The sequence below is a fragment of the Triturus cristatus genome, chromosome 6 (assembly GCF_964204655.1).
Source record: "Triturus cristatus chromosome 6, aTriCri1.1, whole genome shotgun sequence".
In the NCBI taxonomy this organism is placed as follows: Eukaryota; Metazoa; Chordata; class Amphibia; order Caudata; family Salamandridae; genus Triturus; species Triturus cristatus.
The window spans coordinates 1,574,083,296-1,574,155,384 of NC_140589.1; positions in this window are offsets into that span (position 1 = coordinate 1,574,083,296).

Below are 72,089 nucleotides of genomic sequence, written 5' to 3' on the forward strand. Positions count from 1 at the left end.
GTACCTTTCTTTGGAGCCATCTTCTTCAGATGTCAGGCAGGATGCAGATGCACAACAAGTTCTGGTCACACGTGGACGTGATGCGCAGCAGGACTTCTGTCTGGCTGGCAGTACAACGGATAGCCGGGTGATGCTGATGACACCTCCTACTCTGTCTTTTGTGCACCTAAAAGCAAATAAGACAGGAGAAGAACATCAGTGAAATGTTGCATTTGTTGTTGTGGTTCAGTTACTTAGTACTGTACTAGTGCAAACAAAAGATAGTCTAGCCATTTATGACTTTTTTTTTCACTAGAGCTATGTTATACTACTGTGTACAGCCACACACTACACTCTCAGGAAGGATAGGAAAGTTAATAATAACCACCAAAATAAAAATGTAATGAAAGTGGGGTGGACCATTAAATTATTTGAGCATCTCAGCATCCATGGTGCAGCTGCTGGCAAAGGGGGTGGAAGGATGGAAGCAGTAAGCCAAATAGCCAATAGGAAAACCATGCAGGCCTATGGCAAAAGCAGGACACTAATAACTCACAGTCAAAAAAACACCCAAAAAGGCCACCACCCACATGGACACTCACAAATCACAAACAAGCCGGGGGCCTGGGAAACACCAGGAGCTGACAAAAGGCCTATAAAAGCCAGGTAAAGGATGCATGCTAAAGCACACTGCTCTGCCTTTTTAATGCAACAAAATGGAAATACGAACATTCACAGGCCCCAAAAAGGTCTGCAGGGTGCATGCATTGCACACCAACACACCAGACACATACAACAAAAGCATGTCTATAAGACAACCAACATCAGAAAGGCCACCCCAAAAAACACACTTCCCCAACTCAATCCAATGCCATCCATGCCCTAAATGATGTCTAAATTCAACAGACCACACAGAAAACAAAACACTTGATTAATAAAGCTGTGGCTACCTGCTCTGATCCTACTGGATGAAAGCAGGCCTGTTGGCAGACAAGGCCAGACAAGCTTGCAGGCCTAGGCTTCACAATGGCCACCAGCCACATGGCCAGGCCCAACAACATCAGAAAGCCCACCCCAAAAAAACACACTTCCCCAACTCAATCCAATGCCATCCATGCCCTAAATATTGTCTAAATTCAACAGACCACACAGAAAACACTTGATTAATAAAGCTGTGGCTACCTGCTCTGATCCTACTGGATGAAAGCAGGCCTGTTGGCAGACAAGGCCAGGCAAGCTTGCAGGCCTAGGCTTCAAAATGGCCACCAGCCACATGGCCAGGCCCAACAACATCACAAAGGCCACCCCCAAAAAACACACTTCCCCAACTCAATCCAATGCCATCCATGCCCTAAATGATGTCTAAATTCAACAGACCACACAAAAAACACTTGATTAATAAAGCTGTGGCTACCTGCTCTGATCCTAGTGGATGAAAAAGCAGGCCTGTTGGCAGACAAGGCCAGGCAAGCTTGCAGGCCTAGGCTTCAAATTGGCCACCAGCCACATGGCCAGGCCCAACAACATCACAAAGGCCACCCAAAAAACACACTTCCCCAACTCAATCCAATGCCATCCATGCCCTAAATGATGTCTAAATTCAACAGACCACACAGAAAACACTTGATTAATAAAGCTGTGGCTACCTGCTCTGATCCTAGTAGATGAAAAAGCAGGCCTGTTGGCAGACAAGGCCGGGCAAGCTTGCAGGCCTAGGCTTCAAAATGGCCACCAAACACATGGCCAGGCCCAACAACATCACAAAGGCCACCCCAAAAAACACACTTCCCCAACTCAATCCAATGCCATCCATGCCCTAAATGATGTCTAAATTCAACAGACCACACAGAAAACACTTGGGGCCTGATTCACAGAACTAACTTAAGACAAAATCCTAAACTTACTACCATTTTGGTATTCACAGAAGGCACTTACTCATTTTGGTATTCACAGAAGGCACTTACTCATTTCGGTATTCACAGAAGTTAGGAGTCCTAACTTTAGGACTCCTAAATGCCTTCTGTGAATACCAAAAGCCTTAAAATTAGGATTTTTCTCAGTTTAGTAGTAGTATGGTTAGGACTCCTAACTTTAGGACTCCTAAATGCCTTCTGTGAATACTGAAAGTCTTAAAATAAGGATTTTTCTCAATTTAGTAGTAGTAAAGTTAGGACTCCTAAGTTTAGGACTCCTAAATGCCTTCTGTGAATACCGAAAGCCTTAAAATTAGGATTTTTCTCAGTTTAGTAGTAGTATAGTTAGGACCCATAACTTTAGGACTCCTAAATGCCTTCTGTGAATACCGAAAGTCTTAAAATAAGGATTTTTCTCAATTTAGTATTAGTAAAGTTAGGACTCCTAAGTTTAGGACTCCTAAATGCCTTCTGTGAATACCGAAAGCCTTAAAATTAGGATTTTTCTCAGTTTAGTAGTAGTAAAGTTAGGAGTCCTAATTTTTGGACTCCTAAACTGAGAAAAATCCTAATTTTAAGACTTTCGGTGTTCACAGAAGGCATTGAGGAGTCCTAATGTTAGGACTCCTAACTTCTGTGAATACCAAAGTGAGTAAGTGTCTTCTGTGAATACCAAAATGAGTAAGTGCCTTCTGTGAATACGAAAATGGTAGTAAGTTTAGGATTTTGTCTTAAGTTAGTTCTGTGAATCGGGCCCTTGATTAATAAAGCTGTGGCTACCTGCTCTGATCCTAGTGGATGAAAAAGCAGGCCTGTTGGCAGACAAGGCCAGGCAAGCTTGCAGGCCTAGGCTTCAAAATGGCCACCAGCCACATGACCAGGCCCAACAACATTACAAAGGCCACCCCAAAAAACACACTTCCCCAACTCAATCCAATGCCATCCATGCCCTAAATGATGTCTAAATTCAACAGATCACACAGAAAACACTTGATTAATAAAGCTGTGGCTACCTGCTCTGATCCTAGTGGATGAAAAAGCAGGCCTGTTGGCAGACAAGGCCAGGCAAGCTTGCAGGCCTAGGCTTCAAAATGGCCACCAGCCACATGGCCAGGCCCAACAACATCACAAAGGCCACCCCAAAAAACACACTTCCCCAACTCAATCCAATGCCATCCATGCCCTAAATGATGTCTAAATTCAACAGACCACACAGAAAACACTTGATTAATAAAGCTGTGGCTACCTGCTCTGATCCTAGTGGATGAAAAAGCAGGCCTGTTGGCAGACAAGGCCGGGCAAGCTTGCAGGCCTAGGCTTCAAAATGGCCACCAGCCACATGGCCAGGCCCAACAACATCACAAAGGCCACCCCAAAAAACACACTTCCCCAACTCAATCCAATGCCATCCATGCCCTAAATGATGTCTAAATTCAACAGATCACTCAGAAAACACTTGATTAATAAAGCTGTGGCCACCTGCTCTGATCCTAGTGGATGAAAAAGCAGGCCTGTTGGCAGACAAGGCCAGGCAAGCTTGCAGGCCTAGGCTTCAAAATGGCCACCAGCCACATGGCCAGGCCCAACAACATCACAAAGGCCACCCCCAAAAAGCGCATTTCCCCAACTCAATCCAATGCCATCCATGCCCTAAATGTGCTTGAAAATGAAATACATTCAAAAAACAACAAAAGGAACAGTTGCTTCATCATGCACACACACACCCATGAGGCCATGCCCATGGCTAGCTCGGGCCTACTACTACTACTACCTACAAAATAAAAAAAATAAAAAAAGGAATGATGATAATTAATTATCAAAAATAAATTGTAGTTACAACAACTGCAATGCCCACAATCAAACAAACACAACAACCACTTACTTGTAAAATATCCTATTCCAAAAATCCTCAAATCCAATTGCAATGATGCAGCAGACAAAAAAAGTGATCTTTCCAGCTCCAAATTCAAAGGCAGAATGAGCAGGAGATGGACAAAGTACTGGGAGGAGCCTGCTGGACAGGAACAGGAAGTTGGAGATTCTGTGTCACTTCCTCCCTCTCTCCACCTTTTAAAAAAATGACTCCTTGCACTAAAAAGGAAAGCCAAATGTCAATGTAAGGAGTTGTTTTCATCCAAAATCAGCATTTGCAGAAGGTTTCATGCTGCTAGAGCTGATATTCCTCTCCAAATTGAAAATTTTACATGTTGAGTTCTCGAGCTTCACATTACTTCCGCCGTTGTGTCGAAAACGACATGATCGCGTTCTCTTTGTCCCTGTCGCGTTGGATATGACGTGTTCGGGGTCTCTTTCTCCTGTTCGCGTTCGATTAGACTTGCCCGCGTCCTCATCCTCTGGCTCGCGATGTAGAATGACGTGTTCGAGATCTCAATCTTCTCATACTCGCGCGGTGCATGATCGCGAGAAGAAAGACGTGATCGCGCGACAAATGACGTGATCGCGCGACAAATGACGTTAATGCGGCCGCGAACTGTCGCGAGACAGCGCAAAATGGCTACCAACAATCCAACATCTCGTGGAGAACGCGACCGGGTCGGGAAAACTTGTCGGTGAACGCGGTGATTCAGGTAAGGCGATCGCGCAAACGCGAGAATGTATTTTTTTACAGCGCGAGCAAGAAACAAATAATCGCTAAGCTGCGGAATGCTGAAATTTTGACATTTTCACGCTTTCCGCGGAACGCGAAAATGCCAAAATATCGCAATTTCCGCGAACGGAACGGAATTTTGGCCCAGGCCTAGTATTGATAGTGTAAATGAAGCCACACCTCAGTAAATCACCACAGCCCAGGGAAAGAGGTCTAGGAGTTTGATAAATGGATGGATAGGGGGATTTGGGAAAAGGATTGACAAAGAAAAACACTACACAAGGATAAGATTAATCTGGGCAATGAACAGCATTTAATTCAATCGGTTGTGGAAGGAAACAAAGAAATGAGTATGACAAATGAATGACAAATGCATTGCAAACAGTCCTTCTACCCCCGAGAAACAAGTTATCAGATAGCTAAAAGTTCTCTCTTATAGGTTGGGGAGTGAACAGACCCACCCACTTCTCCAAATATGATTGTTAAAAGAAAAATGATACGGTATTTTCCTGGAGTGGACTGGTAGATAAGCAGGAGTGTTGATCTCAGTTTTTGCCTTTTGTTTATGCAGGAGACTAGAAGGCCTGTGGATTGTCAAACAGAAACTATATTGTAGAGTCAAGGAGAAGGACAGAGGGAAGGTATGCTTCATGAAGAGTGAATCAAGATGCCACAAGACCAACACACAAACACACACACACACGCACACACACACACACACATACACACAGCAGAATTCTACAAATAAACACACTTCTCTCCATACCACATAGCTGACTATCAATCAATCAATCAAGAAAGCTTTATCCGATTGTAAACAAACAATCATAAAAACACGATAGCAGCATTTCACAAATGTTAAAATTCATAATAAATTCATTTAAACAAGTTAATTAAAATTCATTGAGGAAATAAGACATTATTAAACTTCACAGGTTTTCCTGAAATTTAAAACAAAAACATTTAAGAAAAAGACAATTGTTTTCTTAGACACAGAACTTTTTTCAAAAAAGTTACCATCCTAAAAACAATATGTACATTGTCTAGTTGTTGTAATGCCAGAAGGGCAGGTCGACATTGATGAAGCTCAACCATTTTAACACGGGGACTATACGCATTCTCCTGGCATTCATTCACTTTTGGCAGAGTAGCTAATCTATAAAACATTCCCAAGCGGAAGCGAGTTAAACGGAACCTACAAAATCACTCAGGACCAAGGTGAGGTAGGGTTGGATATTAAAAGTAATTAAAATCAACTGGTTTTGCAGGACTGTAGGCTTTGCATTTTCAGTTGATAGTCTGTCGGTGGCTAGTAGAGACAAGCCCTTTGCTGTTAGTTCCTTCCTAGTTATTTCCCTGATGTTGCTGGGATTAGTGAAGTACTCTGGATGGTCAAGATCTTGAAAAAACCTTCGAACATAGCTTATCCATGGGATCTTCAGGGCCCCATCCAGTTTCAAAACATCCATAACGATATCTCTGTTTAGTTTTGTCTCTTCCTTTGTCCAGAGTCTGTGCCATAACAGCACAGGCTCAAGTTGTATTAGATCTGAAACAAAGGAGAGGCCCAACTCCGCGTGACAAATACTTGCGGAAGTGCCGTTCAGGACAGATAAGATGTATTTTAGAAAAGTGTTTTCTACTCTTTGAATGGGGAGCAGATCAACTGGTCCCCAGACCCCAGTCCCATACATTACAGTTGAGACGCATTTAGCTTTATATATTTTGATAAGCTCCTCAGGTGGTCTTTTGCCAAGTTTAATTGCAAAGGCTCTAAGGGCAGATGTAGTTCGCAGTAATGCCAAATTTTTTGCCGACACCGCCTGTGACCATGAGACACAAGCTAGGAAATTGGACAAGTTGGCTAAAGACATGAAATATTATAATATAAAGATTACATACCCCTATCTACAAGAAGATTACTTCAAACAGGACCACCAAGGACGCTTCTTTAACCGAGGAAGAGGCGGATACAGAGGTAACAAGCGATACACCACCTTCTCTAAGTCTTCGGCTTCCACCAGCACGGGGAGCGATACCGAACAGACAGGAACTAGCAGTGGGTACCAATACCAAGACTCCTGGTACCAACCACCACAGGCAAAACTGTCTTTTTTAGAAGAAGGACAATGGCGCCCCCACGAGGCAGAAACCACAACTGGAACAGAACCCCACGTCGCGGTCAGAACCAGCAGAATTGGAATACAGGCCTCCCCCAGGGACAAACACAGAAGCAGGTGAGGTTCCCACAGGAACAACACGGAGAGATCCAGACCCGCAGACGAATGTACAGATGGTGACAAGAACAAAGAACCCCATCATGAATCTTTCCACATATGTACTCTCTGACAACGAGCTCAGTGTTTTGAAGAAGGGCCTGTCTTTCGTACCTACCACCCACCCGAATTTGTTCAACATTAAATCAGAACTACATCGTTTTTTTCATAAAATAAGATTGAGGCACTACTTCAAACAATCCCCACCCACCTCATCAACTTCACAAACCGGATTCCGACCTCTGTCGACATTCTTACCACCAGCCTACATGATGCCGCATAGAATTCTTGCATACGAAAGTGTGATCCTACGAGACGTAGTAAAGGTACGCTCGACCAGGCAATATACCAAACACTGAATCAGAAGGAGGGAGTTGGATCCCTGTGGATTTTATTGGTATACAAAATACCAAACACAACATATCTAAAGGGGCCCTGACAACTCTGAAAGATAATCGAGCATTAGTAATCAAACCAGCTGACAAGGGTGGAGCCATAGTGGTGCAAGACACACAAGACTACAAGGCTGACATCTACTCCCAACTCCGAGATGGAGTGAGCTACAACAGATTGAATTGGGATTCTACTAAGGACATCAGGAACCTAATTCATGAAATCGTGGAAAAAGGAAGGACAGCGGGCTATCTATCAGAAAACGAATTTCAACACTAAACAACCACGCCTGCCAACAATATATACACTGCCCAAAGTACATAAGAATCAAGAGAAGCCTCCAGGGAGACCGATCATCTCCGGTTGTGGCTCGCTTCTGGAACCAATATGTAAATATATAGACTTTTTTCTCAAACCATTGGCAGAATTAACCAACGCATATCTGAGAGACACTATGCAAGTAATCAATATGGTGGACAACATGCCTTTTAATGAAGAAACACAACTACTAGTAACACTGGACATAGTGTCATTATACACTAGCATCCCCCAACAGCCAGCACTAGACTCCATGACAGGAGCATTGGATAAAAGACCACAACCGACATTTGTCCCAACAGATTTCATCATAGAACTCCTGAAAATGTTGATGATGAAGAATTTCTTCGTATTTCAGAACAAGTTCTTTGTCCAAACCAAGGGAGTAGCCATGGGAGCAGCATTTGCGCCAGATCTAGTGATCCTTTTCATGGACGAATTTGAAGAAAATTTCATATTTCATCAAACCAACCCTTTCAGAGACAAGGTAACAGAATGGCACCATTACATAGATGACGTCTTGCTAATCTGGACTGGTAACAAGGAGGTACTCCAGACTTTTTTTGAATGGGTAAACACAAGATCAGTGGACATCAAGTTTACCATAAAATGGCATAAAAATACCATGGATTTCCTGGATATCACTTTGAAAGTGGACCAAGACCACCTGTACACAACACTGTACAGAAAACCAGCACAGAGGAACACTTTATTGAGATACTCCAGCCATCATACCAGAGGGCTCCGGGATAATTTGCCATTCGGTCAATTTCTGAGGATTCGCAGGAATTGTTCCGGCAAAGAGGATTTTTTCAACGAACCTGAAGACTTGATCATCCACTTGATCGAGCGAGGGTACCCAAAAAGGCTGGTCAAACAGGCGAGAAAACGGGTCTGGTACAACGAATGTGACGCCCTCCTCACACCAAAGAATCGCCCCTCAGAGATCTCAAGAATGATATGCGTAACCACGTTTTGCACTAGAAGCGATGAAATAAAAATTATCGTGAACAAACATTGGAATCTAGTCTCAGAAGACATAGAGATTGCGGAACCCCCTCTACACAGTTTCAAAAAAGCGAAGAATGTGAGAGACCATGTCATCAGGTCATTACTGGACACACCGGCATAACCTACCATTCAAACGTTATGGACCCTTCCCGAGATATTATGACATTTTAAGTGTACGAAATGTAAGGCTTGCAAGCTTACTATTGAGACAAAACAATTTTGCCACCAACATAACACCATCGATCTCAAAGTGCACTCGAACTGAAACACAAGCGATGTGATATATGGGATATTATGCCCCTGCGAGGAACTTTACATTGGCCAGATGAGACAAAAGGTGAAAACCAGAATCCTACAACACTGTAGCAGGATCAGGTGCGGAACAGTGGGGGTACCGTTAGTTGAACACTTTACTATCAAACAACACAAACCTAAGGCGCTAAAATGGGTGGTCATCGAGAAAGTCACTCTGGGTGACAGAGGAGGTAACATCAATGCCATCCTAAATACAAGGGAATGCAAATGGATGCATAGACTTGATACTGTAAATAACAGCCTCAATGAACTAGAGGGTACATATGCCCAAATGTCGACCCTCGCTAATGAATAAAACACTGAACAATTCTAGGTCTCTTTAGTGTGACATCAAATTCTGTGTCCCTCATGTGTAACCATAATATGCCTCTCACTTGATTTTCATTTTCATTATTGTATATATGCCGTAGCATTTGCTACCATTTTTTTTTTGTCCTCATTTGCCTAACCCTCAACGTTGGACGGACCGACCACCCTACTCCACACATGTGCACTGGTTGTTGTAGTGGTGGCATATACGTCCCAACATCCGAGGGGCTTTCACAGACTCCATCTAGGCATGTTACAGCCTGCCGGACCATTGGTGGACCTAGACAAACAAATGCCCGGTCCAGGGAGTGTTCAGGGCACAATCATAGGACCCGAAGAAAAAAAAAAAAAAACCCCGGACACTATCGCCATTCGATCAGCAAGTTCCAAAAATTTAAATTGTGTTTACTGCATGATCTGTTAACGTCCGCTTTAGATGTTTTGTATAGAGATGAAAGCCACCCAGAGTGTAATGGGGCTGTTGTCTCTGTCCAATGAATGCAAATTTGCCTTCTAGCCAATAGCATTGTGTAAAAAAGGAAGGACCTTGCCTTGCCAGTGATGTTGTCATCCAAACCAAAGATGACAAGTGGTAGGGTTATTGACAAGGATACGTTTAATATGGAATTTAGGGTGTTCTTCACTTCTTCCCAAAAGCCAGCGATGACCGGGCAGTCCAAAAACATATGTACATCGCAGGCCTCACTATAGTTACATTTGTTGCACTTTTTGTCTGGGAGAAATTTGGAAAGTCTCAGCGGTGTTATATATGCACGATGTACTGAGAATAGATGGTTTCATTTTAGCCATGATGGTTTTACAATTTTATGGAGTAGAGCAAAGGATTTTAGCCAGAGCTCTTCACAATGTAGGCCGGTCGCCCCCCCCCCCCATAGCTGGTCTGGAAGAAGGAACTCTCCATCACTTTCCTCCATCAACTGCCAATACCATATGGCTACTTCTTTCCCTCCCGATGGAAATTCCACTAACTGTTGCTCTAGAATGCTGGCCTTCCCTAGGTAGGGGTCTGTACGCCTTTGGGATCTAGCCCAACTTTCCAATTGGATGAATTTGAATCTGGAAAGTCCGGGCCCTACACATTCGTATAGTTGGTTCCATGCTTTTAGTGACCCGTCCTTAAATAGCTGACCCCATCTCCTGATACCGGCTTGTTGTATTGTGGAAGACAGACTATCCTTCAGAAATAGTGGGAGACCCGGCGAATCCCAGATTGGGGAGAAATCAGAATAGTAAGACAGCCCTAGTCTCTTCCTAATACTGAACCAGGTTTTGGTCCATGAGTGTAGAATTTTTAATTAAATTTTTTTGAAGAATTTCTGACTCCCAAATTTGAACAAAAACCCCTCTGCTGATAGATTCGCCCCCATTAGCATTGCTTTGTATATCGACCCAGGTAAAAGGTTAGATGGCATTTTTAAAAGCATCCTGGAGTGTGACAACAGGAATGCCCATGCATAGTACAGTAGATCTGGCAAGGCGAGCCCACCCTTCTCCCTTCTTCTCCTTAACTTCTTCCAAGCTATTCTGATTGGTTTGTAGTTCCATATGAAGGAATTTATTTCTTGTTGACATTTTTCAATTAATTTGGGATCAAATGCCAGGGGGATCGCGTTAAAAAGGAACGTAAACTTAGGGAGAAAGGACATTTTTACCAGGTTTACCCTACCCAGTATGGAAAGTGGCAGGTGAGTCCAAGATTTTAAAAGTTTTTTAGTCTCGATGTATATTCTATTCAAGTTGGTTTGACCTATACTGTCCATTTCTTGGGTAATTCTTATGCCAAGATATCGCATGGATGTGGAAATATTTACCCCCAGCTGTATATTCGGTAGGTTCCAGACCATTATTTCGCTCTTACTAGAGTTTATATCATAACCAGAGATAAGACCAAACTCTTCTGCCCGTTTGATGACTATGGCAAATGCCTTTACTGGATCAGAAGTGAAAATCAAAATGTCATCCGCATAAAGTGCTACCCGTCTTTCCCATTCTCCAAAGCTAAAAGATGGAATATTAGCCTCCTCACGCAAAAGCTGAGCAAATGGTTCTATGTATAAGTTGAAGAGGAGAGGGGAAAGCGGGCAGCCCTGCCTCGTACCTCTGGTTATATTAAAGGCCTCTGTCAAAACCCCATTGATCAGCAATCTGGCCGAAGGTGTAGTATAGAGCTGCTTTATAGTTCGACAAAAACCATCCCCACAATTGAATTTTTTAAGTACATCTGTGAGGTAGAGCCAGTTGACTCTGTCGAATGCCTTAGTTGCATCCAAGGTTAGAGTGGCCATAGGTAGGGAGAAGGCAGTAGCAATATCTATGGCTCCTATTAGTTGGTGTGTTAGATCGGCTAATTGTCGACCTTTAATGAAACCTTTTTGATCCTGATGGACTATAGCACCAATAACACTCGCCAATCTAGCTGACATGATTGTTGCAAAGATTTTATAGTCATTATTTAGTAGTGATATTGGTCTATATGACCCGCACTCAAGGGGAGATTTCCCAGGCTTCAGGATAAGTACAATTGTAGCCTCCCCCCAAGATTTGGGCGGCAACTCACCATCTATTAAGATACCATTAAATAAGGTCGTCAACACGGGGGCTATAACATTTTCCAGAGATCTGTAGATCTCCCCTGGCAACCCATCTGGGCCAGCCGCTTTCCCTTTTTTTGTTGATGAATGGCTTTAATCACCTCAGCCTCTGTAATCTCGGACTCCAAGGCCTTACTTTGAGTTGTCGAGAGAGTTGGGAGGGTAATAGCTTCCAGCCAACTGTCTCTTGCTTGCTGGTCATTGGGAAGGACCTCCTTATATATTTCCTCGAAAAATTCAAGGAAGGCTCTCCCTATTTCTATTTGAGTGGATCTTGTCTCTACCTCACCTTCTATCCTAATTTCCTTGACGAATTTGAGAGCTTGATCAGCTTTTATTTTCCAAGCTAATACTTTTCCTGCGGCTTCACCGAATTCAAATTGGGAGGTTTTAAACGCTTCCCATCTTTTGTTTACTCTCTCCTGTAAGATGTTATTGAGTTGTGATTTTAAGTCGGCCAATTTTTCTTGTTCCTGTATTGTTCCTAAGGGAGAGTCAATCCTTAACACTAGGAGTTTCATCTCTTGTTCAAGACTAGCAACCTTCTCTCTATATATCTTCCGCCTAAAAGAGGCTCTGTCCATAATATGCCTCTCACTTGATTTTCATTTTCATTATTGTATATATGCCGTAGCATTTGCTACCATACAAATGTCTTATATCTTGCCACCATACAGAAGCTATACATGAACTTTGATCACGTGCAAACAGAACAAGCATGTCTATTCAAATGTTATGTAACATGAGTTTTTCCCTTGCCACCGCTGCATATGCTATTCCAGATGCCGCTGGAGATTGTACTTTAATGTTGGATGTTTCTCCTTTTTTTTAGTTTTACATAATTTAATCCAATGTGTATATCCCAAAAACTATACGAAAAAACTGCCGGGTAATTAGGTCTCTTAAACTGTGCTAACACTCAAAAGTTTTTTTCTCCCCAGGGGTACATCAATCTCGTTACGTTTTGCAATATGAAAACCGTACGTGTATTAACTTGTATGGAATACGGCTTACATCTCCACAAAAGGAAAGTGGTAATCATGAGCACACCAATATTTACAACGTAAGTAAGGCAACACATGTCAGAACTAACACCGGCACAGTCAGGTTCCACACGTACACCACAGTTTACGTACACGCCCACACCGTCACGTATATATTACAACTGGTACCAGGCGATCTCACTATGCTGCTGGATACAGAAACAGCAAGGCTGCAATACACAGCAGGTAAGGGACCATACGCTGCTCTATTAAATTTGTTTTAATTAGTTTTACATGGCCATTTAGCGCAGCCAAAAGATGCCTCACATCACATGGTTCGCTTTTTATCATTTTTATCTCTCGTATTTGCGATGAGCGCTGTCAATTTCCTTTGTTTACCTGGCCAATAAGAGACATCGAGTAATGCTTTAGATTATATGTCTCGCCCTTTATCTTTGTAGATCGGCTTGTTCTGCAGCCGTATGCACGTTAATCGGCACCGCTCGTCCGAACACCTCACTAAGTACCCGATCCCTCATGGACAAACTTAGACGCATGCCTCCCGCCTGATAGATATCAGGCCCCGGCATCTCCACATCCGCACTGGCTTGATGCAAGATTTTACCCTGATACCCGCGAACGTTAATGTTCCATCATACGGGTTAGATTTCTTTTAGGTCCTGTTACGTCATTTTGAGAGCGAGTACCTTTCATGACGAGTACCCTTAACTAATCAGGGGTTCGTAATTATGGGAACTTGCACGCGCCCCCGGGGACTCATGTTATTTCAATGTCCTTGTCCCACACAGATTTATTCTTGAGATGACAGAGATCGGATGACCTGCCACTCCTCCCTACGCCACGTGCATGCAAGGTCGTTCAGCATACGAGTAAGTTTCATTTTAGACCGCCAGGAATTTATAATATGGTGTAACCCTGGGCTGTTCACTGACATCCACCTCTCTCTTCATACAGGTGCTCGTTCGAGCCCACTTTCTCTACTTCGCCCAGCAAAAAGTCTTTAGCTGGAAGCATGAATAGGTCATTGATCTTACAGATTCTCATCACATCCTTTATCAGTCAACCATACCACCACCCTAAAACATGATATACTATTATCTCTAGGAGCTCTACCACAGTCCTGATGAAGACCCCAACCTAAGGCTGGACTCACCTAGTTCTAGTTATAGGGGTCGAAACGTCGACAAATACCCATAAAATTACAAGCTAGGACAATTGTATAAAACTAACAGTGTCCAGATTGAGCTATGTATATTACGTGGAACAACTGACCTATTCATTAGGCCGGATCTTTATTACAATGTTAATGTGATGTATATATGTCACACCACTCTGTCTGTGTCCACTACCCTCACAAACCCACAATGGTCACAAACACTCCTTTCCCTTCTCTTCTATCCTGAGCACCATAATGTGTAAATATTTGTATAAATACTAAGTACCAATTGATGAGTGCTGTTGTGATTTACAACAACAGCATAATAAATCGGTGATTTATCATTTATTGAAAACCTGGTATTTTGGATGTGAATGACTCTGTATATCTAAAACTGTTGCATACTACCTGACCATTTTGCTATTGTACTGAACTACTAACCCGGGTCTGGTAGGCTTCCGGGTCTCCCCATTGTCATGACATGAGTCATTGTGGGCAAAAATAATGCCCAAGTATGAAAATTTCTTAGTGACCCTGATCTTTTGTCCTGACACAAACATATCTCTAGGTCTTTTGATGCCAGTACTGCAACGCAAAATAAAAGTCTTAGACAAATTAATTCTTAGGCCTAGCTTATTCATGAATTTGGAAAAGCTATCCAGTACCCTCTGCAGTCCTATATTAGTGCTGGACATCAGAACCGCATCATCTGCATATAGGAGGGCTGGAATAGGTCGTCACGCCACTTGGGGGAAGTCGTGATTGTAATTTAAAAGGGCCTCTCCCAGACTGTTTATGTATAAATTAAAAACAAATGGAGCAAGGACACAACCTTGCCTGACTCTGCTTTTGATCGGGAAGGGAGCCGAGCGTTCACCCTGCAGGCCACAGCGCACTCGTGCATTGGCATCACTATAGAAGCGTTTAAGAAAATAAATGATCTGTTGATCACCCCCCATCACTTTTAAAATTGACCATAGTTTGTTATGAATCACGCAATCAAATGCGGCTGTGAGGTCAACAAAAGCTAAAAACAGATTCCCCACCTTGGCCCTAATGTATTTACCAACTAAAAGAGACAGGTTCAGACCCTGCTCAACGGTTCCTACACCGGCCTGAAAGCCATATTGCAGGTTCGACAGAACAGAGTTCTCCTCTGACCACTCCTGGAGGCGTTCCAGAATTATTCTGCCTGCTACTTTTGTTATAGCATCTAGTAGTGAGATGGGCCTATAGCATGTCGGATCCTTTCTATCCCCCTTTTTAAAAATGGGGACAATAGTTGATTCTACCCAGGTAGGTTGAAAGTCGGCTTTGCAGCTAGCATTTAGAACTTGTGTCAAGAGAGGTCCCCACAAGGTAATATCAGATTTAAACAAGTCTATTGCTACCCCATCGCGACCTGGTGCCTTACCACCCATACTAACAGACAGGGCTCGCTTTACTTCATCCAAAGTAAACATTAGTGCATTCACTTGGGAGAGAAGGTTTAAATTGCAGGCATCCTGGGCAGGACAGTCCGTCAGAGCAGGATTTCACGTGCCCTGATAGACCTTAGTGAGCTGTTTAATCCATTGCTCCTCAGTTATTGCTATTTCAAGTGATGGACTATCCTCTCTAGACAGGAAAGGGGCCCGAACAACTTTCCAAAAAGCCACGCTATCATTGAGCACTGATGCAGTGAGTAATGCATCCCACAACTCTTTCTTAATAGTGGCTTTCCTATCCCTAATTGCTAGTTTGTATGCATCTCTGGCCGCCTTTACCTCAGTGTTATTTCTTGGGGTTTTATGTAGTACCTTTTTAAACAGGAGTAGGCTTATGTGCACCTAGAATCAAACCATCCTTTATTGGGGCCATTGGTATTTCTGTGTTTGGTTAAAGACTCTCTATTGGCATTCAAGATAGCCTGAAATTAAACTAATATAACTTCTGAGGTGGCTATATCACACAGGCATATCTCTATCTCTAGTTTAGTTTTGCCCACCACTGATTTGATCAGAGCATCTTGATTCACCACAGTCCAACGCAAGGAATACCCAGTGGTGCTCATTATAGCTAGGTTACCTGGCAAGTAATTGTTCTTTTTCGTTCTTGATGTTATGTTGGACGGAAATGAGAATACTAGGCAAAGAGCGAAATGATCGCGAAGGGAATTTTCAGACTCATAAAAAGAATGGAGAGTGTATGCGTGGCTGTTAGAGACTAAAACATAATCAATAGCGGAGCAAAGGACCCTACCATTGAATGTGCATGGCATGGGAGCAGGGTTGGGCACATTTCATTAGCAAATCCCAGGTCAAGGGTGAAAATAAGCGTGTTAAATTGTTCCCCCAAAGCTGAATGTCGGAAATGAGATACGCATGCCTCTTCATCCTTTAGCGCTTCACATTAAGCCTGGGCGTTGAACTACGCTCCGTTCGCGGAGCTTGCGAAGTTTAGGCAACTTCGCGATTCGCATAGAGCGCAAAGTTGCAGATTGCTACGCAATCTAGCGCGTAGCGTACTAGTTTTGCTTCCTCACGCGCTCAATATTCATTCTCGCGTGCGCGGTAACGTCTTACCGTGATTCTGCGATCGCCAACTTGGTTTTCTGTCCGTTCGCGAGCGCCACGAGATTTGTACTATGTCTGCCCAATCCCGCGAGAGTGTGCGAACGCGAACACGTCATTCGGGAGCGCGAGCTGAATTCTGGCGGCTGTCTTGGTAAGATCGCGATCCCGAACATGCAAAAACTACAATCTGGCGAAGAATATCTTGCGATCTTCATAAAACCTTCTCTAAAAGGATCATTTAGCTCATAAAACTTCTCAGATTGTGATTTTGCTGTAGTCTTTTGTGTAAGGAAGAGTCCTTTAATTTTTTTTAACTCTTTTTTTCAAGAGGAAGGAAGTGCCCCTGAGTCTACAACTTCCTGTTCCTGTCCAGCAGGCTCCTCCCAGTGCTTTGTGCATGTGCTGTTCACTTTCATTTGGATTTGGAGCTGGAAGGATCACTTTTTGTGTCTGTCTGCTCATACCATTGGATTGGATTTATTTGAGGACTTTTTGATTTGAGATTTAATTTACTAGAAGTAAGTTGGAGAATTGGTGTGTTTGTTTCATTGGGGCTTGTATTTGTATTACCTACATTTTTCTGGGTTTTTCATTGTTTTTTTAAATTATTGTTGTGGCGGGTGGCCTGTGCTTTCAATAGGGGCCTAGTTGTTTTTCTCTGCAAATTCAGCCAGTAGGGTACCCATGGGTTCATGTTTCGTGGTGTCTGTAGAATTTTCAACATCATGTAGGGCATGGATGGCATAGGATTATTTGAAATGCTAAATGTGGCTGTGGTGTATTTCTCTGTTGGTGTGTGTGTGAAATACCTTTGTGGGATGTGTGTGCTTGATGTGTAACTTCTTTCCAATCCTTTCGTAGCCCTGTTCATTTTCATTTGTGTATTAAAGCTGTGTTGTTTAGCAGGCCTCCTTTGTCCGGTCATATATTATAGGCCTGCTTCAGTTCATTGTTTTCCATGGCCTGTTGTGACTGTGAGTGCCCATGTGGCTTGTGGCAATTTTGTGGTGGTAGTTTAGTAGTGTGTGCTTCTTTTTCCATAAAGGCCTGTATTTCTTTTCTTTGTTCCCCTTGGATTATGCTTGTTGTTGTGTCCTCCTGGCCATGTGTGTGGCGGCCATTTGGTTAAGGCAGGCATTGTGCTTTTGCCATAGGCTTACATTGAGTGTTCCAAGCTTGTGGCCTAGTCTGCCAGTAGGCCCAGAGGTAGACAGCCTCAAATCTTTGGTGCGTTATTTAAATTTACAATTTGTGTTGTCTGTTGATTTTCTTTTAGACTATGGATGGCTTTGGATTTTATTGCAAAAGGTGTTTTTTGGGGTGGAATAGCATTTTTTGGGTGTGTGTTAAATAAATAGGGCTTTTTAGCCAGTATGTAAGCCTAGGGATTCAGCTCGCGTACTTTTGGTAACTCTGCACAGTGCGACAACGCGGACTTACAGTTTTCGTCATTTTCGCGCTTGCAATATGCGTGTTCGCGCACTCGATAAAGCCTTTTTGTACAGTTTGCGATCCCGAACACGCAGCTTTTGTAATCTGGCAAACAATATCTCGCGAGCAACATAGATCCTTCTCGAAAACGCTTGTTTGTGCATTTCTGCTAAAAAAACTCCTCAGGTTGTCATTGAGCTGTAGGTTTGGAGCACAGAGAAGCTTTTATTTTTTTCAAAATATTTTTATGAGAGGAAGTAAGTTCCACAGACACTAAAACTTCCTGTTGCTGTCCTTTGTAATCACTTTTTGGTTATTTGTGGTGGGTGGCCTGTGCATGTGTGTGGCGGACATTTTAGGAAGGCAGGCATTGTGCTTTTGCCATAGGCGTACATTGACTGTCTTCCCTTTCTTGTTGTTGTGGGTGTGTGGCGGCCATTTTGTGGAGCCATCCAAGCAGTGTGCTTGCTTTTGCCATTCTGTTCCAAGCTTGTGGCCTAGTCTGCCAGTAGGCCCAGAGGTAGTCAGCCTCAAATCTTTGGTGCGTTATTTAAATTTACAGTTTGTGTTGTCTGTTGATTTTCTTTTACACCATGGATGGCTTTGGATTTTATTGCAAAAGGTGTTTTTTAGGGTGGAATAGCATTTTTTGGGTGTGTGTTAAATAAATAGGGCTTTTTAGGCAGTATGTAAGCCTAGGGATTCAGCTCATGTACTTTTGGTAACTCTGCACAGCGCGACAACGCGGACTTACAGTTTTCGTCATTTTCGCTCTCGCAATATGCGTGTTCGCGCACGCGATAAAGCCTTTTTGTGCAGTTCGCGATCCCGAACACGCAGCTTTTGCAAACTGGCAAACAATATCTCGCGAGCAACATAGATCCTTCTCGAAAACGCTTGTTTGTGCATTTCTGCTAAAAAAACTCCTCAGGTTGTCATTGAGCTGTAGGTTTGGAGCACGGAGAAGCTTTTATTTTTTTCAAAATATTTTTATGAGAGGAAGTAAGTTCCACAGACACCAAAACTTCCTGTTCCTGTCCTTTGTAATCACTTTTTGGTTGTTTTTGGTGGGTGGCCTGTGCATGTGTGTGGCGGCCATTTTAGGAAGTCAGGCATTGTGCTTTTTGCATAGGCCTCCAAGCTTGTGGCCTAGTTTAATAATTGTGATGACCACCCACCAGACACTAATAAGTTATATATTATATTATGGATCTTTTGACTGATGTTCTTCTGGCTTTTTTGCTTTTAGGTGCAAAAAAGACAGAGGAGGTGTGTCATCATCATCCACTGTTGTGGTGCCAGACCGACGTCCTGCTGCTGTACACAACGTGACATGTGAGTGACCTGACCAGGCATCTCTGCAACTTGTGCTACTGAGTACTGTTTTAACCCCTTCAGTGCCCGCCCCTTTCCCCGCCCTGTGCCGGCCGTTTCATTAGCGGGCGGGGTTTATGACGAGCTGGTCTCGTCATGGGCACAGCGCAACCGCGGCCCATGACGAGACCAGCTCGTCATGGGCATTGAAGAGGTTAACATCTGTTGAAGATGCCCCCAAAGAAAGCAGGTAGCAGGTCCTCCGGTACCAAGAACGTTGCCATGGAGAAGAAAGAACAGAAGAAGAAGGAAGTGTTACTTAAGTCTGGTGTGCCTCCCAAAACCTTTTTTGGTACACCAAAAATGACGCCTGCAGCAGCGGTGTCGGGGGGCCAAGCTGGGGGCAGCACCTCCACATCAGTGGGCCCAACCCACCAACCCAGGCCCAAGCAGATGAGTGTGGAAGAGGTAGCCAGCCTTATGGTGGAAAGCAGTGATGCTGAGCCTGAACTAAACTTATCGCTATCTCAAAGTAGTACACAATCAACGCAGGAGGGAACATCATCAACACAGCAGATAAGTGGTCAACAGCCGCAGCCACCGCCCACAATAGTAGCTGTTGTTCCTCCCAAAGTAGGGGCAGTTCAGGAAATTGAGCCTCATGCAGAGGAAGAAGAGGAAGCCACTCCTTTAGAAGTTCCATTGGCATCCAAATCCCCAGCAAGGAAAAGGAGGGTTAGTACATCAAGTTCTTCACCAAGCCCCCCTTCTGATGATCTAGATGCCACTTGGAAGCCACAAACTGAGTCTGAGAGGGAAACACATCACAAGAGCAGGCATGGGAAAAGGAAGGTTCCAGAAAGCCGTACACTTATGGATGTTGATGCAGAAGAGCAGGATGATGATGATGATGATGATGATGATGAGCCAGTCATCACAAACATCACTCCCGGGCCTGAGGAGATGGAGACCAACATTTTTACACTATCCAAAATGGCTGCGAGGGATGTAGCACGCATACCTCCAACACAGGTAACACCAACACGAGCTCCAGCTTCCATATTTACATTAGCAAAGGGCCGGCAGCGTCCTACATCCAGCACAAGCACCACCTCAGCATAAGTAGGTAGTGGTCCTGCACAAATTCAACACACACCCTCCAGTTCATCCGGCATTGGGAGTGGCACCTCCAGCAGGAGACAAAAGTTAAGCTCCCCAGTGTGGGACTTCTTTACGGTTAGCGGAAAGGAGGAGAACATTGCTATATGCTCCGTTTGTCATACCTCTGTCGTGGTAAGCTTGGTACAAACTATGGTACCGGAGGCCGAATGACCCATCTGAAAAAACACCATGCAATCCAGTGGGAGGAGCACCTTAGTCGCTTCAAAACTGGAACCATTGCTGTTGGGCATAAACGAGTAGAAAGTCCGTTTCCGGTGGAACAGGAAGAAGAGGGAGACATTCTCTGTGGTAGTGGTACACAAAGTAGCCCTGTCCCCAGCACTGCAGTGGTAACGCCCACATCCTTCATCCGTGGACCAACAGTACCTATTTTAAATACTTCCACTACATCTACACACTCTAGGGCCCCTCACCCCCACAGCACCCTTCGGCAGGAACAAAAGATCCCCGCTAAAGAGCCCCATTATTGGGAGCCCGTCAGGAATTGCAGCGCCGACCTGATGAGGGGCAGGCTCAAATGATGAAGCATGACACCTAGCTTGCTGGGTGTGTGAGAGCCCTAGTTCCAACAAGGGTTTTTCCCCCCTCCATGACACATGACAGTCCGACTGATAACCCCCCCCCTTATGTTTTTCTTCGACTAGAGGAACTTTGTACCCTTTTTTGTATTATTGGAGAGCTTTCCCCACTATACGAGAATCCACTATGGTTTCCACTTCGTATTCCTCGCTGCCCTGAACGATAACAGGCGCGGGCCGTCTTGGAACTGAAGTGCCCGGCTCAACAGGTTTATTCAATGAGACGTGAAAAACAGGGTGAATCCTGAAGGAGGCAGGCAATTCTAACTTCAGGGCCACCGGGTTTATCACCTTTAGGACTCGGTAAGGGCCTATGAATTTGGGATTGAACTTGCGTGTACCACTGAGCGTCAAATGTTTGGTGGAAAGCCACACCTTATCCCCCGGTGTATAGATGGGTTCTACTCTCCTATGTAAGTCCGCCCCCTCCTTGTAACGTACTTTCGCCATGTCAAGAGTCTCCAAGGTTACTCTGTGCAGGTTTAAAAGTTTGTGTACTAGATGGTCTGCTGCTGGAATAGGGCTGTCTGGGGCACACCCGGATGGTAATAACTTAGGATGAAACCCCGCAGAGCAAAAGAAAGGTGAGTGCTTGATGGAAGAATGTGGGCTATTGTTGTAAGCGATCTCTGCCACCCATACCCACTCATCCCAATCCGACGGAGAATGTACGACCTGGCTTCTGATGTACTGTTCGAAACACTGGTTAACTCTCTCAGTTTGCCCGTCTGACTGAGGTTGATGACTAGAAGATAATCTGACATCTATTTGAAGCAGGGAGCATAAGCCCCTCCAAAACCTGGACACGAACTGGGCCCCCCTATCGGAAACCAAGACAGAAGGGAACCCATGGAGACGGACCACCTGATGCAAAAATACCGAAGCCAATTCCATGGCGGTGGGCAATCCATCTAAAGGGACAAAGTGAGCGTTTTTCGTGAATAGATCTACTACCACTAAGACAGTATTGTTCTTTCTTTTGGTAACAGGTAACTCCACTATGAAATCGAGTGATACCGTATGCCAGGGACCTGGCGGGGAAGCCAATGGCAGGAGTAGACCTACAGGATTTTGGTGGGACACCTTGGTTTGGGCACATATAGAACAAACGTTGATATAAGTTTCTATGTCCTTTGACATGTTAGGCCACCAAAAACGTTCACGTATTGTCTTGGTGGTTTTCTTTATGCCTGGATGACCTGCTAAAGGATGTGTATGATACCATTTCATGACTTGTTCTTGTAACTCTTGTGTAGGTAACATCACCCCGCCTTGAATGCAGACATACCCATCGTTTACCACTGTCTCGTGGGTGCCTACCACCTCCCACATCTTTTCTGAGGATTGGGCCAGCCGAATCCTTCTACGGAACTCATCTTCCGTGAGCACCCCACCTATGATAGCTTCTTTGGGTATGATGTTTGGAATTTCCACAGGCTCATCTGGTTGCGTGAAACCTAAGCGGCATAAGGCGTCAGCCTTGCCATTTCTTCTCCCAGGCCTATATTGGATGGTGAAGTCATATTCACCAAAAAATTGAGACCAACGTAGTTGTCTCATTGATAATGCCTTGGCTGATTTCAGGTACTGTAGATTACGGTGGTCTGTGTACACGGTAGCCGGAAAACGTGCGCCCAAGAGATACTGTCTCCATTCCTCAAAGGCCTTCTTTATCGCAAGGAGCTCCTTATCCCCCACTGCGTAATTGTATTCTGCAGGGGTGTACTTGTGCGAGAAATAGGCCCCCGGGTGACAGTGTCCTAAGACAGGGTCCTTTTGACTAAGGAAACCTCCCACTGCCACCTGCGAGGCGTCCACTTCCACCACAAAGGGCAAGGCTGGATCCGGATGACGTAGGATGGGAGCTCTCGTGAAGGCCAGTCGCAACCGTTGAAAAGCATCCTCTGCCTCCCTAGACCAGGTAAACAAAACACCCTTTCTCAACAGTGTGGTGAGGGGACTTGCCAATTCACAAAAGTCTCGTATAAAACGTCGATAGAAATTGGCAAAGCCCAGGAAGCTTTGTAGTTCCTTGACCGAACAGGGTGCAGGCCAAGAGAGAACCGCCGTAACTTTACCGGGGTCCATAGCTAGGCCCCAGGGGGAGACAACAAATCCCAAAAACGGCACCTCTTGAGTGTGGAAGGTGCATTTCTCCAACTTACAGTACAACTGATTGTCGCGGAGGCGTTCCAACACCTTTCGCACGTGGAGAACGTGGTCTGACATAGAGGATGAAAAGATCAAAAGATCGTCAATGTAGGCAATCACGTACTCGTCAAGCATGTCTCGGAGTACCTCATGTATGAAAAACTGGAATGCTGCAGGAGCATTACAAAGCCCAAAGGGCATCATAAGATATTCAAATAAACCGTACTTGGTATAAAAAACGGTCTTCCACTCGTCTCCCTCCCTGACACGCACCAGGTGGTAGGCGCCACGCAGATCCAGTTTTGTGAAGAACTGGGCACCACGTACTCTGTCAAGGAGGGAGGCGATCAGAGGCAGAGGGTACCGGTTCTTGATGGTGACAAGATTCAGTTTCCTATAATCTATTCAGCAGCGAAGACCCCCCTCCCGTTTGGGTATATAAAATAATGAAGAAGAGGCAGGAGAGCGTGAGGGGCGAATAAAGCCCTTTTCCAACATGGTGTCTAGGTATTCCCTCAGATACGTATTCTCTTTTTCAGTAAGTGAATACACCCTGCTGCATGGTATTCTGGCTCCTATCTCAAGATCAATATGACAGTCGTATGCCCGATGTGGGGGAAGGACTTCCGCCTCTTTGGGGTCAAACACTGTCGATAAATCCTGGTAGTAGGAGGGCACCTCGGGAATGGATTGTTTCTTTCTCCTCAACGGTGACATGTGTACTTGCAATCACTACGTCTTGTTCCTTAAGAGGACGAAACACAAGGGTGGATTTCTCCCAGTCTATTACAGGGTTGTGAATCTTTAACCATGGTATGCCCAATAACACCGGAATCTGTGGAGAACATATTAAATCAAACACTATATCCTCTTGATGGCCGGGATCTATAACCATGTGTAGCATGATCGTTTGATGGGTTACTGGACCTGAGACAAGGGGACGCCCGTCAATAGTGGTGACCCTGTTTACTTCTCCTTTCCTTCTACAGGGTATCAGGTTTTCTCTAGCCCACTCTGAGTCCATGTAATTCCCCGAAGCACCGGAATCTATCATTATGGCCACCTGCAACCGAATGTGTGCGAAGGATAGCTGGGCGGATACGTAGAGATGTGTAATGGGATTAGTAGTAGGGTGAACAGAAGAGACAAAACCATCTGAACCACCCGGGATCCATGCCTCACAGGGCCCCGGGCTCCCTAGTTTCCCGCCTTGTCCGACTGAGTTGGTTTATTCGGACAAGACCTCAAGAAATGACCGGCTTTCCCACAATACAAACAGAGTCTGTTAGTTCGCCTTCTTTGTCTTTCTTCAGGTGTCAAGGGACCTCTCAAAAACCCTATTTGCATGGGCTCACTCTCATCTCCACCTTTGGGAGGTTCGTTCTTCTTTTCCCTAGAAGGCACATAACGGGGTTCTAATCGTCCCTTTTCCTGCTTTCTCTCTTGTAGTCGGTGTTCTATTTTGACTACTAAGTCAATGAGGTCCACACATGACTCGGGTAGATCTACTATTTGTGAAAGAGCATCCTTCAAATCGTCGCGTAGTCCCCTATAGAAGAGAGTGCAACGCTTTTCTTCTGGCCAGTTAGATTCCACCACTAGTCTACGAAAGGAAGTAATGTATTGTACCAAGTCATGATTGCCCTGTTTGAGTGCTAGCAACTCGGTATCTGCAGAGTGAGTGTATGTGTGCCGGTCAAACAATTTGCGGAACTCTCTTTTAAAGGCTGAATGATTATGCAGCAACGGGTCATTTCTGTCGACTAAGGGAATGGCCCAATCTGCTGCGGGGCCACTCAGATACGAAATCATAAAGGCGACCCGGGACTGATCAGAGGGAAAGCAAGTACTTTTACAGGAAAAGTGCAATTGACACTGGCTAAGGAATGCGGCACATCGAGCAGCATCCCCCGAGAACCTCTCTGGTGGTGCTAAAGGAATGGAAGGAGGAGTGGTGACATGGATGATCGGTGGTGTGACATCAGAACTCCCACCCTGTGCCGAGCCAGCATGATGACGTTGAAGAGCATCTACTCTCGCTGCCAAGGCCTGTGTTTCCAACTGCAAGTTACCTATCATGCCGGCTACATCGGCTAGGGAGACTGCTCCCAGGTCCATGACGCTCGGGCAGAACACACCACTAGGGCTTAGCGTTCTGTAACGGCTGCCAGAAGTTCCACAGGAGCGTCAGGAACCTGAAGAGAATACCTCAGCCTTCCCCAGCGGTCTTCCGACTCTATCAGACTCTAGAGACTCGGAAGACTCGCCATGGGAAAACAGGGAAACAAAACAAGGGAAGGAGGGTTCGCACTTCAATGGTGTAACTGGCGTCTGGTTCTGCAGGTAAGGAGATCTATGCCTGGCATACACCCTGTAAAACAAAGACTGTGTAAACACTGCCACATAAAAACAACCCTCTTGTAAAACTCAACCCGTGACCTCACCTACCCCTGTGTCATGACTTCTAATCTTGTAGTGAGAAGGTGTCAAGGGTTCACTGTAAGGTCCTACGTAAAGGAGAGCACAAAGTTAGAAGGGAGTAAGAATCACCCTAGAGTCTACTCTATACCGGCTGTCTGCTTACCCCCTGTAATGTTGCTGAGGAACTACCAACTCCCTGGATTCTACTTTGCCTGGTGCCACTGTGGAAGGTAGGTGTTCTACTGAAACGGATGACACAACCTGTCAAAAACAGCCAAAATACCCACTGAGTTCTCCTTCTTAGGCATATCATACAGTTATTTGAAGAAGAATGTAGCGCAGTGCGCCATTACCGTGTTTCTGTCGTGAAGATAGTCAGCACAGTGATTCACGCAATAACCCCAGGGAGCGACAGGATACTACTGTAGGAGGAGAGGAACTGGAAAACACCCCACTAGAGTGGGCACTCGAAGGAACACTATCAGGGTACTATTATCCTGAACCACGCCTGGCTGGTAGAAAGAGCAGTGTCAGCCAATGGAGTGCGTGTCATAAGGAGGGAATAACGAGGGAAAAATAAGAAGGGGAAGAACTAGTGCAATAGATGCCGGTATGTGCGGAGCAAAACACTCCCCAGAAAAGGTGGAATGCTCTGGGAACCGCCCGGCGGGAAGGGACAGCAAGCGCTTGTATTTTCAGCACAACTATAGCGCCAGGAAAGAACGAAGAGGACAACAATCCTTACAATGCTTCGACAAGACAGGATTACCGAGGTACCTCTCACTTGTATTCGAAGGGAAGAGAGGCAAAGTCCACCCAGCTAGCGGTGGTGAGGAAGCGGGCAGGAATGAAACGCCACGAAGATTGGAGAATGCGGCGACATACATTCGTTCACTAGAGCGAAGCCGGAAACAGGAAATGCTTTGACGGAAGTCAGGCAGCTGAGCGTCAGGACGGAAGTGAATCTCGAGGCAAGAACGCTAAGCGCGTTTACTTGCCTCGAGGTTCCTTACATACTGCAGCGTCGGGGTTCGCGGACCGCGGGGCATGACAATATCTGACGGTGTTGTTGACACCGCTGAGATTTTTAAAGACACTCACAAACATGCAACTATAGCCATGTTTGCTATGGAGAAATCTCATACTGCTGCAAACATTTTGGATGAGTTTAACAGCAAGGTGTTTGAGTGGCTGAGACCAAGAGGGCTTACCATTGGTTTAGTTGCCACGGACAATGGCAGTAATGTAGTTAGGGCCATGAAAGATGGTGGCTATTTCAGGGTGCCATGTTTGGCACACTGCATTAACATTGTTGTTCAAGACTTTCTGAAAAATGAAAGCAAAGTCAGCAGCTTACTGACCACCTGCAGAAGAATATGCACACATTTCAACCATTCTTTTAAAGCCTGGAAGCAGCTGAGGGTCATTCAGCGTGAGCATAAAATGCCAGTCAAAGCACTCATCCAGGAGGTGCCAACACGTTGGAACTCAACGTATTACATGCTTGAGCGTCTGTTTGAGTTGTACATACCACTTAATGCTTATGTCATGAAAAGGTCAGGGGTTCCTACTGTGAAAGGCATGAGAGTTGAGATGGCCCAATGGGACCTCGTCAAATGCCTGACAGAGATGCTACTTCCTTTTGAGGTCTTCACGCGTGAAGTGAGCAGGGAGGATTGTACTATGGGCCAAGCTATCCCATTGTTGTACATGCTAGAGCAAGAGCTGAAGGAGGTGTCAGAAATGTATGCAGGTCTGGATGACAATATCATTTGGCAGACACCTTATCCGCTCGCTTATCTCACAATACAAGGATTCAAAATAACATTATGTCACATCCACATTACATTACTGCCTCAATTTTGGATCCACGTTACAAATTATTGCTGCGCAGTAATGAAGTTATTCCTTTTTCAGAAGTGAATGTTGCCCAGTACAAAACTTTGATAGCTAAGGAAGCCACTGAGTTTGAAAACGAAAGGATCTTAATTAGAGACCCGCCCCCCCAGGGCATAAAAAGTACTGCAGGGCACCCAGAGCCAAGTTCTACTTCAGAGGCCAAGAGCAGTGCGTTTGCCTCCCAGCAGTGAACAACACTGCCAGCAATAACATCAACAGCACCAACAGGATCATCAGGCACATTAAAAAAAACGGCAGGTGATTGGTTTCTACTGAAAGGGTATTGTACGTCCATGACTGATGCAAAGGCAAAAGAGGCCCAGGAAATCGGAGCACCCCTGAACATTGAGCGGATGGTTCAGGCCTATCTAGATGACACAACAGAGGTCTTCATGGAGCAAAGCCATTGGTGTATTAGTATGGGAAAAGAAGCCAATGGCCGGTGCTCAGCAGGCTGGCGATAAAGTATGTGGCTTGCCCTGTTGCAAGTGTCTCTTCAGAGCGTGTTTTCAGTGCTGCTGGTGCCATTGTTACTGTCAAATGGACCAGTCTCTCGCCCAAAAGCGTTGAGAGGATAACCATGATCAAAATGAATCAACACTTTATACCACCGGAGTACAAAATACGTGAATCACAGCAGGAAGAGGAGAGCTACTTCGATGAGATAAGTAGTGGGTTGTTAGACGTACTTCTGTCTGAACCACCAGAGTTTGAGGACGAGCTCCTCTTCCCTGACAACTAGGCTTTCAAATTGTTCTCTCTTCCTTTATTTGTGTGTGACTGTGTGTATCTGTTTTTCTGGGTCAAAATCTAATCACAACAAATCCATCAACAGTCTCCTCTTTTTATTTCCCTATTGGAGTTGCATGTCTGTGCATAACTGTCCACTCCACTCCTCAGGATCCTGCTCCATCTTCCTTACTCTCCGTAAGTACATTTCAAGCAAGCCAGACATTGGATGGAGATGGAGAATAGTACAATACATGTTGCCTCTAACAGTCCCTCCATAAGAAGTGAAACGTGACTCCAGCTATATTCCATTTTGTTTCCAAGCCGAAAGAAACTCATCACTGACTGGCAGAAGGCTAGGCAGGCATCAGATCAGACAGCCGAAGAGAACACCAAAACAGGTAATGAGTGATTATTGTGAATGATGGTGGCATGCATTGCATTGGATGCTGGCTGACTACGAATAATTGTGCATGAAGTAGAACTATACTAGTTTATAGACAAAGTAAAAGTGACTCTGGTGTGGTGACAGTTAATGTTTCCTTGTTGTTTAATAATAGCCACATTGTACTCCTACCATTGCAGGTGCCGGCCAATATCCGTTGCAATTTAGTAATATGGAATATATTCTAAACTTAATCAGTCACTACAGACTGAGTTGGTGTTGGAGAAGACGTACCACACGGTCATCATCATGATGCTGCTGAGCATACTATCTTTGCACACAGTCAGTTGGATCGGAGAAAATTGATGGAATAACTGCGTTTCATGGGCTGACTTAAAAGGTAAACAGTTTGAACAAGAACCACAGCACAGACCTAGGCTAGATGTCCGTGTAGTGGTGTGGACTGGAGTACAGTGTAGTGGTATGAGGGACAGTGGCGCATTGATTTAGTCACTTCATTTGGAAAATGCTCGGTTGCAGCAGTGCATATGACATTTCTCTGGCTCTCTCAAAATGTAAGTAAGGGGTAGGGTGCCTGGCCTGTGCCGCGGTTCTCCTGTTCTGTGGCTGTGCTGGCTCCTGAGTACTGTCCCGTTGTTGTTGTACCTTAATGCTGTAGAGTAGACACTTATGTATCCTATCCAAGCTGCCTCAGTCTGAAAGTGTTCTCTCCAGAGTGTTGTCTTCCCGTCTTGCACTCCACTGTAATTGAGTTTATTGTTTTAAATGCAGTAATTTTTCAATACCTCGTTTGTTTTTCCATCTACACTTACAGGCCGGCCTTTAACCTGTGCTATAATGGGAGAAACGACTCACACTTACCTCACCAATCCGCAGGCAGTGGCACCCAAGATTGATGTGAAGAGTGTCCATGGCAGGGAGGACCAAGAGGAATGACGATAATGATGCAACTCCACATTTGGACCAGGATAATACAGTAACTTTAGTATCATTCATCATTCGTCTTTAAATTTATTTGATTGCTTTTTTCTCTTCAATCATTACGACTGTATCTTGTGGTTTGTTTGGTAATTGATCCCTACAACTATTTTTTAATTTCCTTTGCTTGCTTGAAAAATAAAAGTAAGCCCGGTGCAGCATGTAATTGGGTTTGGTCTGAGTTCTCAGGGCGGCAGACAGGCAAGGCAAATTTCAATTTCTTCTCTGACTGTACTGTCTCATTGGGTAATAGGTATAGTAAGTACAACTCATTATCATTACCATCAAGTTCTCTTCCTCAGCATGCATGCATTTGCTTTTTCTCACTTTATACTTTGATTTCTTTGATAATGGATCATGGTCGTCTTACAAGATTGTGTTTTACTTTTGTTGTGTCCATGCATACTGTCTGTTTTTCTTTCTCAAACCTTTCCCAAAACCCCACTTCCCATCCATTCATCAATCCCTAACCCTCTTCCCCCGGGCTGTGTGATTTATATTGAGGTGTGATGTGATGACTACATTATGTACAACAATTGATCACACACTTGCTGGGGCAGATGTGGTGAAAGCAACACTAATTGAATTTCAACTGAGGCTGTGCAAGGATCTTCTTCTGCTAGCCCACCCATGCTGTAGTTTACTTTGTGTTCTGTTCTACTACTCCTCCCACAGTCTCTCAGTCAAGTGACTTTCTCTTTCTTTTTTCAAATGCTATTGCCAGTGTCTACTACTACCACCACAATAATGCCATCTTGTCCGTTAATTTGGGAAACCAACCATGCAGCCATCAGTGTGCCGAACTTCATCATCAATTGCAGGTAAGATAAGTTTTGTGGGAGGTATGGACTAGGAGGAGAGACTGACAGTACTATTATGACAATTAAAATAACTCAGTGAGGGGTACTGCATCTATCGGTTTGTGTGTTACAAAATCGGCAGATCTTTTAAATCAAACACTGGCTGTGGGCATGCAGCAGCACGGAAACAAAGTAAACAACCATGTAACTTAGATTGAATTCGGAAAACTGTAACCCACCACAAAACATTAACATCGTATAAGTAAATAATAGTATATATTTAATACCCCTAACAAAAATAAACTATCCCACTCTGACCTAACCCACCCCCCTCCTTAACCCCAACCAATGTCCAAAACGAAAGTTGCGAGTCCCAAATGTCCGGAAAAATCCCCAACGCCCACAAACCAACCAACAATTGAAATTAAAAAAGGGGCAAATGACGAGGTCCTCTATCGTCGGCGGGCCTTGAGGTGTTTATCCACCAGGATCTTTACCCGCTCCTCCAGGTTCTCCTCCAAGCAGGCCACCCGGCGGAGCAGCTGGTGGTGAAATGCCCTGCAGTTACATGCAGGGTGGGGGGCAGCAGTGCTTGAAATAGATGGGCGCCGGCGGCCGGCTGCCGGACCACGGCGCCGTGAAAGTGGAGGTAGGGCCTGACTGGGGCCCGGGGCATTGGAGGAGGCTGCAGCTGCAGCCGCCTCCTCCTCCTCCTCCTCCGCCTGAACCACCAGCCGGCGATAATGTTCACAGATGGCCTCCAGTTTCCGGCGCCGGGCCCTAGCGGCCAACTCCTTCCGAGATGGTTTTGTTGGTGTGGAAGGAGTATCTAGAATCAAGAAAGAAAAAGAACATGTTGTAGCCAATACTCTTAACACTGAAATCATTCAACACATAGTGTCACAATAACACTAGCAAGCACAGTTCATAACATTTGTGATTTGGTGGTAAGTATCTCTACTCCTACTTCCTTGGACTCTAACATGTGTGGCTGTTTCCGACATTATAAATATAATCGTACTATGTACTCCGGTACACCAGTCGTGTTGTTGTTATCTATAATTTAGCCCAAATACATAACCTTGTTGTAGCCGGCATGCCAGCTCAGTCAGCTAAGCTTGCACCCAAGAGAAACAGATATGAGCCACATGATGCAGACTCACGTTAGTACTGTCTGCAGGTGGGGAAGCTCATATTTTTGTATGACGCCTTACGGCCGTTGGCACTGGCCATACTCTGTTACATGGGGGCAAATGGCATGCACAATTTCACTTACACCCTGCCATGGGTACTACAAAAATTCTGATTATTTATCTGATCCAATGATCATTGCTTAAATTCATATTATAGATGCTAATACGATACGACATCAGGCCAGTAGCGGTCAGTGGTGGAAGTGCTGCCGGGCGTTGAGTCGGTGACGTGGGAAGGTGCAGGGTGGGGATAGTAAACTATGGATTAAGGACAATCACAGATATTTAAACAATACATTAAAAAAAAATATTGTTGCACGTACTGCATCGCATTCGGCGGTGCAGCGCGCACATTGAAAATAATGTTACTTATTTTTATGTTGATTACCTGTATTTGGCCGTAATACACAGTTTACTCGCCAGTGCCACCCACCTGTCCCCTCCCCATTTCACCGCCCGCAAACACTCCCACCACCAACCGCTACTGCAGAGGGTACTTTGCTTTCATTGATTGTGTAACCAATAACCATAAACAACAGATAGGCCACCCTTTGCAGGCTGGCTGACACAATTCGAAAATACATTAATAATAATAGGTAGGGAATGGTCCCCAGAGTGGGAGGAAGGGGCTTCCGCTTGATAATGTATATATATATAAATATATATGACGTGCTTGCAAACTACTGCAAGTGTACTGTATTCTGATAATACTACCTATATTCCCCTAGGCTTTGCTACTGTTGCGCAGTTTCTTTTACATTTTCTTCAAAGTAAGAATCTCCAGTGACACTTTCCAATCCTATACTGTCTATAGTACATCCAGGAATACATCCATTCAAGTAAACGTTTATCCTTCTTTTTTATATCTCTCATACTTAGTTGGTTTCACCAACAGCCACTCATGCTTCCGCTCCCTCCTTGCTTGCCTTGGCTTTGAGTTTGAATTTGAACCAAACAACGCTGATTTTTGCTATCTAGCACTATCCACCCATACTTTGTCGCCCACCCAGGCAGGCATTCTTTCACCTTCCACCCATCCTTCAACAACCCTTGCATCTGATCTGATTACTATCAGCCACCTATGCATGCTTCCAACAACATATCCTTCTCTGCCAGTCAGTCATATTATTTATCTCGCCCGTCCTTCCACCCTTAGGGGCATATCAACAAGGGCTTTATCTCTGCTTTTTTGGCTTTAAAAGCCAAAAAAGCAGAGATAAAACTAGCGCCCTATCAACAACAGGGTGCTAACACGCAAATTTGCATGTTAGCACCCTTTTACTCTACGCTTCCCCTTGCATCTCTAATGAGATGCAAAGGGGGCGTTCCAGAGTAAAATAATAGGAGAAATGTCGCTAAGCGACATTTCTCCTATTATCAAGAACGTCGCTAACCCTGTTAGAGACAAAAAAAGCAGCGCTAACCGCGGTTAACACTGCTTTTTTACGTCTGCTAATTTTCAGACTTAGCCATGATATCCTATGGAAGGAGGATATCATGGCTAAGTTTGCCTGTCCCTATCAACAAGGTAACGTGTGATTATCGCTGGGTTTCCAGCGATAATCTCACGTTAGCCTGTTAGCGTGTAGATTTTTATCGCTATTGAGATAAGCGTTGCTAATAGCACGCTATCTCAGCGATAAAAATTCACGCTAGCCGGCAATAATTATCCTCACGCTAAGAGCGCTGAGCGATAATTATCGCCGGTTGTTGTTGATATGCCCCCAAGTTCTTTCCCTCTTTGTTCAACACATCCATCAAGGTCATCTGATCTGAGTTTGTCTTCTCCATAAAACCTTCACACAGCTGATTTTGGAGTCAAATCGAAGAGGCCATTGGTTACTCTAATCACACTGCTAATGCTAAGTAAAGGGTGTCTTCTTCAACCGTTGTATAATAATAAGTCGCACAGTACAGTGAAATAGTGAACACACTTCCATCTAGTAGAAATGTCAAGAATTAATGAATATAACTTACCGCCGCCGGCCACTGCTGCTGCATCCCCCCTGTCTCGTCTGCAGGTGCCGCCACTTCGCCTGCCCCCTCCGGAATGGCTGCATCGCTGGCCCCGACGGCACTGGTGGATGGTAGTGTGCCTATAAAAAACATCACAAATTTTTAGATGCCTGGAAACCTCCCCCTATTTTAAGTGTTGTTCACTTGGAACATTGAAAAAAAAGTTAATACAACATACATCAGCACTAGACAGTATGTACAGTCAGTAGACAGACACTAGTGGTGATATGGTTCCACTTCCTAGGGTCATCTAGTCCTACTCTACTCTTTTGAAAGTTAGCCTGAGCCATGTGTAACCCTTTTAGATTCATCATGTCGACTACTACTCTTTTGGCGCATATTTAATTATACCTGCAAGCTTAGTGAGATGTGCAGTAGAGTAGATGCCTTAGAGGCCACTTGACTGTTGTGTACAAGTGACGAGGTCGGAAAAAAACACACTTATTGAGTTTGTTTAGTTCATATTGCTTAGCCATCACATACATGTTACAATTTTTGCCATGACTGCAAAATGCTTCGATTCACCAGTATCCTATCTAACGGCTAACTCGCAGCATTTTTCTCATATAATAGGCGGATGATTCCCTTCTACAAACCAGAGATTTACAGAACATATTACGATGCAAGATTATGTAACCAGTATTTCTACGTTCTACGGTGAGGGGTCTTCCAGAATTCTAAAGATCTTGGCTCTTGTTCTTGTTGTCATGCACTTGTAAATGTTTACTGTTTTAATGTTAGGCTTTTTGCTGGCTTATTGACTATGGCTGTAGTAAAATAAATTTCATATTAACGATGTACAGAGTTTGATACTTGTTTCAAATAAACCTTTTGAACTTACACATAGACTCTGTGGTATTTGGTGTGGTGGGGTGGACTTACACAAGTGAGTGTGCAAAATGGTATTATTATGTTCTGGGTTATCTGTCTCAGTCATCATCAACATTTTGTATCTTCTTCGTGGGGGGTTCGGAAGTGGGACCCTAATGTGAGACACTATATCTAGTCGGTCAGGGGATCCTGGGTTCTTCGGACTGAGGTGTGATCAGTAAGGTCCAACCTCCCATCAGCACCATCCTATTTTGTTGTGCATAGTTCTGTATGTGGCTCTGCAGAATCACTAGACAATAGTAGTATCATGTACTATCCGATCAAAAATACTAGTCAAATATCTGGTTGGCCATTTTGTTTGTGGTAATTGTCAAAACCTCAACATTGAGAAGACTTGAAGAGGACAACCCAAAGGACAGGAGGACACAGTGGCTAGAGCTATTGGTCAATCAGAGTTTTATTATTCCAAAGAAAACCTTCTATAAAGAGTGGGCAGCTGTGCAAGCTTCGCTACAGACAGAGTAATATAATAGTAATAGTAGTAGTAGTACAGAGAGTCATAGCAGAGGCAGTTAGAAGCAACTTAGTTAGAGGCAGGGATAAACAGAATTTGGAAACAGATAGTCAAGGTCAAAGAAGTAAGCTTTTGTAAAAATAGAATTAGAAAGTGGAACCATAATTTATAGTTCGGAAAAAAAAGATGCAGTAAAAGTTAGGGAAATATAAATGTCAATATAACCACTGGAGAACTTACTGGGGCCAGCAGCAGGAGACTCGGTAGAGGAGCGGTCCTCCTGTGGGTCCCCCGCCGACTCCAACCCCGTCTTCTTGCCCCTGGGTGGTGCTTTTGATCATGTAAAATATAATAAAGAAAGAGACAAACATTAAGGAGTGCTATGAAAGAAATAATAATAAATCATTTGGAAAAATAAGTCAAACAAGATTTTAGGAAACAACTATTGCAATAAAATTGAACTATCTAATCAGATGGATCAACTACTGGCTTCTTCCTGCATTCACGGATCGTCTACTTATTTATGAACACTCCAGTGTTCCATAATCATTCTGATTACAAATACTAACGAAGCCTAGTAAGTACCACCTGACCTACACCACCTATTCCAGACGGGCCAATTGTTCACTAAGTCTGCATTTCCATTTTTTTTCAGCCATGAAATGCATAGATGAGATGGAGGACACATGCATACATTAGTGCATACATAGAAGATACAACAAATTGTGGGTTGGTTGCATGATTCTGAACTAGTTCTGCTAAGGACTGACCATGCTAAGCCTACCACTCACTAAACAAAGTACAAAAGGTTCGACGGAGGACTGGGGTAAGCAGCACTCAGTGACAGAGGAGGCGTCACGCAGACCGCATAAAACAATTATTAACTAATACTAACAAACTAAACCTAGTATCCAATATCCATCCACCAGTATTTCACAGTAGGACAATGGAAGGACTAGAGTCTCTCTAACAAATCGCATTACCTAACTTCTGTTCTGTAAAATAAACTCTTATATAATCAGCATCAGCACAAGCTAGCGCAAACTAAGTTGCAAACAAGTAAGAGTACCACCAAGCACCTGGGTCCTTAAATCAAAGAACATTTTGCTTTTTGGAACTTAATTTACCAGCAACGCTTGGCACGCAGCAGTAATCTTGTTGTTCATCAAATTTAATATACACAATAAGTTACTCACCAAGCCCGATGACCTCAACACCTAGCAGGTCCAACAGGTCCTGCTCCTGGTCCAGGATGTCGGACCACCGGTGGGCTAGTTGATTGTGGGTGCGCCGGACCCCAGAGCACCGGAACACGGCCCGGCGCACCTTTGCCCACCGACGGTGCCGCTCCTGGGTAGAGTAGCCGGAACCGGGCCTGCCGCCTGCTGCCAAGGTCAAGGGGAGGTGGCGCTGGATGAAAAAAACAAGGGCGGCCACCTCCTCCTCCCCAAATAGTTGCCAGGCCTGCACCCCTGCAGGACGCATTCTGCCGCAAGGCAGGCGGGCCTTCTGTGCTCCTGCAGGTCCCTTGCCCTTGCCACTGGGACTTGCTGTGCCCTTGGCCATGGCTCTGGGGTGGGTGGGAGGCGGAAAAGAAAAGTTAGAAGGGGAAAAAAAAGTTAAGGGGAAGAAGATAGAAAGAACTTTATAAAAGTAACAAAAACACAGTAAAAGTAGAAATAAAATGGAAAATATAAACTTATGCAAAGAGAGAGATAGATAATAATTAAAAAAAGTCAGAAAAAAAGGTTTTAAAGACAAAGGATGGCAAAGATAAAGGGAGGATACAAAAGTAGGCCCAGGACCATAGCATAGAGTGAAAAACAAGATGGCCACGCCCATTCGCGACCATGTGGGTAAGTTCGCGCGATATTTCTCGCGAACATGTACTATTCATCGGGAACAAGTAAAATGCGCTCCCGAACACGTCAATGCACATCGCGAACACGCTATCCGCGACCCGGAACAGGAAATAAGGCCTCGCGAGCGGGCGGGACAATAGAAAAACAAGATGGCCGCGCCCATTGGCGACCGCATGGGTAAGATCGCGAGATATATCCCCCGAGCATGCAAACAGCTCCCCGAACATGCTTACCGCGCTCCCGAACAAGAAAAAGCCATCGCGAACAGGTTGCCACAAGCAACTACGCAAGCTCGCGAAGCTACGCGAAGGTCGCGTAGTGCAATGACATCTTCGCGAAGCTTCGCGAAGCTTCGCGAAGCGCGGCTACGCGAACTACGCTCAGGGTTACTTCACATAGTTTATCCCCAGCATTCGCACATAGAGTACAGTTGAAATCACCGGCCAAAATCAACATTAAATCCTTACTTCTGCCTATATTTTTTAGCGTTTTCAACACATTATGAATCACAACTCTCACATTCTCAGAAGGAATATTATTGTATAAGTTAATGACTACCAACGAATGCATAGAGTCTAGGTCCAATATAACTAGTTGATAATACTTATCGTGTGCATACAGTGTCATCTTTTTAAAGTTTATAATACTCGATATTTATGTGCAAAGGCCACCCTTAGCCTTTCCACTCAAACTGCTGACTGCTGGCGTATGGTAAGTCCTGTAACCGTTCAGGTGAACCGCGTCCTTAATCCAGGTCTCCTGAAAGCACAGGGTCTCAAACTGGCTAATCAATTCTCCCCATAAAGGATTATTTAACTTGGAGGATCTACCAGCAATGTTCCAAGAAAGAACATTGCAAAGGTCAGATTTACTACTCACAGGATATTTAACTATATCTGTCCTGGTTGCATCCTCTGGTATGTTATTAGGAGGTAGAGGAATATTTAGGGGATCCAAGGTATCATCAGATGGTGTAATCTTGCCCTCTAACTTTTTTTTAACCTCTTGACTAACACAAAGCTTGGAGCGACTAGGAGACAGGCCAGCTAAACCCTCGCTGGGAGGGCAAAAAGATCGTCCCGCACTAAGCCCTTCCACTATTGAATTTGTAGGTACGCGAATTCACGTGTACATTCAATCTATGTCCTCCAATGAATGCAGAACATCAAAGTGATTAGACACTGGGATTAGAAATCTAGGCTCCCTGAAACCCCTCGAGTAGCCTCCCAAGGAGGTAGTACCTCGGGGTTCAAAGGGGTTTGGTGGTTTATAAAAGTAGCCTAATGGTAAGATGTGTATGTCACTAGGATTGAGGGGCCCATAATGACTCCTCTCCAGGATTGTGCGCACCAGAGGAGGCGAGCTAAAAGTTAAAACTACACAATCCCCTTGAAGAGTCTTCCCTGAGGGACCAACCCATCCTATTCTATGGGCCATTTTAAATTCAGAGAAAAGAGAATTGCCTAGACCAGTTCTTAGACCTCAAAAAGTGGAGTGACTTATTCTTTAACGCTGCCCAGTGTTCTAAAGTATTGTGGGATAACGGAGGAACATTTGCCAAGACCACTGTATAAGGGGTGACATCTGGAGGCAATTTTAGAGTAGATGGAGGGTGGTTGGGGGACTCAAAGTGGTCCCTAGAGGCAGTATAACCCGAGCAAGATATACGTGTAGTGCCCTACTGCTGTTAAAGAACAAGTAGAGAAACAGAATTGCAGTATTTTGCATTGGCTTTAGTTTGTTAACTAAAATGATCATTTCTGGTCTCTGAAGAAATAGAAAAAAGGAAAGGACCCTGAAATTAAATCTGTCTAAGTGTGAAAGTGCCAATCAATTCCATGGAACAAATGATCACCCATCACTCAGGCCATAAACATTGCAAATAAATCATCTCAAGCAAGTTCCCACATTACAGCTCAACACCCTCCCTCACTGGTTGCCACCACATGAATGATCAATCATCATCATTACTCACATAATCACTCACTCACCATTGCAATGGTTGTAGTTTTACCTATTCAAATCGCAGCACAGGTATTTTAGGTATCAGGTATTCATCTTTGATGCAGGCAACACATTGCAATTTCGTATTGGCATGCACTCTTGTAAGTCAATGATCTTCTGGGGCAGACCTTCTAGTTCTAAGTGATACAAAAAAGGATAGGCAATAGGTATGTGAGGGGGTAGGCATTGTCTCCAATGTCATGAAGAAACTGTGGAAGTTTCTTCAATGCGCACTGGTCCAACTGCAATCCTTTGATATATATTCTTAAAGGGCACTGGCATACGTAGTCCGGTAGGTAGAGTTTGTCCTAAAACTAAGGTAATTCACCCAGAAGTTGGTCAGCTAACACACTTGATTCATTGTCGGACCAATTATCCTCCTCCTCCTGTGCTGTTTCGGGAACGGTTTAATTGTGTGCTATAAATTGTTGGTTCATTTTGATTATAGTCACTCTCTCCATGTTTTGAGGCAAGAGACTGGCCCTTCTCACTGCAACAACCACACCAGCTGCACTGAACACACGCTCAGCAGACACCCTAGTGACAGGACACGTCAGACACTTTATTGTAGCCTGTTGAGCTCTGGACATCGGTGCATCTTGTATAAACAAAGTGGTCCAGGGGTCAAAAACACAAAGAAAACAATACAATGGAGAATATAGAGACCTGGATGATAATTAGACTACTGTCTGGACAACGAAGTCCTCATAAAGAGGACAAAATCCCATCACCCACCGTGGTGGCATGCTTCATCATATGGGATCTCCTCTTAACCACACCTGGTATGGTTAAGGAGCTACTACTCCCTGAATGAATCTAAGGGAGGAGCTCACGGATGTTTTAACTACACAAGAGGGAACAGATCTCCTAAAGATCGATGAAGGTAGCCTAGGTAAGGTGAGAAAATGAAGTGCAGTGTGATAAAAAGTGAAATAAAATTGACTACAGGGAAGAACAAATTTTAACCCCTTGTGTGCTCATGACGGAACCACGCCGTCATGAGCCACGGGCGGCGTGTGCTCATGACGGCGTGGTTCCGTCATGCTGTGGCCGTTGGCGGCCGCTCCTCCCACGCGGCACTAATTGCCCGCCTGTGCGGGCGAAATAGAGAGTGGGCGGAGTCGTGACAGAACTACGCCGTCATGAGCACAGCTCACCCGTGACTCATGACGGCGTGGTTCCGTCATGAGCATGGCGGCGCCGCGCTCACCCCTCACCCCCCCAGCGCTGCGGCGGAATTCGCGCCGCAGCGAAGGGGTTAATAAAGATTTCCCAGTGCCAATATTAAAAGCAGAGTAATAGCGCGGTCTGAGCAAATTTGTGAGCGCGCATATATTAAACCAAACAACGGTCTACATGTTTCAGCCAATCAAGATCAATGAATTGTGATCATGGCTTTCTTCAGGACCATACAAAAAACTACTGCATCTAAGACTTAGTGCCTAAATCACTAAAGTGTGTTAGTGTCACAAATAACTACATTAAATCAGAACGATACAACCAACCTTGTACCTCAGTGTAGATTCTAAAGTGTAGAATCCTACAGGACAAGAAGATAAGTACCTATACAAAATTACACAAAAAACAAAAAGCAAATGAGAAAACTTCTCAGCCAGAAAGTGTACATCACACAGGTCTATAACCCACATGCCCAATCAATGCCAGACAACTCTTAGCAGATCTTACCCGTATTAAATCGGGACTACCGCCTGCCGCTCCTGGTCACAACTCAGGGCGTGAGGCAATGCTCTGTGAAACAAGGAATAAAATAATATAGTATAGTGGGAGGAAAACGCAGTGATGATGATAAACACTGCGAATGTTTTTACACTACTTATTGCTGATGTCAAAACCCTGCAAAAGGGGGTCACTGAATAGCTCTATTATAACGTGGAAAATAATGACCACTCAAGACCCACTGCAATAACTAAAAAGTAGTATTGCACATAAGTAATGGAATGTCCAATGACTCGATTTATAAAGAAATGTAGGAAGAGATTGTCACTATTTATAGATATTAGAGTCTAGAACACATCTCTGATTCTAGTATTAGAGACAATCTCCAACCAACAAGGCAAATACAGGTCAAATCGCAATGCCCTAACAATCGTCAGAACCCGAAGGGTCTCCGATAACATTGCAATCTAGACAGAAACGGAGCTCCTTACCTCTCCGTCGTTACCCCGAGCTTTCTTCCAGGTTGCTCACAGCGGCAACCGGAGGACCGGAGAGGACAGGATTAAGTACTAACCAAGTGCCGAAGCGCTGGTGTGTTTGTACGTGATTACGTTGCGCGCCCGCACTATTGACCAATAGTAACAAAGGCCGCGATTGATGACAGTGCTCCAATGCATGGAGAGATGGGAAATGTAGTACACAGGCCCGAAAGCCTTGAGCAAGTGTGCAGATCACAATAAATTCTCTCACACATTGTTCACCACCACAACGAGTCGGGAAGCGACTAATAAAATAACACATCGAAAGCAAAACAACAGCAATTGTCAAGATGTTGAAATTAAAAATAAACGTATGGCGAGTAAAGCAAAATGCCAGATGTGCAAAATAGAATCAGGCAAAAATGTGCTGTCCCAAGCCATTACTTCCATATATGTACTGAAAATGGACAAGATATTGATACATTTATGAGGTAAAAGTATATAAATGTACATAGTTGGAACCATCAGACACCTCTCATCATCAAAAACACTTATGACTCTAAGACAAAGATCTAAAATTATTGTAATAGAGTCCAAGGTATGGCATCATTCAGACCAATTTGGTCACTGCGTAAATTGAACACCAAACGCTGCTCTTTTTTAAAAAGAAACTTGGACACATCTGAAACATGCAACGGGATGAAGGGTTGTTCAAGTACAGTCCACAAGACTTGTTCAGGAGTGTGATTACACTCCAAGAAATGATTAGTCAGTCTCGTTGATGACTTTCTGCATCGAATGGTGCTCTTATGTTCCATGATGCGTTGTTTGATCTTTCTTGTGGTCATACCTACATAGTGTTTAAGGCAAGGACATGTAATAAGGTATATGACCTTTTCACTGTTACAATTGGTGTGTCGAAGCTGTATCGATGGTTTCAACAGACCAATGTTAATCTCAGTGGTATGTCTAGTTTGCGCGCAGACCGCACAACCGCCACAGGGATAATGTCCCTGTACAGGCGGGAGATTCCACAAAGAATTGGAAATCGATGGTAATGTGCTCCTGGGTCTAGTGTGAACCAACAAATCATGCAAATTGGTACCTCTTTTATAAGAAAACAGTGGGAAAGCTAGTTTGTCATTACCAATATTGAGAATGCGACAGTGTTTTCGTACAATTTTTTGAATCTGATTGGAAGAAGTGCTGAAAGTATTAACAAAGGTCAATCTTCCAAGAGGGGCTTTCGGTACAGTAGCTTCTAACAGAGCTTCATGGTTGTTATTGGCCGCTCGTTTATATAATTGTTTTATTAGTCTAGATGGATAGTTTCTAGATCGAAGATTCTGTGATAGAACATTGGCATGTTTGGTAAAAGCTTCGTTGGTAGAGCAATTTCTCCTCAAACGAAGGAACTGGCCAAAGGGCAAGCCTGCCCTCAGCCCCTTGGGATGAAAACTGGCGTATTTCAACAGTGAGTTCCTTGCCATTGGTTTGGTGTATAGTTCACTCCCCAAGCCTCTATCAGACGGAAATATCCAGAGGTCCAGAAATGACAAGCCCAATTTACTGAATTCCAAAGTGAAGTTCAGGAAAACGTTTTGATCATTGAGCCAGTGATGAAAGGCATTTAGAGTAATATCATCACCTCTCCAAATGACAAAAATATCGTCAATATAACGTTTCCATACTATAATGGAGCTCAGAAAAGGATTAGTCAGCATGAGCACATGGTTCTGTTCAAAAAGATGGACATAGAGATTGGCCAGGCTGGGGGCGAAAACACTGCCCATCGAAGTAGTGGAAATCTGAAGGTAAAACCGGTCTTCAAACTTGATTTTTTTTTCCATCATAGCCAACCTGGCACACTACATGATAAAAGGAACAGGGGAACTCAACGGCTCTGTGATGTTGTCCAATAACGATCTAATTGCTTCTAGTGTATCCAGCTGAGGGATACAGGTGTATAAAGATTCCACATCGAAACTGACAAGATAGTCAGTCTCAATGTTAAAATCAATACCTGGTAAGATGTTTAAAACATCTTTGGTGTCTTGTAGAAACGTAGGCATCATTTTCACTAATGGTCTTAAAAAGAAATCTACAAAAGAGGACAAAGGTTCAAGTAATGAACCTATACCCGAAATGATGGGTCTGCCTGGGGGAGGGCGTTGCTCTTGGTGCACCTTAGGCAACGTGTAAAAATAAGGCGTCACAGGGTGCATGGTGATCAAATAATCAGCATGACTGGAAATCCACCCTTCCAATTTGGCTTCAGACACTAGTTCACCAATCTCTTTTTGCAATCTCGCCGTGGGATCAGCACTCAGCAATCTGTAAGAACATTCATTGTTCAGTTGCCTGAGGCACTCATCTCGGTAATCTGTAGTATTAAGAATAACAATCGCTCCCCCTTTGTCCGCAGGCTTGATAGTAATAGCCGAATTCTTGGACAGAGAGTCAAGAGCCTTTGAAAGATTTTGGTAATGTTTTTTGGAGACCGTGTCAAGTTTTGATACTTCAAGGGAGACCGCTTCTTCAAAAGCCAAAACATGAGCTGGTATTGAATTGGCCGGCGGTAGAAAAGTGGATTTGGTTCGTAATCCACTGTCAGCAATCTGATCCATTGATGTAGAGTTATCTTTAGATTTGTCTTTAAAGAAAAACTGTAATCTGATTTTACGAAAGAATCTAGCTAGTTCACATTGGATCATGAATGGATCACCAGAGTTAGTAGGTACAAAGCCTAACCCTTTATTGAGAACATTCTCTTCAGAGGGGGTCAGGACATATGTACTCAAATTAACTATCAATTGCTGCTGGATCCTGCTACCTGTGGGCCTTTCGTCATGCTGCGTAGACTACGCATAGATGTAGGTGGACTCCAATGTACTCGTGTCTGACCTCCTTCTCCCTCTGTTCCTGCCCGACCCTGTCCTAAAAAAGGCTGCTGTTGAAACATCTGTGGGGGCGGGTTGAACGGCATCATTTGAGGATAGAAAGGAACACTTGGAAATTGCCAAGGAGCAGGGTTCCACCATCGGGTTTGTGGATTACCCCGCCAATTACGTCTGAAACTCTGTCTCCCTCTGCCTCTTGCATCTTCCCATACAGATACAGTAATAGATTTTGATCCACATACACCTCCTTTGGATCATCCAAATACTTCTGGAACATCCTGTGGATGATCATTGGTGCTTTTACTTGCTCAACCTACTTTGCCATCGCCTTTGCAGTGGACTTGAGCCCCACTAATGGAAACCAATACAATGGAAAGCAGCCCCTCTCATGTTTGTCCACCATTTGCCCTTCAAAGGTTGGTTCCTCATTGAAGCTCGCCTTATAGACTCACACCCTATGAGACTTCCTACCAGGGAAAGGTGAAACCTCTTTGAATGGCAGGCCTCTATTGTTCCTACACCTGGAAGTTGTTCACAATTCTACCCAGGAGGGCAGAAAGCAGTCATGTTGCCAGCATCAGTGTGACCACTGGAAAATGTGGACAACAAAGTGGGAACCTTCTAGAAGGTGCATTTATTAGGGGTGGGCGGAATTTGCGGAATTAACCTTCGCAAATTATCGCGAGAATGTTTAAAATTATCGCAAACAAGCAGAAATATCGCGAAGATGCGGAAGTTTTTTTCCGGCATGTTCGCGAGATTTTCTGCATGGTTGCGGGTCGCCAACTTACCCATGTGGTTGCTTGCGGGCGCGGCCATCTTGTTTTGAGTTGTTCTCGCGGTGCATGATCGCGAGAAGAAAGACGTGATCGCGCGACGCATGACGTCACTGCGGGCGCGAACTGTCGCGAGACAGCGCAAATGGCTAAAAACAATACAACATCTCATGGAGAACGCGACCGGATCAAGAAAACTTGTCGGCGAACGCAGGGATTCAGGTAAGGCGATCGCGCGCGGGCGAGAATGTATTATTTTACAGCGCGAGCAAGAAACAAATTATCGCCAAGCTGCGGAAACCGGAATTTTTGACATTTTCGCGCTCTCCGCGGAACGCAAAAATGTCAAATTATCGCAATTTCCGCGAACGGAACGAAATTTTTGCCCAGGCCTAGCATTTATCTAAAAGGTACCTTAAATTCGACTTAGTCCTCAGGTTGGAGTTACTATAGAAGTTAATTTAATACCTTGAACTACCAGCTTTAGTAGCTATCACAGCTGAGTGGTCAGCGTGTAACCCTGTACTCACCACTAGGAATGGAGGCAGGATGACTATAGTGCACTCTGGCATCAAAAGACTCCTCTTTACATATCATTATTTTACACTACACTAAGAATGGGAAGCATCAAATGGGTCCCTTTTAAATCAAGGAAATTCCTGTACCCTCTCAAAAAGTCCTTCATGAGATTATCTGAAAAGCATGCTTCACACTAAGGCCATCCTGCCAAAGTGCCTGAGCCATTTGTTCTGCTTTGGGTGCAGTTTTAGATCTGCTTAGGTTCAGGCAAAGTCTAGCTTTTTAGAAGTTACTTTTCCTAAATAGTTATCTAAAATATGAATTCTGTGAACTGAATTTTAATAAATATTTTAAAAACTGTTGTTTGATTGTTTTTGTAACCTATCTCAATCCAGAGTTTGCAGAAAACTGGCTATCTTTATGAACATTCCACTCAATACAGTGAAACACCTTGCTGAGCTACTTGAAAGAGAGAAGGCAGGAATGCACAATATATATCAAGATATGGCACAATCCTTCTCTCTACCTGTGCTGCCACACAAACTGCTGCCGAGCACCAACACAGGCACCCTTGCACCAACATGCAAGGGTGTCTGTGTTCCAGGACAGGAAGTATTGATTTTGAACAGGAAGGGACACCTTCCTGCAGAAAAATAATACTCTGAGGCTTTTTCCTCTTTCTATGTGTTGCGCATTCTGCAGCACACGTAGTAGAAGGAAATCACCAGGAGAAGTAAAGATATTTATCCTTGTTACACCTCAACGGGGAGGTACAGCATTCTGATGCATTCACAGGTCTACCAGTATTGGCAAATCTGGGAATGCTTCAGAATCCATGGGTGAATGTGTAGGAACACCCATGCTGCACCCATGGAATGCATCCCAGGGGCAGAGTAATGCAAGACAGCAGCTTGCATTGTCTTGTTCCACATTTACCAATCTACACAAGGGGTCTCGTGTGCCTTGGTAAATCTCATCTAGGTTTTCTGTCACACTTGAGTTTCCTTGATTTCCCTTGTCTGGCACAAGGGCAAAACAAAACATTGAGAAATATGCTCCAAGATCATTAACTTTCTATGACACTGGTGAATTTCCCTGCACCATTTACTACGGCCTTCCAGAAAAGTTAAGTATGGCAGTTTGGAATTAGTTTTTTTTAACCATGTTTTAGGGGTCAGAGCACTTACACTGAGGACTGAACGCAGTCTCAGTGTGCAGAGTTAAACAATCAGCAATATTAGTCAGCAAAAAATGTAGATAAGATGTTTATTTATTTTCTTAAGCAGCACAGATCAGACCCTATTACTAAGCCATATGCACATAACCCCTCAACTCAGAAAACTCCACTGACTACCATTCATGAAGAGATGCCAGTGCAAGCTACCTACCCATGCATACAAGACATCACACACTGAAGGACCTGCGTACCTCAACCAACGCATGACCTTTGACCAGACTGCCAGGAAACTCAGATCTGGATCCCCCACCCAAGCTGCCACCCATCGCATCAACTGGACAAACAGCGGTTCCTCTCCTTCTATCATCTGGAGGCCAAGACCTAAAAAAATCTCCCCCTACACCTCAGAGCTTCACTATTGCTCCAGCAATTCAGGAAGGACCTCAAGACACGGATGTTCAACCGATAGGAGAACAGGCAGTTTATCACACAGTGCCTCAAGACCGTACCAGGTGATACAGCAGCACTCTATAAATCCTGGTTGATTTAGTGATGCAATAAGACGTCCAGTGAAGTTATTAGGAGATCTATTTGTTGTGACAAGTCCATTGTCCCTTTTCTCTCTTCCTATTTCTCTTTTCCACAGATTCTGTTGCTAGCATCCTATATCAATCAGGAGATTGTGGTAGGATTTCAAGGGAGTGGATGAAAAGCTTCAGGACCTTTGATGAGCTCCTGCATTGGAAATCAGGCACCAACACACCAGCTTCACAATTTAAAAAGTTATGCATTTGTCTTTAAAGTGAAGTTTCAGGATTCTAGGTTTTTAGGTTTCAATATATTTTGCTTGGGTGTTTCTCCTCTGAAATTATATTCAGAAATTAAAAACTTCAAACATCTTTTTAATTGTTATGCTTTATTTATGAAACAAAATATTTTCTTATATTGTACATATTGTCAATATACATAAGTACGTTTTGGAAATAGCTTTCTGAACCTTTTTTTCAACAATCTCTGAAAATAAGTGGCTTTGAAATAAATGATGAACCCTAGTAAAAAATTATCTTTCTCTTTCTGTCTCTTTTTGCTTCTTTCTCTCTCTTTTCCTAACCCTCTCTGTCAGGTATGCAAAGTTGTGTACTATGTGCAAAGTGACAGAGGCCCCAACCAAGCATGTCTATACTTTCCTTAAGCAATCATTAAAGCCCAAACACAATATGCTGCATTGTGAATAAAACTTTCTTTGTGGATTGAGATCAGGACTATAGCTGAAGCGATACTGGTGTCAATAAAGATTTCTTTCTTTTTTCATTTGGAGTAGTTGTTACCATTTCTTTGTGTATATATTTAAGCATATGTACCCAGTCAACGTGTTTTGCAAACTCATGTATTCTTGTCCCAACAAAGCACTGACGAGGCTCTCATATAAAAACATGATCAACTCAATCACTGGGGTTTCTCCCCCAGGAGCTGAGCAAATTTTGGGACTTATTGGGGTAGTTTGTGCTTGGGGCTCCATAACTTTTTTTCCATCTAAGGTACCCACAAAGATTTTGTGTCCTTTTTTTCCAAAACCCGCAAAGGACCCCAGGGTTTGTAGATTTTCTTGGAGTTGACAGAGAAAATAAACAATATACATCCAGATTTTAGTTTATTGGGAAAATAGGGAATACGTGTTCCGATTAAAGAGTCAAATATTTTCCAAAAATTGAATAAACAAATAGTTTTTTGTGATAAAATCATGATCTTCCCAGCTTTTAGGAACGTGCATAACTGAATCATAAAACCACATTTTTACCACAGTTTTGACATTTTTAAAGGAGGTAGTCCATTTTAATATTTGTTTGCTTTCAACTTACTTACAGTTTGTGGTCAAACCCAGTGTGACACCCATGGGTGAATCAGAAAAGCTATAGATTTCTGGAAAGTAGACAATATTCCAAATTCAGCAAGTGGTCATATATGTAATAACCTCTAGGTTTTCTCAAAGAAACTAACCATTGAAATAAAGAGATAATTAAAATGAGTGGGAAAAAATTGACATTTGTGACAACACTTTCATCTGTAACTTTTTATCACGATGGTCGATTTAAAAAAGCAATATACCAATATGTCTGCTAGACTCATCTGGTTGACGGAACATTTTGGGCCTGACTCACAAAAGTAAACTGAGATAAAAGTCTAACTTAATTAATTTTGACATTCACAAAGGGTGTTTACTACTCATAAATGCCTTTTGTGAATACCAAAAGTTGAACTTTACGACTTTCAATATTCACAAAGAGCATTTACGAGTAGTAAATTCCCTTTGTCAATACAGAAAGTCATAAAGTTAGACTTTCATCTCATTTTACCTTTGTGAATCAGGCCCATAGAGTTTATAGCTTATCCAAGAGCCAAGAACTAACAACTTTGCAACACTGTACAACAGCCTTTCGTTGTGTACTGACAACAGACCAATTCATATGGTAAAATATGTACAGGGAAAAATGGATATCAATAAAATCTATGTGTTTCTCAAATGGGCACAAGATATGGGGGCATATTATCAAGCCGAATTCCGTCGCTTCATTGGCCGTTTTCGGCTGAAAAGCGGCGATAATTTTTCCACCCAATTATCAAGGACACGCCAACGCTTGTTTCCTTGAGTAAACAGCCCTTTGAACTCCACTGTGCATGTCAGCGATGAATATCGCTAATGACATGCAACGTAGGCGTTCCTTTCCATTCCTCCATGGAATTCCACGCTGAGACGGCAGCGCAACATTAGTAAGCCTCGAGCACACCCGCGATGCGATAAAACAAACAGCATTAACCGCGCTTATCGCAGGTTTGTAACACCTGGTTTGAGACTGACTTAGCCATACTTATAATGGCAAGTGGATTGTATGGCTGAGGCAAGATCTACCTATTACCAAGGATGGGCTTATCGCTTCTGTTTTCACGCTGGATTTCCAGTGATGTCCGTGGAATTTACTGCTATCGCAGGATTTATTTTCGCCGTGGAGATATGCGTGGATAATAACGCGATATCTCGGCGATTGAATCCTGCGATATGCGGCATTACACAGATTCGCGCAAAGCGGAAAAAAATGCGATGTTTTTCACATTTCCTTGATAATATACCCCATGGAGTTTAGGAGCAGTAATGATTCAAACATCTCTGAATTTGTGGGTAGCCATACTAGCATATGATTTAGAGGGTATTTTTCCAAATGTGATCTTTCTCACTTACTGGCAATGCAACAATGCAGTGAAATCCAATTGGTAATAACAAATGTTCTGCTATTCTATCCTCCCACATGTCTTCCAATAAAAATGGTACCTTGCTTGTGTGGGGAGGCCAGTGCCTGCAAAAAGAAAGGGCCCAAAATACAACATGGACACATCGCAGTTTTTCCCACTGTCTGGCCCTGATGGAGGATGGGGTGGCAGAAAAACTGTCATTGGCCAGACCCCCAACCCAAATGGCACAAACCAGTTTTTTTGCCCACCAGCAGGGCCAGACTGGAGTTTGCCTTCAGTTCTCCCATGAGGAGGGCAGAAGGCCCACTCCCACAACTCAACAGGAAATTCTAACTGGTGCCAAAAAAAAAACAAAAGAAGCATGTGCCTCCCCTGGCATCAAGCTATCTCCCACCCCAGAAAGGGCAATAGTATCTTTATCCCCCTGTGCAGGTGTTCCACTCTGGAATTGGCACACCCCACCCCAAATACGACAAACCAGATTGCAGCACAAACACCATTTTATTTTGGCTGTCACCCACACTGAAGTTGTTAATGTACTGATTTCAAATCTGCTATACAAATTACTATATACTGATTGATTGAAACTATGCTTTACACTTTGAAATTAAATGAATTTGGAGGTACATTTGTTTTACCTTTTTACTTTAATGTATGCCCTGTAACAAATTGCTCCTAAAATACCTAGGGGGTGTTGGTGATTGAATCAAACTTGTATCACATTAAACAATATAAATAATTTACTTTGGTAGTAGAATTACCAGAAAGCTAATTTTAGTAGAGAATGATTTGTTGTGAAAACCGTATATACAAATAAGATGTTCATTGAGGGCGAATGTTAATTACCTGTAAATGATCTTTGTTCTTTTGAAGCATTTATCCTTTTAGTTGTGAATGAGATGAGAGGAAGAAGCAGACAGGGGCAACCCTCAAGCGCTGGCTCTCCTTTCAGCAGTTTTCGAAACAGTCGTCAATGAACTTCTGATCAACCATGTAAGAGCTGCAGGCTGGCAAAGCTCAGCACTAGACATTTACATCACCTCTTTCCTGAAAGACCGTTGTCTATTGGTCCCCCTACTCCTCTTCAGCTCCCCCAAGATCCACCACTCCTGTGGAGTGCCCCAGAGTTTCCCTCTGTCTTCCTACCTCTTCAATCTATACATACACCCTCTTGTATACACTCTGGTAATGATGAAGGTTAAAATCTACAACTATGCAGACAATTACTTTTTAATATCAACAACTCACTGAAATCAAAAACTGCTTTTCAAAATATATTATTATTCATCCAGGACTGGATGAATAGCAATCAACTCAAACTGAATTCTGGCATGATGGAAATCGCCATTACTAACTCCAAGCCTGACTTGTGGAACCCTATTTTCTAGCCAGCAGGAATAGGCAACTTTTTCAAAAATGCGGGCTTTATAAACAGGGACCTTGAATCTTTTTTTTGACGGATAACAGAGCTAGAATCACACTTGGCATTCAGAACTAATAAAATAAATTACGTCTTCTGATATTGCTAACCATGCCATTACCAGCACAATTTTTGAGATATGTACATTGAAGTGTTGTCTATTACTACAGGAGGAAGATTTAAACGCATGAGTTTTGTTCAGTACTGGCGAGATCCCCTTCACACTTTAATGGTGCAGACCACAGAATTGATGGCTATTGTCTTCAGGTTAACTGAGATGATTTGTCTCTTTGTGTACTGTTTGTCTTGATCTACCATTTGTCCACTGAAATAATGTTCATCTTCTACTTTCAATTGACAGGCCATGAGGAAGGAGTCCTTTGTCTAGGAGGAATTGAGCCAAAACTATGAGCGACACCTGGGGAAGACCGCAAGCTTTGCAGGGGTGCAGGATGCCACCAGAAGCTCTGGGAGTTAAAAGATAGACACTAGGGGTGGGCGGTATTTGCGAAATTCACTTTCGCAAACTATCGCAAAATGTTAAAAATCTCCGCAAACACGCGAAAAATATCGCGAAGACGTGGAAGTTTTTTTCCCGCCCGTTCTCTGTATTTTCTGCATGATCGCGGCTCGCCAACTTACCCATGCGGTTGCTCACGGGCGCGAGATCTCAATCATCTGATACTCCCACGGTGCATGATCGCGAGAAGGCGTGATCGCGCGTCGAATGACGTGATCGCGTGACAAATTACGTTAATGCGGGCGCGAACTGTCGCTAGACAGCGCAAATGGCTACCAACAATCCAACATCTCATGGAGAACGTGACCGGATCGGGAAAACTTGTCGGTGAACGCGGGGATTCAGGTAAGGTGATCGCGCGCATGCGAGAATGTATATTTTTACAGCACGAGCAAGAAAAAAATTTCCGGTAAGATGCGGATTGCGCAAATTTTGACATTTTCGCGCTCTCCGCGGAACGCGAAAATGTCAAATTATCACAATTTCCGCGAGCGGAACGGAATTTTAGCCCAGGCTTAATAGACACACGGTACCTCCTGGTCCACATATGGACAGAACCTGCCCCTTAGCCCACACTACTTTTCCGGAGTAGTATGGTGTGAGAAAGGCATCCTTTTTTGCACTTTAAACCTCATTTCTTGAGAAGTACTGGTGGTAACTGACCTTGGCTGTCTCCTGGGCTCTTCTAACTACTCCAAGGGCCTGTGCTCTGATAGAAAAGGTATTTAGTAATTAGGTATAATTACAAGTGGAAATTAGGGAACTACCTATAAGATCCTAGTATATAAAAGGGCATCGGGGTTTAGAGGCCCAGTGAATTTTTTGCACTGGAATGTGCACTGCTGTGTGCCTACTTTCATTTTAGTAGCCCTGCTTTGCAGACTGTCTTTAAAAGTAAATGACATACAAATTCAATTTTGGTGCTACAGGTACTACCAAAGCAGTTATCTACCTTATGTTTACATATATGTAACCCCTAAGGGCTCCCCTAGGTGCCCCAGGGGAGGGGTGCTGTGTATCTATAAGCAGGAACATTATAAAAGATATCATATAAGCCCTGTATGGGCTAATATTGGAATATGTTATTTAATTATAACTATTGCTAGAAAGGGCTAAAAATGATGTTCAAAGATTTAAAAGATAGGCAATTATAAATCCAACAACTTGACACTGTTGAATTTATTATAACTAATACAGAAAATAAGTTATAGAACTTTCATTTCTGTGAACCAAAATCCAGCCTTCAAGTAGTCTCTCCAGATTGGTCAGCTTCAACAGTCCGGCTACTTTGATGAGGTGATAAGTGTCCAAATAGAGCAGAGGATATCTGATGGAGAGTGCTCTGCAGCTGCACAGGATGAGTCAGAAAGGGGGCTGGGTACATCAAACTGGGCTACAAAGAGAGAGTAGGACATTAAGGAATTCTGTAACCCAAGCCAGATGGCAGGACCGGGTATGGAATTTGCAGGACGAGATGGGGAGCGGTAATGGAAATTACCTTCCCTGGTGGGTTAGTTTAACCAGCTCTTACTCCAAAGAAGAGAAAATCTCCATATTAAATGTTAAAGTGCAATTATTTGCAGGACATGAATAAGCCACACTTTGGAGGAAGCTGTTATGCTTTTGGGTGGTACCTGACACCTCATTGGACTAGGGTGCCCCCTTGTTTGTCATCCCAGACCATTGCATAGATATCTAAGAGTTGCAGAGTAACTCAGTTTAAGTTGAGTACTAGTTCTGAATTTGAATTTGCTACCTGAATCTACAAGAAGAAGGATTGCCCTTCTGGAACCCTTGTCTGTACCACACAAGATTTCCCCTGAAGTACTACTCCTGCTACACACTTGGAACAATAGCCCTGAGGACTTTGCCTTGCTTTAAAAAAGATAAAGGAGTTGACTCCCTGAAAGCAACTGGTTAACAGAGCTTCCCTGCACCATCTCCCTTCAGGAAGCCTTGAGTACATCCAGTGGACTTTTAAGGGTTTGGCCAGGTGCATTGTGGGTGGGAACTGTAGTCTGAACTTCTAAAGACCATCTAAGAGCTTTTAGACCCTTGGCTGTGTGTTTTGGACACTTTGAAACATATTTATAACCCAGGTAGGTGCCAGCATTAAAGGCTGGTACCACTACCTAACGCACGGGCATGGAGGGGGATTGGTTTCTAAAATAGGGGTTTCAAAAGCAGCAAGCCAGAAGAAAGACTAAGTTAAGGTGGGTAGAACCACAGTGAAAGACTCTCTTGATAAATTGCAGTATTATTAAATAATGGACTGATCAACTGAGTTAAGGGGTAGACCACTTATCAAGGCAAGACACTATGAACATTTGAAAGATCCCTTGAGGTGAAGTTCAAGCAAAGAGAGCAGTCTAACAGCAACAAGGAAGCCATAATGTAAGAGAGAGAAAGAGACAGGAATACCTCCCTCTTGGTGGGTGGGAAGGGAATAATGTGTAATGGGAAGAAGTAAACAATAAAAAGAGCTGAATGTAAGACAATTCAACCACTACAAAAGAGGTTATATGGAAAACTGAATAACTTAACAAGAAAGGGGAACAAAGAAAGGTGCTCAGTGCTGATTACTTCACACATATGTTTTGCAAATCTGAGGATAGGAGCCTCTGTAGCCCCCCCATCCAAGAAGATCTGGGAAGAGGGAGAAGTCATGAGTTACAACCCAAGAACAAATTCCTAAGAGACCACCCGAAAGACTATAGTCATGAGCCAGAATTGTTACAAAGAAAGAAAAACATTAAAATTGATGACTATTAAAATAGCCTAAATAAACAAACTACCAGTGAAATACTCTCTATCCTAACTCTGTGATAGCTATAGTCAAACCCACAAAATAGAGTCAGGCACAAAAGTGATAGGAAAGTCTGAGTAGATGAAACTCCACACATATTTAGCATGATCCTTGATAAAGATAAGGAAGATTAGGGGAGAGGATGTAGTCTTATGGCTAGAGTGGCCAACCTCAACACTGGGGAACCAGGTTCGAATCTCGGCAGGGACGCTCAACATCCTGTGATTCTGGGCAAATCACTTAATCTCCCCGTGCCTACCAAAAAGGAATGTGGCATTGTATAACGCAACAGGTTATCATGTAAAGCGCTCTAATACCCAAAAAAACCTTCGGGTCAAGTTTGCACTATATAAAACTCTGGAGAAAAAAAAAGATGAGAGTAAGAGCGGAGTAAGAGTGCAAGTGCAAACAACAGTGGGATCAGTGAGGGGAGCAAAGATGGCACTAATGGAAATAGAAAAGGAATGCACATAAATTGGAACTATGATGTCTGTTGAAAGAAAAAAATTATGACTACCTGAATGTAGGGAAGTATTGCTATAAGTAATCTAATGGAGCAAGCCAGGAGGAAAAGGTGAAAAAGAGCCCATTTACTACATGCTAAGCAAGGAGGAACATCAAAGTAAGGAGGAAAAGGTAGAAGTGGTAGAGATTATGGAAAGTGAGCTAATGGAAATAAATAAAACAAAACAAATAAAAGACATGATTATTGCCAACAGACCAAATGGTCTCCTGAAGAGAACCTTCAATGCACTAGCAGGTATAGAGTATATAAATCATTTTCAAATAGAAGCAGTGTATTGATTATAACTCCCCTGCAAATACATCAAAAACAGGAAAACCACAATGATCTTAAACATAGACCAAGGAACTGAAGAGGGTAATAGAGCCCTTTGTGATACCTCACAAGAGGATGTATGACGTTACAACGCACACTTTTACAACGCATGCACTTACAACGCATTTTTTACAACGCATAATCCATTACAACGCATGACATTACAACGCAGGACACTACAACGCATTTTAAAAAAATACCTTTACAACGCATTACCATTACAACGCATACTACCTTTACAACGCATACCATTACAACGCATATTATTAAATTACATTTAAGGTAAGTATTAGATAGTATAGGGGTAAAAATTACTATTCTAACTCCAGGGGGTGCATCAGTAGGGTAAGTGTTGGATAGTATAGGGGTAAAAATTACTATTCTAACTCCAGGGGGTGCAACAGTAGGGTAACTGTTGGATAGTGTAGGGGTAAAAATTACTATTCTAACTCCAGGGGGTGCATCAGTAGGGTAAGTGTTGGATAGTGTAGGGGTAAAAATTACTATTCTAACTCCAGGGGGTGCATCAGTAGGGTAAGTGTTGGATAGTGTAGGGGTAAAAATTACTATTCTAACTCCAGGGGGTGCATCAGTAGGGTAAGTGTTGGATAGTATAGGGGTAAAAATTACTATTCTAACTCCAGGGGGTGCATCAGTAGGGTAAGTGTTGGATAGTATAGGGGTAAAAATTACTATTCTAACTCCAGGGGGTGCATCAGTAGGGTAAGTGTTGGATAGTATAGGGGTAAAAATTACTATTCTAACTCCAGGGGGTGCATCAGTAGGGTAAGTGTTGGCTAGTATAGGGGTAAAAATTACTATTCTAACTCCAGGGGGTGCAACAGTAGGATAGTGTAGGGGTAAAAATTACTATTCTAACTCCAGGGGGTGCATCAGTAGGGTAAGTGTTGGATAGTATAGGGGTAAAAATTACTATTCTAACTCCAGGGGGTGCATCAGTAGGGTAAGTGTTGGATAGTATAGGGGGAAAAATTACTATTCTAACTCCAGGGGGTGCATCAGTAGGGTAAGTGATGGATAGTATAGGGGTAAAAATTACTATTCTAACTCCAGGGGGTGCATCAGTAGGGTAAGTGTTGGATAGTATAGGGGTAAAAATTACTATTCTAACTCCAGGGGGTGCATCAGTTGGGTAAGTGTTGGATAGTATAGGGGTAAAAATTACTATTCTAACTCCAGGGGGTGCAACAGTAGGGTAAGTGTTGGATAGTGTAGTGTAATATTATGCGTTGTAATGGTATGCGTTGTAATGGTAGTATGCGTTGTAATGGAATGCGTTGTAAAGGTAGTTTTTAAAAATGCGTTGTAATGGTATGCGTTGTAATGTCATGCGTTGTAATGGATTATGCGTTGTAAAAAATGCGTTGTAAAGGTAGTGCGTTGTAAAAGTTGCGTTGTAAAGGTTGTTCCCCCTCACAAGAGAATATTACACATGAGGCATTAGAATATATAAATGGGTCACCACTAGGAAAGTTCAGTTTCACAAAGGCAGCGGATGACATAATATCTGAAATCATAGACACAGCAATGAAACTAGATTTCCTGCATGCACAAAGCTTGGAAATACATAGGACCGAGGACAATAACTCATCTGACTAATCCTTCACCACTATCCCCATTATTACCCATGATAATGAGGCTTGCGTGCAAAATAAATGAAAGTTGAGCACCCAATAAATCAGGCTGACTTAGTCTTTATGACATACATTAAAACAATGCTCAAAGAAGAGTAATGTCAGCAAATGCAGGAATAAAAATAAATAAAAAACTAGTCAGCCAGAGAAATCCTTAATCCTAATATACCAGGAAAATTGAAATGGATGAAAATGAGTTGGCAGAAAAGAGCGACAATAGAACAAGGCAAAGTATAAGATCAACAAAAAAGAGATTAATAGTGAAACAGAAAAATATATCCAAATTCTGAAGAATATATCTAATATAAACATCTCAAAAAGACCACCTAAAGAAACACCTGGAGAAAAAGATATCCTTTTCAGCAATTAGTTAAAAATAAAAATCGAAAGTCTGTGCACAAAAGAAAATAAGGAAGACATCTCCCTAGAGGATAGGTGTGTAGAAAAAGGTGGATTCATAGTATCCTCTCGGGCATGGAAATCCCATGCTCATGTAAGCTAGCCGAAATAGTTAAAATTTTTACGAAGGGCGACCATGCACTCCCATTGAACTACAGGCCTATTAGCCTCATACATTCCCTGTAGAAAATCTTTTGCAAACAGGTGCTTGCCCAGCTCCAGGATTAGATCTGTGTGGGGAATATAAATACAGAATGGCAGGCAGGTTTCAGATCCCAAGTGAGCACTATAGATCAAATCTTTCGTTTCACTTGTATTTACTGGAGGGAAGTGATTATCAACAACGGCAACTTGTATGTTGACTTTGTTGATCTCCGAGCGGCATTTGATATGGTTCCCTAGGGCAAAATTGCGAGAAGTTCTAGAAGGAATGGGAGTCCCAGTTCCGCTATTGAACATCTTAAAAAGGTTGCATGTGGGCACTCTGGCTCAATTGAGGTGGGGGGAATGGGGCACTAGCGGAGGTGATCCATATTGATAAAGGAGAAACACAGGGGTGAGTTTTAGCGCCAACATTGTTTACCATTTTCATAAAGGATGTTATAAAGTCTTTGAGCAGGGATGGATGTGATGCACCAAAAATAAGTGGTCGGAGGGCCCCTGCCCTCCTTTTTGCAGATGACACACTGCTTATTTCTAAGTCAGCTCAGGGGCTCCAACAGTACTTGAACAATTTCCAGGCATTTCGCTTGGAACGGGATCTGGAGCTAAATAGCTCCAATACTAAATGCATGTTCTTTTCTCCCAGATAAACAACTAAGTATAAAAAGCAGTTGTACGTGGGTGGTGCTCGTTTAGAGCTAGTGGCTGAGTTTGATTATCTTGGCTTAAAACTAACAAAGAATTTAAGTTGGGTCCCACAGAAGGAAAGGTCACAGCTATCCCAAATACAACATACAGCGAAAAAATCTACAGGAAAACCACATCTAGAAAGGTGGCACCGGCGTTAGAGATTTATAATGTTATAGCTTTAGGTACAGTTTTATATGGTGCGGAGCTGTGGGGCTGTACTAAAGCTGGCTACTTGTTAGTAATTTAACATAACTGTTTTAGATTGCTGTTAAATCTCCTGGAAAGCACCCCGTTGACTCCACTCTACCTAGGCCTGGCCTAGAAAAAAATTACTCACAAAATTGAGCTTAGACTGCAGCACTTGGGTCCTATAGATTGGGTTTTCATGAGTTCATGTCACCAACATGTGTGAGTAAGATCATGTGTCTGCGTACCCTCAAGAACATGTTACTGAGGCTAAGTCTAGGTGCATATTGGGACCAACCATATACTCTGTGTCAGATTAATAAAACTAGCCTTTAAGTGGTTTACTGGGGTTTTGTAAAGACCAAATCTGTAATAAATTGCATGTATTATTTTTTTACCCCTTGTATAGTCACTCTTGAAACAAATAGATAGCCCCACTCTGTAGAAATGTGGGAGTAGGAAAGTACAAGGAGGCATACATATCACAATGATGCAATGCAGTGTTGTGATTGGTTAGCACCCTAGCTCCCCTGACCAATCACATCAGTGCAATGCAGCGTTGTGATTGGTTTTGAGCATCCTGGTTCGCTCAACCAGGGAATGGGGGCCTGAACTTGTTCTCCACACAGGCTGTAATGCAGCCTGCATGGAGAATGGGGAAAGTGTGCATGACTGATTTGGGCGGCCCAAGAGGGCCGACCAAACAGTCATTGCTCTTCCCTGGCCCTGCTCCGAAAGCAGAGCAGGCCCGTTGACCCATACGCCCGCCCACCCGCAAAGCAACAGGAAACATAAAACGATAATAACTCGAAGTTATTACCATTTTATGTTTCCTTTGCAGTGCACTGCTTAAAAGCTGTGGGACAGCGACCCTCTGCCATAGTGGAGGAGCCACTCCTGTATTTCACCTCAAATAAAAATCATTGATCTAATTTTAGCAGCTGCATTTCAGCAAATTGCTTGAAATTGGAAGGAGTTTTCTAAACTGTCTTTTCGGGCAAGGTGGTAAGCCATTTGTTACAATCACAGACTTGATACAGCATATATTCACCCTGTTTCACTTGCCATTGAGCATTCTATTTTATGGAGCCCCATCAAAAATTTCATAGATCACCATGCTAGGTCGTAATCCTATTGTCTTCCCATTCGAGATGAGGGGCAGATTTACAAGAAAGTGACATATCTGTAGAGATGCATCACTTTCCCTGCGCCAACATGCAAAACCCTTGCGTCACCATGGATGCGCCATATTTACAATACGGCGCACCATGGTGCAAGGATTGACAGATGCATCAGAAATTCTCACGCATCTGTTGACAGAAAAGTTATGCATTGCTGGAGTCATGTCGCAAGCACGACGCAACTCCAGCAATGCACAGGGGTGCCCTATGCCTAACATGCTGCGTCACTCCTTACACCTGCTTCAAGCAGGCGCAGGGTTTTGACGCAGCATGTATGTAAAAGTGACTCAGTGAAATCTTGTAGATTTCACTGCGTCACTTTTACGGGGCTTCCTGCGACGGAACGCCCACCCTGCATACATTAAACCTGACGCAGGTTTAATGTGGCGCAGGGCTTCACAACAAGATGCATCTCCCTAGATGCGTCATGTTGTAAATGGGCAGCAACTTTTACGCAGCCACTGCATTACAAAAGTGTCATAACAACGTTGCAAAAGTGATGCAAGGGGCTTGTATATCTGTCCCGAGGTTTTCAAACCCCCTTGATATGCATTTGTTGTTTTATAAACTAATATATGATTTCTTAGAACTTTACATATATTTATAAGCATGTATTTTAATATTGTTTATCTCTTTACTTTAATTGGTTTATGTATATTTAAGACTTCAACCATGTAGTACCTTCCCATACCCCCCTGTCTTGCTTCGCCTTTCAGATAATACAGAATCTCCCACACAGTGGCTCAAACACAGAGAAGCAGGAGACATAAAACAAAACAACACCTAGAAAAGGGTTTTATTTCACTATCTTTTTAGAATAAGGTTTGGGGTTTACTTATGCAATGCTCTCTGACAGAAAGGCTTTTCCCAGATGCCAAATGCACAACATTCAAATATACATATACATATATATATATATATATATGTATATATATATATATATATATATATTCACTGAAAAAACCATAGGTTTCAGGGGCGTTATAGTTAGGAATTGCCATTTGAAAAACCTTAGAAATTCACTGAAAAAACCATAGGTTTCAGGGGTGTTATAGTTAGCTGGACATTTCCCTCGTACAAAACCCTAGAAATTCCCCTGTTATAGTAAGTTCAGCAAACTATAACTCGCGCCCCCGCAATGCACTGCTGATGACGTCACATATTACATCACTCATGACATGGTCAGTGACATCACTGATGACATCACTGATGACATCACTGATGACATCATCCAGTGAATGTGTGTTTTTCTTAAAAGTTCAAATATGTTTTATATATTTATAGTGAAAGGCCTATGGAAGAATGAGTGGGTGTATAAGTGTGTGAATGGGTGATTTTCTAGGTGCGTAACTGACTCCATAAGTGAGATATTAAATGTATCTTACTGCAGACTAGTGACTAAACTGTGTGAATGTCTGTATGTGTCTGTGTGTTGGTGTATAAGTGGCTGCATGGTTTTGTGAATAGCTATATGAGTGTCTATATGGGTTATTGATTGGTTGTCTGAGTATCTGTATGGGTGCCTGAGTGTTTGTATGGGTAGGGTGTGTGTGACTCTGTGACTAGATGTGTGAGTGGGTGATTCAGTGGGTGCATGTTTTTAAGAGTGCATCTGTGATGGACTGTATGGTTGGGTGAGTGTATGTATAGGTGTGTTAGTGATTGAATGTATATCTCAGTTGTGCATGTGTCAGTAACTACATATGTGAAACGCAGTGTATATGTGTGTAGGAGTAAATAACTATCTATATATGAGAGTGTGTGATTTTGGGAGTGGCTGCATGCGCCATAGTGCAAGGATATCTGTGTCATGTGCTGTTTGTTTTTCTGCAGGAAGACACAGAATTTGTTAGTATTTTTATGAGTAAGTGAACTTGAGTGTTTTTAACTGTATAAGTGAGTACATTTTACTGTGATTAATTATTTGCATGACTGACTAGATTTATCAGTACCTCAACGGATGATTGACGGTGTGTGAGTGTCTATATAGGTGTATAAATGCACAGAGTGACTGTAAGTATGAGTGACTGTACAGGTGAGTGAGTGGAGATGTATGTAGACCTAAAAGTCAATGAGTGGGCGAGTAGTTATTGGTATTGGAGTATCTATGGTTGTCAAAATGGCCGTCTGAAATTTTGAGTCGGTGTATCAAAGGTTATATTAGGGTGTGAGAAGATGCACTAATTTATCACATGGATGATGTCATCAGTGATGTCATCAGTGATGTCATTTGAGATGTCATCAGTAATGTCACCGACCATGTCATGAGTGATGTAATATGTGATGTCATCAGCAGTGCATTGCGGGGGCGCGAGTTATAGTTAGCTGAACTAACTATAACGGGAATTTCTAGGGTTTTGTACGAGGGAAATGTACAGCTAACTGTAACGCCCCTGAAACCTATGGTTTTTTCAGTGAATTTCTAAGGTTTTTTAAATGCCAATTCCTAACTATAACGCCCCAGAAACCTATGTTTTTTTCAGTGAATTTCAAAGGTTTTTTAAATGCCAATTCCTAACTATAACATGCATGAAACCTACGTTTTTTTCAGTGAATTTCAAAGGTTTTTTAAATGCTAATTCCTATCTATAACTTATCTCTAAAGATATCATGTTTAATGATTTTGATTGCATTTCTATATTTTTCAAATTCAGTGTGTCATTTTCTTTTTTTTTAATACTTTTTTATCATCATTTTTTAAACATATTTCTTCAATTAATTCTTTTAAAAATTAAAATATATTATTTGAACTTAATGAGTTTTTCAAACATATTTTGTTATATTTTTGAAACTATGAAAGATTATCTTACACAATGACTATGTTACAAAAAGTGACATGTTCCCGTTTTTAAATTTCCTTGCGAATGATAGAAGGTAAGCACAGAATTTTGACTGCAAAGATGTTCAAAGAAGATTGATTGAAATAATTGCGGTCCTTCAACAGCTAAAAAGATGAAATATTATGAACCCCTCAAATCTCTTTTTTTGCAGGTCACTTGATATCTGATTATGGTCAAATTTCAAAACTACATAAACAAAGTGTTTTAAGAAACATGTTTCAACTTTGTAGATTCTTGCAGGCCTCTTCATTCTCCATTTGAGACTTAGTTAAACTTACCTTCACAGTAATAGGAATAAAAAATGTTATTCATTTTTGCCTATTTTTCTTTCAAATATTAATTCTTAAAAATTGTTCATTTTAAAATTTGGATCTGTGAAAGAAAATAAAATAAAAATTATAACATATAATAATAAATTTTTTACAACACAACATAATTTCCACGAAGTAATTTGTTTGCCGTTTTTGCTGTTCTCAGAATAAATTGAATTTCAGTCGAAATAGTGATTTCAATGGTACTCATCACTTAACAGCGGGCAAAAAAAAAACAATCAGAAAGATTGTTAAAAAAAAAAAACATACTATTCTCAGTAAAATACCAGAAAATACAAATCATACACATATGAAATGCTTACAGATGACAACATTTTATAACTTTAACTTAAATAAAAACTGTAAATGTTGCCACATTAAAATAATCACCGAATAAATGACCACCAAAAAGTCTATAATTCAAAAATATACCTTTCCTTGAGGCCAAATGGTATTTTTGCACTTCTTCTTTATGTAAACTGTCCAATGGTAGTTTATTAAATTATAATAATAAATTCCTCAGAGAGTGAATTAGCTTCCTAAAACTTTGGCTTAAAAAATATTAGGTAGGAATTTTGTAATTCCCTAGGCAAACGTTGTTTGAAAACCAACTGGGCATCATTACAAAGTGTCCAGCCTTTGTCACATTTTAGATAGGCAGTGTGGTGGAAGGACCATCATGGAAAATTATTGCAATTGCTACAAAAGTCCTTCCTGATAATGATATTTGTGCTGCTACAAATTGTTTTATTAAAGTATCCAATTTTCTTCCATCAGCTGTACAGCGTTGCATCATTAAAATTATGTATTTTCCATATTTTGTTAACAATAATGTGGATAACATTTCTGATTTACATTGGTTACACTCCATGTTTTGATTTGCACCTTTCACTAATTTATTTAAAGCCACTGATTTACAGTCTGGTAAAGTTAAATACAGAAATCTCTCAGTGTCTACATTGGTGCTACATGTATACGTGCAATTTTCACAATGATGTTAGCATTTGTAAGAAAGGCCAAAAATATTTTCTATTTCTACACCTTCATTTTCAAAAATGGTAAGCATATACATTAAAAATTCCTGAGAATCTTGTTGGATATTTTGTGTAAATTGTGTAGAACCAGAACACACATCCAAAAGACTACGAACATCTGAAACAGATTGTATTTTACTTCTATCTGTTGTCAATTTTTCATAAACACAATGCAACAGAGAACAAAATCTTTTTTCCCGATTCTGCATAATTTGTTTTTGCAAATCTTCAAGATAAAAAATAACATTGACCACTACCTTAGCATAGCAGTTGACACCAGAACTATTTTCAAACTGATAACCAACAATCTCTCCAACAGTGTCCAATTTCTTTTTACCTTCAATCACAACATTATCTTGTTCTTTTCTTTTCTTGATACCTTCAGAACAGATATTCTCTAACCTTCTTTTTAGACCAACCACACGCTTTTCAAATACAGGATATTGACCTAAATTTGGAGCATACACCCTTCTTAACCTATTATACTCTTTTAAACAGTTTGCATCTGCAGAAACCTTTGTCTCATCAAAATCAATCAAAAACAAACCAGATAATGTTCTGACTCGCGACAAAGCAACATATGCCATACCCTCTTTAAATACAGTAGATCCAATGTTCACCAATGCACTGTCTACACTTAATCCTTGAGATTTATGAATAGTCACTGCATATGCCAGAGAAAATGGAAATTGTTTCCTACGGACATATAAATCTTTAACAAGCAAAAAACGAAATGAACAACGACCATTTTCTTTAACTTCATCAATCTGATCAAATTTAATTTTTAAAAATTCAATTCCTTCTTTTTTCTGATAATTCACAAAATCCACCACTTTGCCCATTGCACCATTAACTAAACCTTTCTCTACATCCAAATTACACCTTAAAATTACCCGACAGTTTACACACAAATACAGTGTCTTTTCCAAACCAGCAGTTTTAGATATTTTTTTATAAACAATCTAGTTTTGATCTCAACTTACCCGTTAAAATAATAGTGATTCCTTCATGTAGTATTTTATCGATGGCTTCCATTTTGACAATTTCTTCATTTTCCAATTTTAATAATTCTTCGTTGAATATTGAACACTCACGCAGTGTTGGCATTAAGCAAATCACTGACTTATTTTTAGCATTTTCATTTGGAAAGACATTGCAAAGTAATCGACTCTCCAAAGCTTCTTTCCCTTTTTTTGAAAGAATTCCAATTCTTATATCTTGAAGAATACTTCCATATTCAGCATCATTTGCCTGTCGCATATTTGTTGTCAGTTCTTTGTATTCAAAATTACTCCAAATGTTCACATTACCAACACTGCCAAGAGACTTTCTGGTATCTTCATGGGCAAGTGTTTTAAATACCGGTTATCCTTTTACCGGTGTCAGTTGCAGTAGATCTCCAAAAACTATGACATGCTTTCCTCCAAATAACACGTCATACTCTGTTTTAAGAATTTGCTGCATTCTTAAATGCACAAAGGCAAGCATAAAGTTTGAAACCATGCTCAGCTCATCAATAATGAGAAGTTTCATTTTCTTCAGGACTCTTGAAACTTCACGACAAGCTTCTCCAGATAGCTTGTGGTATTCCAATTTGTTCTCATGCTCTACTGGCAGCATTAGTAAACGATGTAAAGTAATTCCTTTAATGTTATGTGCTGCCAACCCAGTTGGAGCAGTGACAACACAAGACAAATGTGACTCAGTTTTTTTTTGCAGATAACTTGTAATTACTTTAATTAATAAACTCTTTCCTGTTCCAGCTTGACCACTCACATACATTCGGATAGGTTGAAATGATGTACATGAGCAGTCTTTCTTTTCATGAAGTAATCCATGGTCAATCTGCTCTTTCACTTGTTGATATATTTGTTTCTGTTCAACATTTAGTTGCTCTTCCAAGTTTCCTAACTGTATTGCATTTTCTTATGCTTGATACATTGCTGTTTCCACCTCATTCATGGCAATCGCTGCTTCATTTTCAACAATTGGTTGTCCAAGTGGATCTTGACTCAGTGCAGCAGAACTTTGACTATCTTGAGAACTGTCTCTAGCAATCTTAGCTGCAATTGTAGCTTCTTGATCAATTTCATCATTCAACATTTTCACATAATTTGCAAAAGCACTGCATTGTATGCTATCTTTACAAGCATTAAATGAATCTTCATAACTGGGAAAATCTCCAAGTAATTCCAGTTCAGAACGCCATGGTTTGAACATTTGCAAAAGGGCTAAATAGTAAAATTCCCTTTTGTCAGCAGTGTCGCAACTCAGTTTTCTGTGATTAATTAAATTTCCTTTCCTTTGTTTCACCAGACATCCTTCAGAACCAATCACTCCATATATTCCATCGTTGATGTTCTCTGTAATATTCCGTTTAAAAGTGTAGTATTGCAACACTTCATAGAGACACATATTCTCAAGATGATGACTTCTCTTTCGATAGTATGTGTCCAACATATTGGTTTTCAAGATATCTGTACTTTCAGGGTAATTTTCTGCTAAATATTCAATTTCTTGAACAGATTTCAGTACCCGATTTTGCATTCCTGCAAGACCTAGACTCACCCAAATGATTCTTTTCCTTTTGGAATATAGACTTGCAGATGATAACCGATCTGAACATTCATATGCTCCAATTTCACGATGCGATAACATTTTCTAACTGAAACTGTATGAATTCTTACTTAGACTCTTCTTGTGAGAAATCTCTTCCCACATTTCTTTCAATTCAGTCTTTTCTGATTTAGTAATGTAAGACGTTGCATATCGAGCAACAGCAATAGAATTGTTCGCAACATACTGAATATCCATGTTAGCGTTCCACATGGATAAAATAACTGGGTTGTAGTCATTTATGTATTTCGATTCTTCGCTTCTTCTTAAGTTGTAGTTGTTTTTCGGAGACTTTCTTGTGATGGTATGTCGTACAGCTATGAAACTGTTCACTCTTCCTTTGGCTAATACAGGACGTGGAAATCCAAAACGACATTTGGTATAGAACTTATCCTTTGACTTGTACTTTCGTCGACAGTATTTTCCACACCTATGGCTTTGAAATTGTAAGACTTGTTCTTTTAAGTTTTTGTCTTCTCTGCTATTTGGTACAGCACATGTGGCATAATCTTCAATGAAAGACAAAACACTTTCATCTGAATCTGTTCCAAATTTGGGGGCATCCTTGACCCATAGCAACAAATGTATGTGAGGAGCACCTCTTGCTTGATACTCCTTTCTCCAAAAGGAATCCACAACTTTTCCAAGAGGAGGATTCTTTTTATTGCAGATGAAAGACATCATAGCTTCAAATCTATGATTGAAATATCTGCATACATTGACAGGATCCAAAGAGCACAATTCTCCAGGTGTCTTGTATTCAATAATATTTATATTGGAATTTGCCTCTCGAAGAAATTCAAGTAAATCATCCCAAGCATACTCAGCATAGCTTAGTGTAACAAACCATGTAGGAGTTCCCAAGTTCCGTAGCATGCATTTCAGCTCTCCATGTCGACGGTACCAATATTCATTAGTCCCACGCTGACATGCCATCAGATTAATCAACTGAGATTCTAAATCATCATCTCTCTGATGCACTTTATCCATAAAATCCTTTGCAGTTACATTTTGCAGATGCATTCCAGTTTTTAAAATGTGATTTACTGCATATGAAAGTCCAGACAAGTCACTTTCAAACAGAAGATGAAACATATAAGGGATACATTGTCGAAATCTTGGATCTTCTGCATATAATCTTGTTGTCCGATATTCAGATGCAGGAATCTGCACAGTACGTTCATCATATCGTCCACCTTTTCCTGTTGGAAACAACTGCGGGAAACAACAAGCTTCCAAACTCTCTTTCCATACACTCATGGGACTTCCTGTTGCTTTTTTCATTTGAAACAACTCAATTGTATTCCCCATCACCTCTTTGGAATGAAGTGGATGTACACTGTAATGTTCATAGACGTTTTCACTTCTGGACATGTCCACTTTTTAAATTTGTCCACTTAATGTTTCACTATCTTCTGCTAAATCTATTTCTTCTTCTCCAACAAACACATTTCTATAGTACTCATTATTTTTTATCAGATACAATGATGCCTTTTGCACTTTTCTAACATCCACTAACTCTTGCCAGATTTTCTTATTCTTAGTAGGAACACCATTAACTAGAATGACTAGTGGCTCATTTTCTGCATGATCTACACCAATAGTTTCAACATTTTTCCTCAAATCTAATGGTAAATACACAACTCTTCCTTTCAATCCTCTTTGTAACTCTGATGGAGGTAATTTACTTGTTTTGGGCTCCAATACGAACAATAGCCTGAAAAGGTGAACACATTGTATCAGAATAGACTCGTACGTATTCAAATCTATCAGCTCTGGAGGAATAGCAACCAACTCTAGATTATTATGAACAGCTCTAGCAGGCATTTTATTCTCATCTAATTTATTATAACAATATTTGCAAATACGCTGCTCACATCCCAAATCAAAACAATCCTCTACCAACAAATAAGTTGCAAATTCCATCCACTTATCATTATTTTCTATTTCACTTTTAAAATACAGATTGACACCCCTAGTCTGATTTTTATAGTGACTTCGCCGACAACAAACACAAGAAACATTTGGTCTTTCACCTGAAATTACCTTAAACTTTGTCATTTCATCCTCAAATATTTCTGTAATTACAGGATCTACATTGTCTTCAACATTTTGTTCTACTAATGTGTCAGTTTCTTCACTCTCTTGCTGAGGCCCAAAGTAACAAAACTCAATATCCTCACAGACCTGCTTCACATCTGAAACTGACCCACGCAAAAGAGCACTGTTCAACTCACTTAACTTTAGTGCTGGACTTTTTGCATAATACAACCTTCTCACTAACTTCTGCATTTGAGTATGATGTACTGCCAGCATTCTGAAATGGTGATAAACACTTTCACAAACTTTCCTAGAAAGACAAGCCAGAGAATGACCTTGCAAACCAGTATGTTTTCTCACTCTGCAAGGGAATAGTCCTTGCAACAGCTTAATCTTATGTTTTACACTTTTTTTTAGTATAGACTCGTAAAAAACTACATAATTTTTCAATAGATTCCTGTCGTACACTACAAACACTACTGCAATCTCAAGTGTACACAGGGTTTTTAGCACGTCTCCCTAAAACTTCATCAGCTATCACTTCTTCTGCATTTCTTTCAACCATTTTCTCTTTCTCCATTGGACAACCATCACTAACCTCATAACCTCTACCACTGGTGTCAACTGCATACAATAATTTTTCACTTAGTGAATAACTCTCTTCATTAAAAAAAGGCTCTGAACTAGAACTGTGTTTCCATTCTCCCAAAAAAAATCACAAAAACTTTTTTTATTAATAACTCTTTTCCTCCTACTTTTGGCCTTCATTACATATATTGATTTATCTAGTGATCGAATTCTGTTCAACACTAAAATAAACAGTTTCCTTTTTACTTCAAAAACCTTTTCCACAATGCTTTCAATATGCTTCTTCTTGTTATAAAATAAAGCTCTCTTTTTATATTTCTTTACATCTTTCAGCAAATTATGCACTACTCTCTTGTAAAATATTTTTTTGCGTAATTCCTTATACTGATTTTGTCTTCTTTTACCATACTTTATCTCCTTTGACTGAACATTTGCTTTTTTACTTTTCCTCTTATTTTGATTTTTTTTCTTACTCAAAAAATTATTTGAAGTTGCAGCATTCTCTACATTCTGTTTACTCCTACAATCATTTTTAATAAATTGCTTCGTGATCTTACCAGAAGATTTTTTCCTTTAAACCATATTATCTTTTTCATTCAATACTTGTGGTTGATGTTTCTTCAAATAATCCTCCTGTCTCTGTTCTTTTCTTTTTCTTTTTTTTTCTGGCATACTTTCTCGATTTTAACGTTGAAAAACAGTATCTGCAAAAAAGAGTCACAAATAAATGTATATTAATTACTTTCAAATTTACAATATTCCATTACTATACAAACACATTTTATATAAAAACAGACTAAAAAACTATAGCCCTGAACCACAAGTGTGACGATGATTAAAATACTACATACATAATGCATACTACTTTGAAGCAGTTCATGCCCTAAAGCCTACCTCACAAAAAGACTACATGCTAACTAGCTGAATGATTACAGTACTAAAAAGAGACACACTGGGTGAGTAACAGGGTGTTTGCTAGAAGTGTATGAATACTAACTGGGGAATTGAAGCTGCGAAAGACAACTGTGTAGCTCATTAGAGAACTGAATGCATACTGGATAGGCATTTAAAGCAGTCCATGTGCTAAGGCCCGGCTCACTGCATGAGTACTTGGGTACTGACTGAATGATTAGACTACAGCAAGGAGACTGCCTGGATGAATTTATAACTGGTAGACTTTTCGCACAGGGAATGAATTAGTACTTGGTACTAAAAAGGTCACTAAAAGACTGCAAAGGGAGTGACAAGATGTTTGCTGGACCATATGGATAGTGACTAGGGAATTGAAAGTATAAAAGAGAAATCTCTAGGTGGTTAAAAGACTGCATGCATAGTGCATAGGGGTTTGAAGCAGTCCATGTGCTAAGTCCTGGCTCAGTGCATGTATACTTAGACAGTAACTGAATCATTAGAGTACTGGAAAGAGACTGTCTTGGTGAATTTCTAAATGTTTGGGTTTTGGCACAGTGAATGAATTACTACATGGTGCTGAATGGGTCACTAGAAGACTACAAAGAGAGTGATAGGGTGTTTCCTGGAAGTGTATGGAAACTGTCTAGAGAATTGAAGGTGTGAAAAACAACTGTGTAGGTGGTTAGAGAACTACATGCATACTGCATGGACATTTGAAGCAGTCTATTTGGTAATGAATGGTTCACAACATAAGTACTTAGAAACTGACTAAATCATCAGACTACTTCTAGGACAGTGCCTGGGTAAAAATATTAAATTTTCAGTTCTGGGGCAGTAAAGACAATACTACATGGTACTGTACTTTAGTGTCTAAGCATGACTCATTTTATCAATGCATAAGCAAAGACTGGCTTCTAATGCTACTAAAACTTGACAACATGACAGGTTTCAAAACAGTTTTCTGTCAGCAAATGCACAATGTTACCAAACGCTTCTCTGACAGTGGTTCCCAAATGCACACAGACTCACAGTGTGATTCTAGACAAGCACCACTATCCCTAGGAGTTTACCAAAACTCATTCACTACAGTGGAAGTGAAAAGGGAACTGCACACAATCTACATATTTCACGACTACACTTTAGTGTCAATGCCTGACTCATTTAATCAACACATAAGCAAAGACTGGCTTCTAATGCTACTAAAACTTGACAACATGACAGGTTTCAAAAGAGTTTTCTGTCAGCAAATGCACGATGTTACCAAACGTTTCTCTGACAGTGGTTCCCAAATGCACACAGACTCACAGTGTGATTCTAGACAAGCACCACTATCCCTAGGAGTTTACCAAAACTCATTCACTAAAGTGGAAGAGGTAAGGGAACTGCACACAATCTACATATTTCACGACTACCCTTTAGTGTCAATGCCTGACTCATTTAATCAACACATAAGCAAAGACTAACTTCTAATGCTACTAAAACTTGACAACATGACAGGTTTCAACACAGTTTTCTGTCAGCAAATGCACGATGTTACCAAACGTTTCTCTGACAGTAGTTCCCAAATGCACACAGACTCCCAGTGTGATTCTAGACAAGCACCACTATCCCTAGGAGTTTACCAAAACTCATTCACTACAGTGGAAGAGGTAAGTGAACTGCACACAATCTACATGTTTCACGACTGCACTTTAGTGTCAAAGCCTGACTCATTTAATCAACACATAAGCAAAGACTAGCTTCTAATGCTACTAAAACTTAACAACATGACAGGTTTTAACCTCTTGAGTGCCCATGACGAGATGGTCTCGTCATGGGCCGCGGTTGCGCTGTGCCCATGACGAGACTATCTCGTCATGAGCCCCGCCCGCTAATGAAACGCCCAGCACAGGGCGTGGAAAGGGCGGGGTACTCAAGGGGTTAAAACAGTTATCTGTCAGTAAATACACAATGTTACCAAATGCTTCTCTCACAATCCTTACCCAAATGCACACAGACTCACAGTGTGATTTTAGACAATCAACACTATCCTAGGACTTTAACAAAACTAGTTCACTACTGTGGTAGGGGTAAGGGGACTGCACACAATCTACATATTTAAGTACAGCACACCAGTGTCAAAGCATGACTCATGTAATCAACATATAAGCAAAGACTGGATTCTAATGCTACAAAAACTTCACAACATGACAGGTTTTAAAACAGTTATCTGTCAGCAAATACATGATGCTACCAAATGATTCTCTCACACTGATCCCAAATATACACTATCTCACAGTGTGATTCTAGACAACCACCACTATCCCTATGAGTTTACCAAAACTCATTCACTACAGTGCAAGTGGTAAGGGAACTGCAC